Source organism: Physcomitrium patens, chromosome 21 (assembly GCF_059467195.1).
Source record: "Physcomitrium patens ecotype Gransden chromosome 21, ASM5946719v1, whole genome shotgun sequence".
NCBI lineage: Eukaryota > Viridiplantae > Streptophyta > Bryopsida > Funariales > Funariaceae > Physcomitrium > Physcomitrium patens.
In genome coordinates this window covers 1,049,825-1,121,913 of record NC_143430.1, presented here as the reverse complement: position 1 = coordinate 1,121,913, position 72,089 = coordinate 1,049,825, and the positions used below count along the sequence as shown (strand labels likewise).

The 72,089-nt window shown below is 34.7% G+C and overlaps 2 protein-coding genes, 2 non-coding genes and 1 pseudogene across 4 annotated transcripts; 3 read left to right on the top strand and 2 right to left on the bottom strand.

The window, feature by feature from the left end:
* Positions 1-30,923: 30,923 nt before the first annotated feature.
* Positions 30,924-30,995, top strand: TRNAD-GUC (transfer RNA aspartic acid (anticodon GUC)). The gene has a single exon. It is a non-coding gene; the product is annotated as a tRNA-Asp (tRNA).
* Positions 30,996-31,021: 26 nt separating this feature from the next.
* Positions 31,022-31,092, top strand: TRNAG-GCC (transfer RNA glycine (anticodon GCC)). Its single transcript has one exon. It is a non-coding gene; the product is annotated as a tRNA-Gly (tRNA).
* Positions 31,093-53,861: 22,769 nt separating this feature from the next.
* LOC112274024 (transcription factor ICE1) lies at positions 53,862-56,429 on the bottom strand. Its single transcript, XM_024503156.3, has 4 exons — positions 55,647-56,429; positions 55,224-55,472; positions 54,946-55,113; positions 53,862-54,730 (listed from the first exon to the last, which is right to left on the bottom strand). Exons 1-4 carry the CDS (start codon positions 55,917-55,919, stop codon positions 54,608-54,610), a joined length of 813 nt encoding a protein of 270 aa, XP_024358924.1. The 5' UTR covers positions 55,920-56,429; the 3' UTR covers positions 53,862-54,607.
* Positions 56,430-65,926: 9,497 nt separating this feature from the next.
* LOC112274567 (cytochrome b561 domain-containing protein At2g30890) lies at positions 65,927-67,582 on the top strand. The gene is made up of 2 exons (XM_090245963.1): positions 65,927-66,571; positions 66,689-67,582. Exons 1-2 carry the CDS (start codon positions 66,365-66,367, stop codon positions 66,962-66,964), a joined length of 483 nt encoding a protein of 160 aa, XP_090102089.1. The 5' UTR covers positions 65,927-66,364; the 3' UTR covers positions 66,965-67,582.
* Positions 67,583-67,615: 33 nt separating this feature from the next.
* On the bottom strand, positions 67,616-69,203 carry LOC112274566 (cell division cycle 20.2, cofactor of APC complex-like; annotated as a pseudogene).
* Between the last annotated feature and the right edge of the window lie 2,886 nt (positions 69,204-72,089).

The window sequence follows — 72,089 nt, the reverse complement described above, 5'->3', positions numbered from 1 at the left end:
GGGAGTTAGATGGTATAAAATTGAAAATACCAATTGTAGGGAAGCGAGTAAAAATATTTAAACGAAGACACGCAGAGATGAATATGGAAGACCTTAATGAAGGTATAGAGATTCCGCAGCAAGAAGATGAAAGTGATTTGGATAATGAAGGTGACAAAGACGAGCTAGACAAAGACGTAGAAGATATATTCTGAATCAAACAGCAATTGGGTAAATTGGTGCATACCGGAGGATGCATAGGTTCAGAGGGGGTGGATGTCGTGTTGTAACACGAGTATACAGTGAAAATAAAATGAAAGGAGAATTTTATTAATATTCAGCTACCTCGAATATTGGGAGCATCGACCAACTCCAGTGCAAATACTGAGTGGTCAGGTTCAGTCACTCCGTTACAGTCTGCCGGGGCATACTGAAATGCTCCATTCGATTCTAATAACGGGAGTCTGCATGAAGAGAAGGACCATTTTGACCTAGTTACGGGAAATCCAGGTCTTACTACGGATCTTAGCCAATCTGACGCGAGGACCAATTTGACCCAATTACGGGAACATCCAGGTTACTACGGGTATCTTTACCAATATAGGACCTGAATTGGTCGGGCGACTCAATGTGGTCCCGATTACGGGGTTCGATTCTGTTTCAGGCTGTCCTATTCTCTGTGCCGTCTCAGTGAACGTTGTTTTCGGTAAATGGATTTCTTAAAGGTAAAAACGGAGGAGAAAGCTTGGCGGCGAGAGCCAATTTCGGATCCAAGCTTGAGGTGGGAGCCAATTCCGGATCTAAGACGGAAGATTGAAGAAGTTCAGAGGATAAGGTTAGGTGGGATATAGTTTTGAGGGGGGTTTTTTTTTGAGGGAAATCGAGGGGGGAGCGAGTTTTCAAGCTTTTGGAAGGTTACCAGTTGGATTTTTCATTGGAGGTTTTTGGAAGATCAAGGGAATTAGAGAGAGGAGCTTCATGCTTCGGGTCGGGGAAGGAAAGACATAGGATTTGAATTTTTCTTCTTCGTAGAGTTTTGGGGAAGACTGAGGCAATCGCTGCTGAAGTCAGTGTTGTAATGGTGAATCGGGATTTTTAAATGAAGTAAATTTGAATACTCTTGACTGTTTTGTGAAATCGAGTTACGTCTGTGATTGAAGGATTAAAAGGGTGTCTATAGGATTGAGTATGCGGAGTGAATGAAATTTATTGGATTAATCTAACAAGACAGTCAGTGGATACAAGATCGTAAGTACAAAGCAGTATTGAAGGTTAACAGTTTGGGTTGTACGGGGTTCTCTGTAACGTCTAGAGACCTACCGGCTGGGGCAAAAAGGACTTCGACAAGCAGTCGAAGAGCACCCGTATAGATTTACGGTACATTGTTGCAGTCGTTTATATTCCAGCAGTCAAAAACTGATAGACTGCTTGACTATCGACGAATCTCCATACTACCTTCTACAGCCAGACGCCCGACGCGTTCTCGAGCAGGAAAGCACGTAATACGACAACGCTCAACAAAGCTATTAGTCAAGCTGTGAAGTGTGATAACCGCCTATTCCAACGCCACCAAGACCAACGTTCAAGATAACACATGGTTTGTCATATCCCAACTATGTTGGCAAGCAACATGAATTCACATTCAAAGGTAGAAGACATGCAAATTAATGTGGTACATGTCAAATCTCTTACTCTAGAAGAAAAAAGTGGCATATGGAGGAAGGTCTATGCTTGTATTGCTGTGAAGAAGGCCACAAAGTTAGAAACTACCCCAAGAAGCAAAATCGATGTATTATCAGGACTAGAGGCACTTTTATTCAAGAAAACGAGGTTGCCCAACCACAATAGGAACCGTGCGGCTGGACAATGAAATATCGCAACAACAACTAGATTCTTTTCTTTCCGCTCAACTTGCTCTTTGCTTTGCAATCCCTTTGCTTATTGGCCCTCAAAAATTGAGAACCTTAGCATTATTAGATTCAAGAGCATCTGCTTGTTTCTTAGACGAAGAATTTGCGAAGCGTCATAAGATCCCTTTAGTACAAAAATCCAAACTTGTTCACGTTGAGGTCATCGATGGACGACCTTTTTTGTCTGGTAGTATCATCCATGAATCAGAACCTATAGAAGTGACGTTTAAGGGCCATAGTAGTCATATTATTTTTAATATTATTAGAACCCCATCAAATCCTGTTATTCTTAGTCTTTCCTGGTTGAAAAAGCATAACCCATCCATAGATTGGAAGTTACGGAAGATGACCTTTCCCACAAAACCACCCAAGAGTAAGCCTAGTAAAAACCCCGAATAGAAAAATCCTTATTCATTGGAGCAAGAGTGATTATAAAATCGTCTAAGGAAGACACACCGTTTGTCATTTATGCGGCTTCAACTACTGGGGAGAAGATCTAAACAGCAAGTATACCTAAGCAATATAAGGATTTTAAAGACGTGTTTCAAAAAAAGAATGCTGACATGCTAACAAAACACCGACCATATGATTGTACCATAAACTTGCAAGAAGGAGCACAACCGCCTTTTGGCCCAATCTACAATCTATCGCAGATGGAGTTGATGGAGTTGCGGAAGCACATCGATGAGAATCTAGCCAAGAACTTCATCCGTCATTCAAAATCGTTAGCTGAAGCACCCATCTTATTTGTGAAGAAGAAAGATAGCTTGTTGTGGATGGGCATGGACTATCGAGGCCTCAACAAGGTAACGAAGAAGAATTGTTACCCGTTATCCTTGATTTCTGATCTCTTAGAATAACTTGGACGTGCAAGGATCTTTACAAAAATTGATCTAAGGGGAGATTACAACCTCGTACAAATCAAGGAAGGAGATGAGTGGAAGACAGCGTTCCATACAAGGTATGGCCATTTTGAGTATAATATCATGCCCTTTGGTCTTACCAATACTCCAGCGGTCTTTCAACATATGATGAATGACATTTTCTAAGAGCACCTTGATGATTTTGTTGTCATCTATTTGGATGATATTTTGATATTCTCCAAAAACGATGAAGAGCATGAAAAGTACGTTTGTTTGGTCTTAGAGAAACTATGCGAGGGAGGACTATATGCCAAGTTGGAAAAGTATTTATTTCACCAAATAGAGATGGAGTTTTTTGGATTCATTGCGACTACAGAAGGCTTGAAGATGGACCCCAAGAAGGTGGAAGCAATCGTGTCCTGGGAGGTTCTGAAGACAGTTAGAGACGTACAATGCTTTTTTCATTTTGCCAACTTCTATCGGATCTTCATCAAGAATTACTCTCAAGTTGCTGCTCCTCTCTTTTGATTGACATGCAAGGATAAGCTGGAATATGGACCTCTATCGGAGAAGGCGTTTCAAGACCTGAAGACTGCATTTACTACGGCTCTAATCTTGGTACATCTAGACTTTACAAAGGCCTTTTATTTAGAAACTGATGCTTCGGATTTTGTTTTGAGAGCTGTACTTTCACAAATAGGAAAAGACAAGAAGCTCCATCTGGTTGCATTCTATTCTCGAAAGTTCTTTGCTGCTGAAATCAATTATGAGATCCACGATAAAGAACTTCTTGCTATAGTTAATTCTTTCCAAGAATGGCGTCACTTTCTTGAAGGAGCTGCACACTCAGTGACCGTATACACAGATCACAAGAATTTGGAGTATTTCATGTCGGCTCGAGTTCTAAATCAACGTCAAGCTCGGTGGAGTATGTTGCTATCTAGGTTCATTTTTGTTATCACTTATCGACCTGGAAATAGCAAGGATTATCTGATGCCTTATCGAGGAGATCGTATCTTGTACCAAAGGCTAGAGAAGCAGCATTTGATCAATAATGTACGACATTGTTAAAGCTAGAGCAATTTTGGCTTTGCGCTACTATTGTGCCAATTGATGCTGACTTCCTCAATCAGGTGCATGCCGTGACCATTGAAGATTCAATAGCCATTGATATCAAGCAGCGTTGTCGTGTTGTAACACGAGTATACAATGAAAATAAAAAGAAAGGGGAATTTTATTAATATTCAGTTACCTCGAATATTGGGAGCAACGACCATTTCCTGTACAAATACTGAGTGGCCAGGTTCAGTCACCCCGTTACAGTCAGCCGGGGCATATTGAAATGCTCCATTCAATTCCAATAATAGGAGTCAGTAGGAAGAGAAGGACCAATTCACACGACGGGTTCGAAGAGCCAATTGGATCCAATTTCGAGAATCCAATCCGGGTCCTCTTACCCAATATGAGACCTGAATTTGCCGATCAACCCAATGCAATCTAATTACGGGAAATCCAGGTCTTACTACGGGTCTTAGCCAATCTCACGTGAGGACCAATATGACCCAATTATGCGAACATCCAGATTACTACGGGCATCTTTCCCAATATGGAACCTGAATTGGTCGGGCGACTCAATGTGGACCCGAGTACGGGGTTTCGATTTTGTTTCAGGCTGTCCTGTTCTTTGTGCCGTTTCAGGGAACGTTGTTTGCGGTAAATGGATCTCTTAAAGGTAAAAACGGAGGAGAAGGCCTTGAAGACGTGAGCCAATTTTGGATCTAAGCTCTGACGGCGAGAGCCAATTTCGGATCCAAGACGAAAGATTGAAGGAATTCAAGAGGATAAGATTAGGGGGAGAATAAGTTTGAAGAGGAATCAGTTTTAAGGGTTTTTTTTTTTTTTTCAGATCGGTTTTCATTATAGGTTTCTGAAGATCAAGGAGGGATTAGAGAGAGAGGAGCTTCATGCTTCGAGTCGGAGAAGGAAAGACATAGAATTTGGATTTTTCTTCTTCGTAGAGTTTTGGGAAGGCTAAGGCAATCGCTGCTGAAGTCAGTATTGTAATGGTGAATCGGGATTTTTAATGAAGTAAATTTGAATACTCTTGACTGTTTTGTGAAATCGAGTTACGTCTGTGGTTAAAGGATTAAAAGGGCGTCTATAGGATTGAGTATGCGGAGTGAATGAAATTTATTGGGTTAATCTAACAAGACAGTCAGTGGATACAAGATCGTAAGTACAAAGCGGTATTAAAGATTAACAGTTTGGATTGTTCGGGGTTCTCTGTAACGTCTAGAGACCTACCGGCTGGGGCAAAAAGGACTTCGACAAGCAGTCGAAGAGCACTCGTATAGATTTATGGTACATTGTTGCAGTCGTTTATATTCCAGCAGTCAAAAACTGATAGACTGCTTGACTATCGACGAATCTCCATACTACCTTCTACAGCCAGATGCCCGGCGCATTCTCAAGCAAGAAAGCACGTAATACGACATAAGTGATGAACCCGACGTGAAAGCTTGAGGTAGAAGGTATTGGATTTCGGTTGATTTTATCTTTATTTTTATGGAAAACGAAAATAAAAATTTTGAAGGATTTTTAGGAGGAGTTTCTGGTGGGGAGTCTTCTAAAAAACAAGGTATGCACATCGATCCATCTATTGCTAGTTTGTTTCAAGCCTTCTCATTGTCAATGCAACAACAGCAAAACAATGAACGAAAGGAAGCTTTGGCAACCAAAGTATTGCAAGCAGTGGTCAATAAAATTGATCAATTTGATGGAAGGAATATTTCAAGGTATTTAAGATGTTATGTTCGTGAAATAGAATTAAATCAGATTTCTGAGAAGAAAATGGTTGCACTATTTAGACTTGCCACGATACCGGAGATAAGGGACCACATTACATCGATTACGGATCGTTATGGGAATTCATGGGAGGATTTTTCACATGCATTGAAAGACGAATATTTCTTGGAAGATGCTGATCGCGTTACTAAGAAGCTATTTCTGGGATGGATTGAACGGCCCAACAAGAATTTGCAAGCAACAGAGCTACTAAGGGAATTTGAAAGGCAGTACTCTCAATTATCGAAGGTAGAAAAATTGACATTGGAGCCGAACAAAGTTGATCTATTTCTTCAAGCTGCTGATGGAGAATTGCAAGAGAAATTAGAACCCCTTCTTAAGACAAAGAAGAAGATGAAGGATTGACAACGAAGTGGAAGAACGTTGAAGATGCGGTGGGGTTGCTTACAAAAAAAGAAAGGAGGAAGGATAGGAGCAATATTTCGAAAACAGTACAAGCACCCAAAGCTCCAGTACGTACAACACCACCAACAATGCCTACAATTCAACCTTCGACATCCTTGTCAAAGAAAGCAGATATGGGTATGGAAGAAATTATACGAAGAATGCGAGATCTTCAAATCAAATTAGCAAGACTTGAAGAGAATACTTCTATAAACAATTCGAAGAATGTTTCAAAACAAGGATATGTACAAAGATGCATTTGGTGTGATGATGCTTCACACACTAGAAAAGATTGCAATGAATTTAATAATATGATACGGCAGGGAATTATTTGCTGGAAAGATGGGAAGATAGTATTGAAAGATAGGGAGGATCTTCTTCAAACCAATTTTGGCAAGGGAAGAATGAGAGCATTGGTTCAAGATTACTTAAAAGAGCATGAAACAGTAGTACGAGAAAGTGCAAGTTATGGTGCTAGAGTAGATGATGAAATTGGTGGAAGTACGGAAACTAGTGAGTTTTGGACTTCTGCCGTTTCTACAATGCAAGAAGGGAAATTACCTCGAGAAGCGTTATTGAGAACTGCAGCTACAATATGAGGTAGAACAGGTTGGGAGGATCCTGTTGAGTCTCTTTCAGTTCATGCATATATTGCTAAGAGCCAACATGAAGCTTTGATGGAAGAAAAGAGACGAGGAAATTTTGATGATATTAGAGAAGGAAATTCTTTTAAGAGACAAACTCGAGGAGACAAGGCTCGGGAGGCAGCTTCACAAGAATTGTCTGTAAAGAATACCTCAGCATCATTGGGAGAAAAAACAACGAAGACAAAAGATAAGGGCAAATCAATTGCTTATAAGCTACTTTCTGACATTGAAGCGGCAACAAATTTGAAAGGGATGTTGGAAGAACGTATATTAAACGCTAAGGTGGAATTCACATTGAAAGAAGTCTTGGAAATTGCAAATAAGGAGTTTCATGATGTTATCATTGACAGCATTAAGCGAAAGAGGCAATTAATGGGCGAAACTGGAATGAGTCATGCCATTGATGCAAGAATATGTAGAGATGAAGAAGAGGTTGATATTGGTTACAAGCAACCAACAAATGAAAAGAATGGGTATAATCAGCGAGTACATTTCGAAGATTCTAGTGACAAGGAAATAGAAACTTTGAGCCATTATACTCGAAAGCATTGGGCAAGGGCAACTACTGAGGTATTGATGAAGGTAGGAGATATAGAAGAACCAATAGTTGCTTTAGTCAACCATGGTTCTGAAATAAATCTCATGTCTAAAGATCTTTATAAGAAGCAAAAATGGCCAATTGATATGGAACATGGATGGGCAATACGAGCAGCTAATAACACACGGGGCGAATTATATGGAACTTGTCCAGATGTCAAAATTCGGATTGGGGATGTTGCGACGGAGCAACATTTCTTCGTTCAAGATACAACGTCTTATCCGTTGATTTTAGGACAACCTTATATCACGGCAACACGGATGGAAACAAAAGTACTTGACGATGGTTCTGCTTATGCAAGGGTACGGAGCGAAGATGGGAGGAAAGCTGTACAATTTCTAACAGTACCTCCTAACCATGAACGGAATCGAGATAGGTTGAGGGAGAAACCATTGCCAAAGATTGTTGAAGGATTTAAGGATTTTAGAGAGGTACCACTGTAAAGCGAGATTATAGAGGTACAAAAGAGGAGGTACTCTCGCGAGATGAAGGTGCCTTTGATGTGAGTTTTATTGGTATATTGGAGAATGGAAATATTATGTATAAGAAAGTTAATGATTTTAAAAGAAAAGAAAGAAAAAGATTATATAATATTGAAGGACACTTACGCAAGATAGGTACATTGCAAGATGGTGAGAGGATTTTGGGTGTTTATGAAGAAAATGGACTGGAAGATTCATTGGAATTGATTACATCTATTGGGTTAGGGGATAATGATAAGATTGTTGAGATTCATTCGAGAGAGGTTTATACCATGCTTAAATCTTTTCATGCACCCGAAGTCACTGTAGAGACGAGATATAAAATGGTAAATAAGAAGATAAAGTATGTTGCTGAACCATTATGAGAAGATTCTAAGGAACAAATGTGAGAAGCATCTAAAGAAGAAAGTTTAAGAGATCCAATGAGTATTGGACATCAGTTTACTAAAGAGACTTTTGAAGAATTGAAGATTGGTTCTGATGGTTCTTTATTACCGGAGGAAATTACTTGCTTCAAAAAGATGTTGGCTAAACAAGGTAGATCGTTTGCCTTCGAATCTCATGAAATTGGGTGTGTGGATCCAAATATTATAACACCTATGGTTATCTTCACTGTACCGCATGTACCTTGGAATCTAAGACCGATTTTAGTACCGAGGGCATATTTACCTAAATTGGTGGAACTATTGAAAGAAAAGATAAAGATGAAAATATTGGAACCTTCATTTGCGCCAGATTCTAGTCGATGGTTTACGGTACCTAAGAAGAATGGGTCACTGCGGTTTATTCAAGATATGCAGCCGGTGAATGCTGTAACTGTCAGGAATGCAGAAATTAGACCTATTGTGGATGAATTTGCTGAGGCGTTTGCTGGAAGGGCAATCTATTCAATGGGTGATTTGTATTCAGGTTATGATCAATTTCAACTTGCCGAAGGAAGTAGAGATATGACAACGATGAGGACACCGCTTGGATTGGTTAGAATGTGCACTCTTCCTCAAGGCACGACCAACTCAGTTGCGCATATGATGAATGGGATGAATAAGGTATTGAGAGATTTTATCCCGGAAAAGACTATGCCTTTTCTGGATGATGTTCCTATAAAAGGGTGCAAAGAAGGAGATAAGGATGAAACTTTAGATAAGAGGGGATGTTACAAATATGTTGTTGATCATATACAAGATTGTGAAAAGATTTTAACTCGGCTTGGAGAAGTTCATCTTACATTATCGGGTATGAAGTCCATATTTGGAGTACAATAGGTTGTGATTGTTGGATATTTATGTGAATCTTACGGAAGAGAACCAGATCCGACTAAAGTTGATACAATTGGAAGGATGAAAGAGGATTGTGATTCTTTAACAGAGGTTCACAGGTTTTTAGGTGCATGTATATTTTATCGAATCTAGATCCCTCATTATGCTCATATAGTGGATCCATTATATGAACTGTTACGCAAGGGCTACCAATTGAAATTGGAAGAAAGGTATATTAAGGCAATGCAAAGATTGAAGAAATTATTGATGTTACCTCCAATATTAAGGAAGGTTGATTATGAGTGCAATAGACCAGTGATTCTTACTATGGACACTAGTCCAATTGCCATTAGATGGGCTGTGGATCAAGATAATTCAAATGGGAGTAGATTTGCAGTTCGATTTGGGGCTAAAGTTTTAAGTATTCGTCAGCGTGCATATTCGTAAGTCAAAAGAGAACTTTGGGGAGTCGTTTCGGCTATGAAAGCTGAAAAGGACTATTTGATTGCGGCAGTAGTAGTAATTGAAACAGATTGCTTGCCATTGCTTGGAATGATTACTAACTGTTTAATGCCAGATATTGCAATGTTGAGATGGATTGCTTATATTAAGTCACTAAATCCAGAATTTAAGCATATCATTGGGAAGGACAATTTAGTAGCAGACATGCTATCTCGAGCAAGATACGAGAGGGAGGACGAAATGGTTGAAGACATTGATGATGTCGGATTGAAATTCTATTCAATATCAAATCTCAACAAAGAAGACAAGCTATTTCTTGAAGAATCTTATGAAAAAGAATTATTGGATATTGGTCATTATTTGAATATCTTGAGTAAGCAGGGGAATTGGCCTACAGAAAAATTCAAACAAATAAGAAAAAAAACATATGGATTTTTATTTCGAGATGGATTCTTATAGAAGAGACCGAAGAAAGGAATTGGGATGCCACAACGAGTGATAGGCAAAAGGGAAGAAAAACTAAAATTATTAAAGGAGTTTCATGATAGTTTATGGGCAGGGCATAGAGGAATCTGGGCTACTTTTGCTAAACTCAAGGAACGATATTGGTAGAAAAATATGTATTAAGATGTGCTCTCATTTGTAGAGTCATGTGAAATCTGTCAATCGTATTTTAATATCCGACATCGAGATGGTCTTCATCCTACGTATCCTCTGGCTATTCATTTTAAATGGGTTGTTGATTTGGTTATTATGCCAGTTGGGTTATGGCAGATGAGATATTTGATCTTAGCTCGTGAAGATTTATCAAATCAAGTAGAAGGAAGAGCATTGAGGACAAAATCTACAGAGGGGATTTGTAGGTTTTTGCTTGAAGATGTCATTTGCCGTTACGGGTGCGTAGGAAAAATCACTGCAGATCGTAGAGAATTAAATGCACAAGAAGCTCGTAAGTTCTTTGAAAGATGTGGAGTTAAACTATCACTGACTACTGCTTATAATCCGGAAGGGAATGCAAAAAGCGAACGCGGTCACCCGTCGATTGTGAAAGCATTGGTTAAAGCTTGTAATGGGAAAGTTAAAGAGTGTCCACGGCTATTGTCATTTGTATTATGGGCTGATCAAACAACACATAGTTCGGTGACAGGATATATGCCAGTAGAACTTATGACAGGTCAAAAACCAATTATGTCGATTGAAGAAAAAGGTACTCACTTGGAGTATGCTACCATGGGAAGATGGATTGACAAGAGAAGAACTTCTGGCTATTAGGATTCGACAATTGGAGCAAAGAACGGAAGATGTCCAGATAGCATTGGAAAGGTTAAAAAGAGCAAGGTTACAAAACAAGGCGCGATTCGATAAGCAACATCGATTGAGACCAAAAGCAATCGAGGAAGGTGACTAGGTACTTGTTTATGACAATAGTCTGGATAATCAACATAGTACTTTGCGGAAACTCTCAAAACGTTGGTTTGGACCATATGTGGTAACAACTGTTCATGGTAATGCGACTTACTCATTACGGGAGTTAGATGGTATAAAATTGAAAATACCAATTGTAGGGAAGCGAGTAAAAATATTTAAACGAAGACATGCAGAGATGAATATGGAAGACCTTAATGAAGGTATAGAGATTCCGCAGTAAGAAGATGAAAGTGATTTGGATAATGAAGGTGACGAAGACGAACTGGACAAAGACGTAGAAGATATATTCTGAATCAAACAGCAATTGGGTAAATTGGTGCATACCGGAGGATGCATAGGTTCAGAGGGGGTGGATGTCGTATTGTAACACGAGTATACAGTGAAAATAAAAAGAAAGGAGAATTTTATTAATATTCAGCTACCTCGAATATTGGGAGCATCGACCAACTCCAGTGCAAATACTGAGTGGTCAGGTTCAGTCACTCCGTTACAGTCAGCCAGGGCATACTGAAATGCTCCATTCCATTCTAATAACGGGAGTCAGTAGGAAGAGAAGGACCAATTCACACGACGGGTTCGAAGAGCCAATTGGATCCAATTTCGAGAATCCAATCCGGGTTTCTTATCCAATATGAGACCTGAATTGGCCGGTCAACCCAATTACGGGAAATCCAGGTCTTACTACGGGTCTTATCCAATCCGACGCGAGGACTAATTTGATCCAATTATAAGAACATCCAGGTTACTACTGGACTCTTATCCAATATGAGACCTGAATTGGCCGAGCGACTCAATGTTGTTCCGATTACGGGGTTCGATTCTGTTTCAGGCTGTCCTGTTCTCTGTGCCGTTTCAGGGAACGTTGTTTTCGATAAATGGATTTCTTAAAGGTAAAAACGGAGGAGAAAGCTTTGACGGCGAGAGCCAATTTCGGATCCAAGCTTGACGACGAGAGCCAATTTTGGATCCAAGCTTGAGGTGGGAGCCAATTCCGGATCTAAGATGGAAGATTGAAGAAATTCAGAGGATAAGGTTAGGGGGGATATAGTTTTGAAAGGAGGGTTTTTTTTTTTTCTCTGGGAATCGGGAGGAGCTAGTTTTCAAGCTTTTGCAAGGTTACTAGTTCGGTTTTCATTGGAGGTTTCTGAAGATCAAGGAGGGATTAGAGAGAGAGGAGCTTCATGCTTCGGGTCGGGGAAAGAAAGACAGAGAATTTGGATTTTTCTTCTTCGTAGAGTTTTGGGAAGGCTGAGGCAATCGCTGCTGAAGTCAGTATTGTAATGGTGAATCGAGATTTTTAATGAAGTGGGTTTGAATATTCTTGACTGTTTTGTGAAATCGAGTTACGTCTGTGATTGAAGGATTAAACGGGCGTCTATAGGATTGAATATGCGGAGTGAATGAAATTTATTGGGTTAATCTAACAAGACAGTCAGTGGATACAAGATCGTAAGTACAAAGCGGTATTGAAGATTAACAGTTTGGGTTGTTCGGGGTTCTCTGTAACGTCTAGAGACCTACCGGCTAGGGCAAAAAGGACTTTGACAAGCAGTCGAAGAGCATCCGTATAGATTTACGGTACATTGTTGCAGTCGTTTATATTCCAGCAGTCAAAACTGATACACTGCTTGACTATCGATGAATCTCCATACTACCTTCTACAGCCAGACGCCCGGTGCGTTCTCGAGCAGGAAAGTACGTAATACGACAACGAGCAGCTAATAACACATGGGGAAAATTATATGGAGCTTGTCTAGATGTCAATATTTGGATTAGGGATGTTGCGACGGAGCAACATTTCTTTGTTCAAGATACGACTTATCTGTTGATTTTAGGATAACCTTATACTATGGCAACACGGATGGAAACAAAAGTACTTGACGATGGTTCTGCTTATGCAAGGGTACGGAGCAAAGATGGGAGGAAAGCTGTACAATTTCTAACAGTACCTCCTAACCATGAACGGAATCGAGATAGGTTGAGGGAGAAACCATTGCCAAAGATTGTTGAAGGATTTAAGGATTTTGAGGAGGTATCACTATAAAGCGAGATTATGAAGGTACAAAAGAGGAGGTACTCTCGTGAGATGAAGGTGCCTTTGATGTGAGTTTTATTGGTATTTTCGAGAATGGAAATATTATGTATAAAAAAGTTGATGATTTTAAAAGAAAGAAAGAAAAAGATTATATAAAATTGAAGGAAAATTACGCAAGATAGGTACATTGCAAGATGATGAGAGGATTTTAGGTGTTTATGAAGAAAACGGACTGGAAGATTCATTGGAATTGATTACATCTATTGGGTTAGAGGATAATGATAAGATTGTTGAGATTCATTCAAGAGAGGTTTATACCATACTTGAATCTTTTCAAGCACCAGAAGTCACTGTAGAGACGATATATAAAACGGCAAATAAGAAGATAAAGTATGTTGCTGAACCATTATGAGAAGATTCTAAGGAACAAATGTGAGAAGCATCTAAAGAAGAAAGTTTAAGAAATCCAATGAGTATTGGACATCAGTTTACTAAAGAGACTTTTGAAGAATTGAAGATTGGTTGTGATGGTTCTTTATTGCCGGAGGAAATTATTTCCTTCAAAAAGATGTTGGCTAAACAAGGTAGATCATTTGCCTTTGAATCTTATGAAATTGGGTATGTGGATCTGAATATTATAACACCTATGTTTATCTTCACTTTATCGCATGTACCTTGGAATCTAAGACCGATTCTAGTATCGAGGGTACATTTACCTAAATTGGTGGAACTATTAAAAGAAAAGATGAAGATGAAAATATTGGAACCCTCATTCATGCCGCATTCTAGTCGATGGTTTACGGTACCTAAGAAGAATGGGTCACTACGTTTTATTCAAGTTATGCAACTGATGAATGCAGTAACTGTTAGAAATGCAGGAATTGGACCTATTGTGGATGAATTTACTGAGGCGTTTGTAGGAAGGACGATCTATTCAATGGAAGACTTGTATTTAGGTTATGATCAATTTCAACTAGCCGAAGGAAATAGAGATATGACAATGATAAGAACACTACTTAGATTGGTTAGAATGTGCACTCTTCCTCAAGGCGCCATGAACTCAGCTGTACATATGATGAATGGAATGAATAAGGTATTGAGAGATTTTATTCTAGAGAAGACTATGCCTTTTCGAGATGATGTTCCTATAAAAAGGTACAGAGAAGGAGACAAGGATGAAACTTTAGATAAGAGAGGATGTTACAAATATGTTGTTGATCATATACAAGATTGTGAAAAGATTTTAACTCGGCTTGGAGAAGTTCATCTTACATTATCGGGTATGAAGTCCATATTTGGAGTACAATAGGTTGTGATTGTTGGATATTTATGTGAATCTTACGGAAGAGAACCAGATCCGACTAAAGTTGATACAATTGGAAGGATGAAAGAGGATTGTGATTCTTTAACAGAGGTTCACAGGTTTTTAGGTGCATGTATATTTTATCGAATCTAGATCCCTCATTATGCTCATATAGTGGATCCATTATATGAACTGTTACGCAAGGGCTACCAATTGAAATTGGAAGAAAGGCATATTAAGGCAATGCAAAGATTGAAGAAATTATTGATGTTACCTCCAATATTAAGGAAGGTTGATTATGAGTGCAATAGACCAGTGATTCTTACTGTGGACACTAGTCCAATTGCCATTAGATGGGCTGTGGATCAAGATGATTCAAATGGGAGTAGATTTGCAGTTCGATTTGGGGCTAAAGTTTTAAGTATTCGTCAGCGTGCATATTCGTAAGTCAAAAGAGAACTTTGGGGAGTCGTTTCGGCTATGAAAGCTGAAAAGGATTATTTGATTGCGGCAGTAGTAGTAATTGAAACAGATTGCTTGCCATTGCTTGGAATGATTACTAACTGTTCAACGCCAGATATTGCAATGTTGAGATGGATTGCTTATATTAAGTCACTAAATCCAGAATTTAAGCATATCATTGGGAAGGACAATTTAGTAGCAGACATGCTATCTCGAGCAAGATACGAGAGGGAGGACGAAATGGTTGAAGACATTGATGATGTCGGATTGAAATTCTATTCAATATCAAATCTCAACAAAGAAGACAAGCTATTTCTTGAAGAATCTTATGAAAAAGAATTATTGGATATTGGTCATTATTTGAATACCTTGAGTAAGCAGGGGAATCGGCCTACAGAAAAATTCAAACAAATAAGAAAAAAAAACATATGGATTTTTACTTCGAGATGGATTCTTATAGAAGAGACCGAAGAAAGGAATTGGGATGCCACAACGAGTGATAGGCAAAAGGGAAGAAAAACTAAAATTATTAAAGGAGTTTCATGATAGTTTATGGGTAGGGCATAGAAGAATCTAGGCTACTTTTGCTAAACTCAAGGAACGATATTGGTGGAAAAATATGTATCGAGATGTGCTCTCATTTGTAGAGTCATGTGAAATTTGTCAATAGTATTCTAATATCCGACATCGAGATGGTCTTCATCCTACATATCCTTTGGCTATTCATTTTAAATGGGTTGTTGATTTGGTTATTATGTCGGTTGGGTTATGGCAGATGAGATATTTGATCTTAGCTTGTGAAGATTTATCAAATCAAGTAGAAGGAAGAGCATTGAGGACAAAATCTACAGAGGGGATTTGTAGGTTTTAGCTTGAAGATGTCATTTGCCACTACGGATGCATAGGAAAAATCATTGCAGATCATGGAGAATTAAATGCACAAAAAGCTCGTAAGTTCTTTGAAAGATGTGGAGTTAAACTATCACTGACTACTGCTTATAATCCGGAAGGGAATGCAAAAAGCAAACGTGGTCACCCACCAATTGTGAAAGTATTAGTTAAAGCTTGTAATGGAAAAGTTAGAGAGTAGTCACGGCTTTTGTCATTTGCATTATAGATTGATCGAACAACACATAGTTCGGTGTCAATATGTATGCCAGTAGAACTTATGACAGGTCGAAAACCAATTATGTCAATTGAAGAAAGGGTACTTACTTGGAGTATGCTAACATGGGAAGATGGATTGATAAGAGAAGAACTTCTGGCTATTAGGATTCGATAATTGGAGCAAAGATCGGAAGATGTGCATATAGCATTAGAAAGGTTAAAAAAAGTAAGGTTACAAAATAAGGCACGATTCGATAAGCAACATCGATTGAGACCTAAAGCAATTGAAGAAGGTGATTGGGTACTTGTTTATGATAGTAGTTTGGACAACCAATAGAGGACTTTACGGAAGTTTTCAAAACGTTGATTTGGACCATATGTGGTAATAACTGTTCATGATAATGCAACTTATTCATTGCGGGAGTTAGATGACATAAGGTTAAAAATACCAATTGCAAAGAAGAGAGTGAAATTGTTTAAACAAAGATATGCACAAATAAATATAGAAGACCTTAATGAAGACATAGATATTTCATAGTGGGAAGATGAAATTGATTTGGATAGCAGAGACAGTGGAGATGGACTAGACAAAGATTTGGAGAACATATTATGAATCAAACGGCAACTAGGTTAATTGGTGCATACCAAAGGATGCACAGGTTCAGAGGGGGTGGATAATGTATTGTAACACGTCTATATGATGAAAATATAAATGAAGAAGATTTATTAATATTTAGTCACATTGGATGTTAGAAGCGGCAGCCAATTCCAGTGCAAATATTGAGAGGCCAGGTTCAGTCACCCCGTTACAGTCAGCCGGGGCATACTCACTAGTAACGAAATGCTCCGTTTGATTACAATAACAGGAATCAGCAGAAAAGGAAAGGACCAATTCAACGACGGGTGAGCCTCGTTCGAAGAGCCAATTGGATCCAATTTCAGAAGACCTCTAATCCAGGTCCTATTACGGGCCTCTTATCCAATATGAGACCTGACTTGGTCAAGCAACCCAATGTGGTCCGATTACGGGCTTCGATTCGTTTCAGGTTGTTCCATTCTTTGTACCGTTCCGAGAACGTCCTTTCTGTAAAAAGATCTCTAAAAGGCAAAAATGGGGGGAGAAAAGCAGGAGGTTGGCGGTCCAATTCAAGGAGTCCACAGTGGAAGAATAGGATCTTCTCATGGTAAAAAGAGAGGGTAGGTTAAGAAATGGACTTTTTTTTTCGAGAATCGAAGGTTTTAAGGGTCGGAGAGCTAGCTTCATGCTTCAAAAAGATAGAGAATTGGGATTTTTTTTTCTTCATAAGGTTTTTGGAAGACTGACGCAATCGTTGTTGAAAGTCAATGTTATATTGGTGCACTAGATTTTTTTCCATAAGAGAGGAAAGACTAGCACTCTTGATTGTTGATGAAATAGGAGATACTTTTGTGGTTGAAATTTAGAGTTGTCTAGAAGTTTGAGTATGCTGAATGCATGTGTGGTTGTATTAATCTGACTATATGCATAGAAGATATCTGCCAACAGTTTAAAGAGGTATTGGGAGTTGGCAAATTGGGGGTTGTTTAGGATTTCTATCATAACTGGGGACCTACCGACAGGAATAAGAAGAATGTCGGCGAGCGGCCAAGGGAAATCGGTATAAATTATATCATAGCCTCACAATCTGTAAGCGGGGTTAAACTGGAACTTCTTGAGCATTCGAAAGGGCTTGCTGAGACACTAGCGATAGATGTTTCACAACAAGTCGGAAGGACAAATTGAGGATCACAGCTTACCAAAGTTCACAGTCTAGAATTAAGGTAATTAACGACAAAGAAAAAATAAAAAACATAAAATAAATAAAATAAAATAAAAATAACAAAAGCGATTGAAGTTATATAGAGTCTCTAGGCGTTTTATATTGGAATTAAGCTTTTACATTGCAATCCGATATAGATTGGATTTGGGTAGTCAAGAACCCGATAGACTGCTTGAGTACTAGCAAAACACCATACTACCTCCTACAGCCAGATGCCTGGCACATTCTCAAGCAAGATAGCACATAATACGACAACGTGGGAGCCAGCTAAAAATCTCGCCAATGCGTCGCAAAAGGTATAGGAGTTTGATCAACAACATCCTCATAAACCTAAATCAGTTCAACGATAGCTTCCTTCTAAAGCTTGTTCACCCAAGAATATAAGAAAGGGGGAGAGCACCACCAAAATTCGTAGTTGATGTAGTTATTTTCTCCAAGATAAAGTAAAATTTTTTCAGTAGCCATAGTTTGGTCTTCTGATATGGATAGCCAAGAGATAGATACTATGCCCATCAGATTATCTCAACCAACTAGCTCACGGAGGCAACCCCGAGATGAAGAACTGCCTACACCATGACTACGACGAAGGATACCAAATAACCGATCATTGGTGATTGTATTTGAATTTGAGCCTACTTACGATGGTCAACCAGAAGACGTGTTTGCAGGACAATTTCATAATTAGGACATGAAAGTTCATGCTTGGTCAGAAGTCGAAGGCGTGGGCCACTACCATTGGCTTCAAGGGCCAATGAACCACTTGTCTCGTGAACAATAGTTGGAGTTCATAGCAGACGTTATGCAACAGATCTTCATTTTCTTGCGTTGGTACTGATAAACAACAACATTGCTTCTCAGAGACCTCGAAGCTAAAGGAGGAGGTGATATAAGGGACATAGTCCTTAGAACCTTCTAGAGACAAGTTTCTAGAACCTTCTAGAAGCAAATCTCTGGAATCTTCTAGAAGCTTCATAGTTAGTAGAAGATATTAAGGACATAGTCTTTAGAATCTTTTAGAGACAAGTTTCTAGAACCTTCTAGAAGCAAGTCTCTAGAACCTTTTAGAAGCTTCCTAGTTGGTAGAAGTTGCTTGAGAAGCTTCCTAAATAGGAGTATATATTGGAATCGAGGCTGAAGAGTTCTTCAGTCTCGACAACACATCTCTTGAAGCTCTAGCTCACCTCTCTGGTGTTATTTTTGTATTCATCAAATTAATCTAATTCTTACCAGTTCTTCTTGAACATCTGCTTAGATCTCAAGTCTGTATTTCTGTGTCCATGACAATAGTTCAAACATTGTCAAACCACCTTTTATCTTCATCCTGAGTGAATTTGGACTAAAAGACCATAGAATATTAAGAAAAATTATTATGTAATGAGTTAAAATGTTAATGTCAGCTTATATTAGTATGAATCTAAATAAATTATTTTAAAAGTTTATATAAGTTAGTCTAAGTACATCTCCTTTGGAAAATCCTATCATATTTGTTATATAGATTCTTTTTCTATATAATCTCTAGCTTACAATAAGATAGCACCAATATGTAAAGTCATACAATTTGAACCTTGGACCAATTTGGATCTAATCTTAGTCTCAACTAACTTCTTATATCCATAGGGGGATATTTTTGGAGATTATTCTAAATTATATAGTAGTAGCAGGTTATTGGCCAACTTTAAATATTAAAAAAATTTGAATTCTTATAATGATGGTAAATATCTACATAAAAAAATTTTAATATCTAAATTTAGAAAATGGTTAATAAATACAAGACGATGGTAACATCTTATTTATTAAGTTTTATACTTCTTGCATCTATTCTTAAAAGTATAAGTTGAGAAGTCCTCTCTATTTAAGGTTTGTAATTAAATAGAATTATTGAAAAATACTTCCTTGACATAATAGGAACCTAGTCAAAGTGCATTAAACCTGCCTAAAAAATCAAGATTTCTAGCAACTTGAAGTAGGACCAATATGCTAGATTAAAGAACTCGATTTTTGTGTCTTTTATTAAAAGCAATTTTGTACCTCTTCTAAATAGCCTCTATATGTTGAGTATTCGTCTTACGTATTTTGTTCAAGTATTTTAATTATTCTAAGTAGTCCTTCAAGGATTTATTATAGGAAAGCTTCTCATTGATGGTAATACTGAAAGATGGAATTTTCAACTCAATTGGTAAGATAGATTCTAATCTATAAATCAAAGAAAAAGATGTAGCTTGGGTAGTAACCTTGAAAGTGATTCTATATGCCTACAAGGCCACAAGAGTTTGATATTTCAATCTTGTTTTGAATCCACCATGGTTTTTTGTAAGATATTCACAAGAATTTGATTCATTCTTTTTGTATGATTATTGATTTAAGAGTGATAGGATATTATCTTTCAATAATTAATTGCAAATCATTTTATAACCTCCTCCATTACTTTGTTCAAAAAGTATCAACCTCTATCACTAATCAATATCTTAGAACAATCAAATTGAGTAATAATGTGTTTAAATATGAAGTTAGCTATAGTCTTAACAACATTTGTTGTTACTGCCTTAGCTTCAGCTCATTTGGTTAGATATTTGGTAGCCATGATAATATATTTTTTACTACTAAAAGAATTAAGATAATTTTTTTTAATATAATCAATTCTCTATTTTTCAAAGGGAACTAATGGCAATGACACTGTAACGAATAATTTCATATAAAGATTATTTCTTGTATATTATTGACATGCATTATATTATTTCCTATAGTAATGGATAGTTCTAAACATGTGAAGCAAGTAATAAGTGGCTCAAAGGGCCTTCTGGCCTATTAACATATAAAAAAGTGACCTATGTATCTATTATCCTAGCATGCAATTAAAATGGTTGGTATTTCTTCAGCCATTATACAACATCAAAGAATTCTATCTACTCCTCTCTAATACAACTTATTTTCTATCACTGCAAAGTATCTACTATTTACTCTAATCTTTCATCGTTTATTCTTGCATAGATTCTGTAATAATTATTAAATTGTCCAAAATTGGATGATATGGAAATTCTAGATCGGAGTGGATAAGATAGTAAAGAGGTGTTCATCTACAAGGCTATCATCCAAAGTTGTAAGATTAAGATCCTCCAAAAATTGCGACAAATAGTCTGCTCAGCTATGCATTCTACCTAGCTTATATTCTATGAAATAGTCAAATTCTTTAAAGAGAAAAATCCATTGATGTATCCTCTCACTCAAATTTATCCTATTGACTAAGTATTTAATAGCCATATAATCTACAAAGAAGACTATTAAGTTCAAGAAGAGATAATGATGAAACTTCTTCACCAAAAAAATCGTTGTCAAATATTCCTTCTTAATTATATTATAGTTCTTTTTAGCTATATTCAATTGTTTGCTTGCATAAGCAATAGGATAGTCTTTCCTTTCACCATTTGATAGCTAAAATAAAATATTATGTACCACAGCTAATGAAGCATTATAATATATATGAAATGTTTAATTCCAATTTGATGGTTTAAATATTGGATAAGTACTTAGATCTCTTTTTAATTGATCAAACGCTTGTTAGCATTCTGGGGTCTACTCAAATTTGACTACTTTTTGTTGTAGTTTAATTATGAGAAGGACTTTGATGGCATAATTGTAAATAATCTCATGGTACCAATCCACGTGACCATGATCTTTTGTACTTCTTTCACAATTGAAGGAGGTTGAAGGTTCATAATTACTTTTATTTTTTTAGATCAAGCTCTGTTTTTTTCTTAAACACTATATAGCCTAGTAAAATTCCATGTTGCACCACAATAAAGATCTTATCTAGATTGAGAATTATTTTTACTTATCTATTATTGTAAGAGATCATATACAAAACAAAAATTGAAGATCAAAAAATGGAGTAAGCTCGACATTAGAATAATAATTGGATATAAGGCATGAAAGTCTTGAGTAAATCACAAAAAATGAGTTGTTAAGACTAAAGATCACCTCAACTCCGACTCATATATATTAGGTCATAGAAAGCTTCTTGAAAAGTTTCTATGAAGAATCAATTGGAATCTTTTAAAACTTTCTTAAAACCTATTGGAATCTTTTAAGATCTATAAGAACCTTCTTAAAACCTTCTAAAATCTCCTAGAATTTTTTTAACTCTTCTTCAATTGTATATCTATAACATCACCTCCTCTCCTAGCTTTGAGGCCTTTAAGAAGTAATGTTGTTGCAAGTTAGTATATGTGCAAGAAGTTGAAGATCTATCTCATGGTATCCGCTATATATTCTAGTTTTTTTTTGTAAGGGAAATAGTTCATAGGCCCTTGTAACCATTGATAGTGCCTCTAGCCTTCTACTTGTAACTAAGCATGAAATTTGGAATCTTTGTTATGAAATTGTCTTGCCAATATTACTTCTTGACGTCCTTCGTAGGAGGGTTCTACCTCAAACAAAACAACTAGTGACCTATTACTGATTATCCTTTGATATCTTTATAGTTCAAGCAGCTCTTCATTTCTGGGTCATTTCCATAAGCTACTTCATTGTTATGGTATGATCGATAGGATATCTATATCTTGATTATCCATATCACATAAAATAGACAAGACCAAAAGAATATAAATAGGCTATGGTCATAAATTCAAACTACTGACTTATACTATTTTAAACATTTGACAACAACTGCTTTTTTAAAGGTTGGCTCCTCTCCTTCTTTATGAGGCCAAGAATTAAGAATCTTCATGGTGAAGCCATCTTACTAAGCTATTATTCTTCATTTTGTTGCTTTTGATTTGGATGGATGTCATTGATCGAACTTTTGAACCTTCATTTGTGCATTTACAAAGTTACCAATTGGTTCTTATGTGCGATTGTTGATATCATATCTATACCAATTGACTAGATATTCAAGCCTTCTATGTTTTATCCTTGAATCTAATACCTCTTCTCCCTCAAATTCAATATGATCATTGATTTCAATCATAGGAAGTAGTGGTTGTCTTTGTCTTGGTATATTCAATTCTTTATATCTTTTCAAAAGTAAAACATGAAAGACTAGATGAATCTTCATGGATGAAGGTAACTCCAAGCGTTAAGTTACATTATTGATTTATTTTTGAATCACAAATGGTTCCAACCTTTGATAGTCCAACTTATCACATGACTTGTTGGTTTTTATATTGTGCCAAAGAAGCCACACTTTGTCACGAATTTAGAATAGAAGATGTTCCTTCCTCATTTAATTCGCCAATAGCTTAAATATTGCTCAAGAATTTAGTTGACTTACTTTGTTTGACCATCAATTTGAGGGTGAAAGGTAGAAGAAAGATTGATATCAACCTTAAGAATTTTGAATAGTGCCTTCCAAAACCTTGATAAAAATTGTGGCCCACAATCTAATAAAATGTCATCTAGCAACCCTAAAAAAAATAGACATTGTAAATAAAGAGTCTTACTATCTCTTTACTAGTAATTGAATTTTTGTAAGGTATAAAATATGCCATCTTGGTCAATCAATCAACAACTATAAAGATAGTGTCAAATAAGCTTGATGGTAGAAGATCCATTGTCATATTATAACATGACTATATAGTGAAAGACAATGATATGGATCTTATTATAGAAGAACCAAGTTAAAAGATAAAGTAGAAAAATATGGATTAAAGATACGAAGGTAGTAAAAATTTTAGTAATAATGCAACTCTTTTAGAAAACATAGCTTCTACTTACTTTGTAGGGCCAAAAATAAGGCAAAATGATGTATATTGGAAAAATAAATGATATAAACATCTTAAGAAAGAAGTTAAGAGTAAATTCTCGCAAAAATTATTTAGAAAAACTAGATATTGATATCCGGAGAGGGCCGGTTATCAACTTGGGTCAAAATCAGATCCTAAGTCATAAAACCGAGCACCTACGACAACTCGAAGGTGTTTTTGTAAATCGGAAAGTGGGATTTGATAGCACATTGGATAAGATTTCTATAAGCATTGGTTTTAGGCAATTTGGACTTTTTATGACTTTGTAAGAACTTTACAAAGTCAAGATTGTTTTCTGATGATTTGGAGTTTGTGAAATAAAATAGGGTTGATGTTTCTAGTGATTTCAAGAGTTTTGTGATAGACCTATGGGTGAAATTTTGTGGATTAATGGTCATAGTTGTGCTTAATATGTGTTGTGAATCTTAACTCGATCTTATGGTTGAATTGAGGATTATTGAGGTTTAAGAGAATTAAGGTCTCAAAAAGTAGAATTCTAGGTCTAGTGAGGATTTTAAAGATTTCTTGCAATTTACTAGTTGGATTGGAGTAGAATTTATGTAAGAGGATATTAGACTTATTTTTCTATGTGTATGAGAATTTTGAAATCAATCGAATGGTGAAAAGAAGAGATATTAGCTTTGGGAGATTGATATCAAGGTTGGAGAAGGAGGCCAACCGATACCCAAGCTCATTTTTGAGGTTATCGTCTATTTGGTAATTTCGATCATTTTCAATAATTTTGTATTTGTTTCTAACGTAGTTTTTAAGAAGTGTGAAAAATTTGAATAAAGATTAACAGTTCCTTCATTAGTTCTTGAAGTTTACTTTTGTTGTAGAAATTACTTGGATTTGGTTAGGATTTGATTTAGGATTAGGATTTGGTTAGGGTTTGATTTAGAGTTAGGATTTGATTAAGATTTGGTTAAGGATTTAGGATTAGGATTAGGATTTGATTAGGATTTGATTTAAGATTAAGATATGATTAGGATTTGATTTAGGATTAGAGTTTGGTTTAGGATTTAGGATTAGGGATAGAAATTGGTTAGGATTTGATTTAGGATTAGGGTTTGGTTCCAGATTTAGGATTTGATTAGGATTTAAGATTTGATTAGGATTTGATCAGGATTTGATATAGGATTTAGGATTTTATTTGAACTCATTTAGGATTTAAGATTTAAATAGTACAGGATATGCAAATTGATGCACTACGTTTCAAACCTCTTACTGAGCAAGAAAAGACTCGTCGTCGTCAAAAAGGATTATGTTTATATTATAGAGAACCAAAGCACACTGCTCAACATTGTCCACAGAAATGATGCAATCACAAAATGAGAAGTATGGCTGTGAAAGAAGATAATATGTCGGAAAACGAGTTTGTCCAGCTACAATAGGGACCGTGTGGCTGGAACCTTGCACAACATCTAATAAAGGTCCTATTCTCTCCTCAGAGCCCTCTCCTTGTTTTACATTAAATGTTATTTTAGAACCTAAACATTACAAAATCTCTGCCTTGTTAGATTCAGGAGCCTCAGTGTGTTTTTTAGATGAAGAATTTACTAAAAGATATAGCATATCTTTAGTAAAGAAAACTAAACCTGTTCATATAGAAGTCATAGATGGTCATCTATTGTCTTCTAGAGATATTACTCACGAAACCCTTCCTACAGAAGTAATAATCAATGGTCATAATAGTTTTGTAGTATTTAATATCATTAGATCTCCGTCTAATCCAGTCATTTTAGGTTTATCGTGGTTAAAAAAATACAACCCTCAAATAGACTGGATTTCTCGAACTCTCACTTTCTCTAAAAGTATAACTAATAATGTAGTTAAGCAAGTAGAGAGTCATAAGTCTAGTTCAATTAAATCCGTATTTATAGGTGCAAAAGCTTTCTTGCATGCTGCTATGAAAGAATCACCATACATTATTTATGCTACATCCGTTCCTACTGGTGAAAAGACTTCAAGTGGCATTCCAAGCCAATATCAAGAATTTCAAGATGTATTTGAAATAAAGAATGCAGATACACTCCCGGAACATCGTCTCTATGATTGCTCAATTGACCTTCAAGAAGGAGCACAACCGCCATTCGGACCAATCTACAATTTATCACAAAATGAATTGGCTGAACTCAAGGAGTATATTGAAGAAAATCTAGCCAAGAACTTCATACGCCATTCTAAATCTCCGCCAGGAGCTCCAATTCTATTTGTGAAGAAAAACAATGGATCATTGCAGATGTGTGTTGATTATCGAGGACTCAACAAGATTACCATCAAAAATAGGTATCCACTATCTTTAATATCTGGAGTTCTTGATCAGTTGAATCAAGCTAAGATCTATACAAAAATAGATCTTCGGAGAGCATACAAACTAGTATGCATCAAAGAAGGAGATGAATGGAAGACTGCATTTCGAACTAGGTATGGACATTTTGAATACAACGTCATGCCTTTTGGACTTACAAATGCACCAACAGCTTTTCAACATCTAATGAATGATGCTTTTTGAGAGTTTTTGGACGATTTTGTGGTCTATTATCTAGACGACATCTTGATCTATTCTAAGAATTCAGAAGAACATGAACTTCATATTCGTCATATATTACAAAAATTAAGAGATGCAGGACTCTATGCCAAGATAGAAAAGTGTCTATTCCACACTACTCAAGTCAATTTCTTTGGTTACATCATTTCAAATGATGGACTTATGATGGATCCTAAGAAAGTTCAAACTATTATAGACTGGAAGATCCCAAAAACGATAAGAGATGTCCAATGTTTTTTGGAATTTGCCAACTACTATCGGATCTTCATCAAAGACTTCTGTCGAGTTGCAGCTCCACTTACACGTTTGACTTGTAAAGACAAACTCCAATGGAATCAAGAAGCGAAAGTTACTTTTGAATCTTTGAAGACATCGTTTGTTTATGCACCAATCTTATATTGTGTTAATTTTTTCAAAGCATTCTTTACGGAAACAAATGCATCGGACTTTGCTCTAGGTGCGATTTTATCACAAATGGGAACAGATGACAAACTTCATCCAGTAGCCTTTCATTCAAGAAAATTCTCAGCAGCAGCAATCAATTATGAGATCCACGACAAAGAACTTCTTGCAATTGTGGATTCTTTTCAAGAATGGCATCATTATCTAGAAGGTGCTTCTAGTCCAGTCACCGTGTATACGGATCACAAGAATCTCAAATATTTTATGTCAACACGCGTATTAAATCTTCGCCAAGCTCGTTGGAGCATGTCTTTATCAAGATTCGAGTTTATCATCACTTATCGACCATGAAAACAACAAGGTTTGTCCGATGCCTTGTCTAGACGTTCTTATCTTGTACCAAAAGAAGCAGATGCAGCTTTTGAGCAATAAAGAACGGTTCTTTTGGAGCCGGAATAATTTCTTCTTCGAGCAATAAAATCAACATTGACTGTTGATTTAACTTTTCTTAAGCAAGTCTAGTTAAGTATGTCTTCAAACCCTCTTGTTCATGATATCAAGAACAATTCTTCTAAATCTCATGATCCATCTAAATTTGAATTCAAGAACAACCTACTCTATTACGAAGAACGCCTATATATTCAAGAAGGAGAAGCACGTTTACATGTTCTTCAAGCTCGTCACGACTCCCCAGTAGCAGGATATTTTGGAAATAATAAGACTTTAGAACTGATATCTAGGGAGTTTTGGTGGCCTCAAATGTGGAAGGCAATTAAAGATTTTGTACAATCATGTAATATTTGCTCAAGATCGAAAACTCCTTGTCAACGACCTTTTGAACTTCTTCAGCCATTACCCATTCCAAAACAATCATGGTCTTCTATTTCTATGGACTTTATCATAGATCTTCCAATCTCAGGTTTTTTTGACTCTATATTCGTGAAAGTAGATCGTTTTACCAAGATGGCACATTTTGTAACATGTACAAAATCTATCACAAGTGAAGAAACAGCTAAGCTCTTTCTTGACAATATCTATCACTATTGTAGATTACCCAAGGATATTATATCAGATAGGGGAACTCAATTTGTATCAAGATTTTGGCGGACTCTTTTCAAGATTCTTAAAGTGGATATAAAACTATCTTCGGCTTTCCATCCTCAAACTGATGGACAAATGGAGCGTGTTAATCAAGTTTTGGAGCAATATTTAAGATGTACCATTAATTACCAACAAGATGATTGGACAACTCTTTTGCCATTGGCAGAGTATGCTTACAATAACACGGTACACTCTTCTACAAAACAAACACCTTTCTTTGCTAATTATGGTTATCGTCCACGACTTGATACTTTTGACTTTTCAAAAGTTGATAATCCTACTACAAAAGATTTGGCAATTCATTTATGAGAGCTACATGCAACGATGAAGGTGCAGTTAAAAGAGGCTCAAGAACAACAAATGGCCAATGCGGATGTCTATTGAAAGGAACAACCATCATTCGTCTTGGGTGATAAAGTATGGCTACTTCATCGCATTATCAAGACCACTCGTCCTTGTGACAAGTTGGACTATTGAAGGCTGGGACCATTTTCTATTTCTGCACAAATCAATCCAGTTACATATCATTTACATCTACCGGAGTCAATGAAAATCCATCTAGTATTCCACGTGTCTCTTCTTAAACCATACAAGACAGTGGACATACCAAGAAGATGACAAACTCCACCTCCTCCTATAGAAGTGGACAATAATGAAGAGTTTGAAATAGAAAAAGTCTTAGATTCAAGGCGACGCTGAAATAGATTAGAATATCTTGTCCATTGGTGCGGATATGGTATTAGTGAACGCACATGGGAGCCAATAAAGAATCTTGCAAATGCATCAAAGGCGGTGGAGGCTTTTCATCGACGACATCCATCAAAATCAAGATGAAAACCTTCTTTATAAAAGAAACAACATCTAGGCAAGTTAACTTTCTACTTTCAATTCTTGTTCATAGCTTCGTTGTAATAGTGGCGCTTAGGAGATGGAGAACCAACAACCAGCGAATTCAACTCAAGAGCCTTCATTTGCTGACCTACCAGACGAGACGTTACGATTGTCACAACCTTCAAGACGACGCAATCGAGATGAAGATCTTCAAGAACGACATTTTCTTCCTCGAATAGATGGCGAGATACAACGCGTTTGGTATCACAATTTGGGAAGGGACTCCTGATGTTTGGTGATTGTGCTAGAAGTAGGAACAACTCCTGATGGTGTTCCAAATATTCTATTCGAAGGAAGTTACGAAGGCCTCAACAATGATCAAATAACTTGGTGGTCTTCCCGCCCTGGTATGGGACACTACCGATTTTTGAGAGGCCCTATCAATCATCTTCGAAGAGAACAGAGATCAGAGTATGTGGCGAATACAATTCGTCACATCATAGATTTTCTCAACATATGATGACCGCTCCTCATGGAACTCGTCCCTAGAAGGGGGGAGTAATGTCACGGCCATAATCATGTAAGCTAATAATTACATATAGAAATAGGTAGAAGTAAGTAAAAGTAGATAAAAGTAAATTAATTCTATAATATTTAATATGGAAGCTTCCTAGAAACTTCTTAGATGTTGCTTTGACTTCATAGGTGTCTTTAATTGACTTTTTGGATTAGAAACGTGGTCAACAAGTTGGCCATGTGCCACACATGTTGTTAGCTTGAAGATCAAGCTAACTATAAGGCCCACACATAGAAAAACTTGCCTTGTAAGTCAAGGAATGTGTCCTACAAAGTCAACACATATAGGAGGTCCTATAGAACATCGCCACGTAGCCCCTAGTTAGATAGTATATATAGAGACAAGAGGGAAGGCTTCTTCACTCTTGTCAACTCCTTTCTTGCTTCTAGTCTAGTTTCAAGAGTCTCTAGTTTTCTTGTCTTTTGGCATTAGCCATTCCAGTTTCTCTTTCAATATACATACTTATTTATTTATATTTTGTTATCTTTCTTTGAGTGAGGGTTCACTTGTCTGAATTACTTTTTCATCCAGTTCTTGTCCTTGACACTTATAAGTATTCATTTGACACTTATGAGGCTATTTCAGCATCAAATGCAATTTTGGAGGATACTAATATATGTAAAGCTATTGGAATTGGTTCTATTATGGTGGACATAGTTGGCCAAAAAAATATATGGCCTTTATAAAATGATGTTGTACAAAAGTCCAATTCTACAATCTTATTTAGTATTAGAGAAATTGATTCTCTAAAATTTAATGTTGAACTAGAATTCTTTTTTTGGTTTTTTGAATCTATCTCAATTTAATAACAGTTTAGTGCAATATATAGAAGATTCTTCTAATACAAGCTAAATCCTTTAATACAATGTTTAGTTTTGTTTTGTGTTGTAGATAATAAATGAAAACACCATCAATCAAAAAATAACTAGAATATTTAAATTAATGTCATAATCATACTTACAAAGGGTTCCAAAATAAAGAAAAAAAAAAGAATCCTATGTATAAAAATATAAAATATGAATGCTAATTGTATTCTAAAGTTTTATAAATTAAAATAGAAATTTTACTTTTAAAAGCATGTCAACTAAAATTTTAGAAAATTATTTAAAAATAGAATTTATAAAACTTCTCAAATTTTGTAAAACTTATGATACAAAAATTTATAGTTTAATACCATTTTGCAATCCATGTATATCAAATGTATTTATTCTATGCATAGGTACAAAAAATGTAATAAAAATTATTTTATGAAAAATAAAAGCATTATTTTTGTATTTAAAATTACACATCTTAAAGTTTTTAGTTTAATTGATAGAAAATATATTGCAAATAAAATAGATCATACACCAAATAATGGTTGTATTATTACATATATTTGTAGAAGTCACAAGACGCCATTGTAATTTTTGTTTCTAAACTTTGATATTGTAAAATTCAAGTTGACCTTCTTAAAGCAATTGTAATTACTTAAATATTGTTTTGGATAAATTTGTAACATGTACATTATAAAATTTTATAATTTAGTTCTATAATAAAGAAAAAAGACTACACCTATAATATAGAATTATTCTTCTATATTATTTAATCCAATATTAAAAAAAAATGATGAATACCATGTCATGAAAATAAAAAACCGAAAATAATAATTTAAAAAAAAATGTATTTTATTAGTAGTGGTAAGGGTTTAAAGAATTCAAAAACAATCCTTGATGTTGAAAAATATCAATAAAAAAAATTTAAAAAAAATAAGTAAATTGCATAATAAAATTTGGTAGATAAAAGGGGGGTGAGGAGTAGGATGCATGAAACGAAGATGGTGGAGGAGCCCGGCATGGAGTGGGAGATGGCCCGCACAAACGAAGGAACGAAGGAACGAAGGAACGAACGAGGGAACGAATGAACGAAGAAAGGGGCCGTGGCCTGGAGGTAAGGTGAGGTGAGGAGAGGCCGCGTGGTGCGGCGTGGTGGTGAGGTAGCTGCACGGCAGTCGAGGAGGATACTTACTTACTACCTGGGGGTGGGGTCGGTGCGGGAAGAAGAAGAAGAAGAAGAAGAAGAAGACCGCATTGTGGTATGTGTGGTGTGAAAACGGCTTCGCTCATCCGGGTCCCAGGAGGGGCCGTGAGTCGTCCGCTGATCGGCAGTCGTTGTAGTATAGTGGTAAGTATTCCCGCCTGTCACGCGGGTGACCCGGGTTCGATCCCCGGCAGCGGCGCGGCGGCGACCGCAGCTAACAGGCTAGCACCGGTGGTCTAGTGGTAGAATAGTACCCTGCCACGGTACAGACCCGGGTTCGATTCCCGGCCGGTGCACTGCTTTTGTTCATCCACGCCCTTCTTTTCCATCTCCTTTTTCCTTCTCCTTTTTCCTTCTCCATCTCCTTCTTTCTCCTCGCCCACCCACCTCCACGGCGCGCACGCATCAAGTTCTCGTCACCCCGCTTTTCCACCACACCACTTTCTCTCGCCTCACCCCATTCCTTCGTCTTCTCACCCAAGCTCCAATCATATCTCCAATAATATCCCTTCACTCTTCCACACATCCACCTCACATTACAAACATCTTCCACCCCCCTCATTTTCATCATCTTGGTTCTAAAACAAATCCAAGAACAACGTAAAAAAATATACTTGTTTGACCAAACTTGCAAGCAACAATAAGAACAACATGAATCAAACATCATAACAATGTTGAAATTGCTCCTAAAATATATACGTTTTTCCTCCATAATAATTGTAGCAATTAAAGTAGATCAAATAATATTTAAATTTCCATGTCCAAAGTTTAATGGTTTAATCATATTATTCATCAACAATTGTTGAAAGAATTGATGTTGATGTCGTAGTATTAGATTTGTTGAATTTGTATTCTTGACGTAATATAAAATTTTATTAAATTCTTGCAAATATAATTTTCTATTGCTTTTCCATAAATCTTTTTAATAATAATGTGGCAACCAATAGTATAAAATTAAATACTCCTATAAATAGAAATATTTTACTTATTTGCAAAATTAGAGAGGGAAATACCTTTAACAATTGGCAATCCATTTTATTAGTTGAGACATCATTACATTCATGACAAGATACTTTAAAACAAAATTAAAAATTAAAAATTAAAATAAAAATAAAAAATCAATATCAAAGAAGGTTTCATCCATTAAAATACAAGATACATGATAAATTTGTGACTTCAAAAAGTATAAATTAGATTATTTCTATTAGCTATTTTTTTAAAAAATAAATAAATCAAATACATATATTAAAATAATATATAAAATTAGGCTTGTATAACCAATTTATTAGGATAACCAAAATTATTCTTTATAAGTATAGAAGAATAAGAAACAAAGCAAAGGTTCATAGACATATTTAATTATCTAGATAAGAATAGTTAGGTATCAAGGACATGAATCTCAAAGAAAGAAATCCTCAATACACTCTTGCGACATTGAAAAGAACTAAAAAGCCACTCAAAGATGATATATTATTGAACTAGAATGACAATTGTCAAAAACAAGGACATTAGAAAGTCTTGAAACAAGACTAAGGACTAGAAAGATGTTGACAAGAGTGATGAAGGCTTCACTCTTACCTCCATATATACTCTTAACTAGGAGCTACATAGCGATGTCCTGTAAGACCTCCAAAACATGTTAACTTTGCAAGACACGTATCTTAACTTGTAAGGCAGGTTTTTTATATGTGCGCCACATAATTAGTTTGCTCCGCAAGCTATTAACATGTGGTTAACTTATTGACCAAGTTTTTAGCCTATCAATCAACTACAAAATACATATTAAATCAAAGCAACATCTATAAAGCTTTTAAGAAGCTTCTTTAGAAGGTATTATGAAATTAATCCATTTTTATCTACTTTTACCTACTTCTCTCAATCATATAAGTATTTATTAGAATACATATGTATATCCGTGACATTACTCGCATTGTAGGAACAAGTTCTATGAAAAGCGATCTTCATATGTTGAAAAAATCCAAGATGCGGTGAATTATATTTGCTCCATACTCTGATCTTTGTTCTCTTTGAAGATGGTTGATAGGTCTTTTCAACCATCCATAGTATCCTATACTATGATGAGAAGACCACCCTCTTATTTGGTTGTTACTGAGGCCTTTGTAACTTCCTTCAAATACAACATTTGGAACACTGTCAAGAGTTGTTCCTACCTCTAATAAAATCACCAAACATCAAGAGTCTCTTTCAAGGTTGTGATACCAAATACGTTATATCTCACCATCTATTTGAGGAAGGATATATCATTCTTGAAGATCTTCATTTCAATTTTGTCGTCTAGAAGATTGTGACAATTGCAATGTCTTGTTTGATAAGTCCGCAAATAAAAGCTCTTGAGTTGAATCTATTGGCTATTGGTTTTCCGTTTCTTTAGTATCACAAATACATAGAAGCTACAAAGAGGGATAGAAGGTAGAGTATTATCTTTCTTTGATCTTGTCTCTTTTATAGCAAAGATTTGCTATTCTTTAACTTGGTTTTGATTGATGGAACAATCATAAGGACAATGCTCTGGAAGAATATCTACATTATTTTTTAAAGAAATATCTTAGAAATGTTGATATTGGCTAGGGATATTACTTCATGTCTTCTCACTATCAAAAATAGGCATGGTATATAAAACAAAAGAAATTCCTTTTTTTTGCAACATGTGTAAAAGCTCTGGCACCTATTAATAAAGATTTGGTTCTATTAAACTTATGTATTTTTACTTAACTAATGGAATTTTAGATTAAACTATCAAAAAAATTAAGGTTACAAAAAGTCTAATCTATTTGAGGATTATATTATTCTAACCAAGATAATCCTAAAATAATCAAATTAAACAAAGCTCTTATTATATTAAATATTACTATGCTATTATGATCTTTAATTGGTACATCTAATGAAAGAGTGTCATATATAACATCTCCAAAAAATAGCAAACAATCATCTATCACTTTCTATATGTATAAGATTAGTTCTTTTAACTAATGATATTTCTTATTTTTTAATAAAATCTTTGTTTATAAAATAGTTTGAGGCTCTTAAGTCTAACAAAGTGTCACGGACATTCTCATGTAATTTAATAATTACTTATACAAATAGGTAGAAGTAAGTAAAAGTAGGTAAGAGTAAGTTAATTCTATAGTATTTAATATGGAAGCTTCCTAGAAGCTCTTTAGACACTGCTTTGACTTTATAGATGTCTTTTATTGACTTTTTGGATTAGAAACGTGGTCAACAAGTTGGCCATATACCACACATTTTGTTAGCTTGAAGATTAAGCTAACTATGTGGCCCACACGTAGAAAAACTTGCCATGTAAGTCAAGGCATGTGTCCTACAAAGTCAACACATATTGGAGGTCCTATAGAATGTCGCCACATAGCCTCTAATTAGATAGTATATATAGAGACAAGAGTGAAGCCTTCTTCACTCTTGTCAACTCCTTTCTTGCTTCTAGTCTAGTTTCAAGGGTCTTTAGTTTTCTTGTCTTTTAGTAATAGCCATTCTAGTTTCTCTTTCAATATACATACTTATTTATTTATATTTTTTCATCTTTTTTGAATGATGGCTCAGTTGTGTGGATTGTTTTTTCATCGAGTTCTTATCCTTGACAGATTGATAAGAGTACACCTACAATATCAGAGCTTTGTCTAATCTTGATGAAGAGTGGATTACTCCTTTTTCTTGATAAGATATAAGCATATTAGAAGTTGTGGATTACCCTCTTCTAAACTGATGTTGTGCTTAGTATTTTCTTTGTTCTCAAGTCCTCTCTTCTATTTGTCTTGAGCGATATTAGATATCTTCTCTTTTTTAAGTGTTATTATGACAGAACTTGTTGAAATGAAGAATGCAATGGCACAAATGCTAGAGTAATTGAGGGAGTTAATGCTTGCAATGCATCAACTCAATTTACCACCACAAGGAGCAACAAGAATTGCAAGAAGTGAAGATATAGATATGGTTGGAGCTGCTTCAATATCTGTACCAAACCATGTCTTTTCTCCTATGGTGGAACGCCCTTCTAGTGTTAGAGAACCAAGAATTACCCTACCCGAGAAGTTTGATGGCACCAGATCCAAGTTTTGAGGATTTATCAATCAAGTGCAACTTGTGATTGAACTTCAACTTTGAAGCTATCCAACTCGAGGAATGCAAGTTAGATTCATTGGTACACTTCTTTCAAGTTCAGCCTTATTGTAGTTTTTATCTTTTCTTGAATGATGATGTCGTAATGTGTGAAGTCTTGCTTGAGAATGCTCTGGACACTTGGCTATAGAAGGAAGAATAGAAATTGCGATAACAAAATCCTAAATAGAATACTAACAATGTTCTAATTAGACTACAATAATAGTAAACAAACGTAATCAAATTCAAAACAACTCTAAGAAATTTCAAAAAAATAATTAAATTCTTAAAGAAATATTAGAATGATCACAAATTTTATTCAAATATATGTCAATACAACCTTAATTTAATTCTAGTTAAAATCCTATTGAATTTCACTCAACTTTAGACTAAACCTAATTAAATCTTAAATCCTAAAAATTCCTAAACCCTAAGTCAAATCCTAAACAAATCTTAATTTAAACCCTATTCCAAACCCATAACTCTAAACCAAACACTAATCCAACCCTAAACCCTAAATCAAACCTTAAATCAAATTCTAACCAAACCCTAATCCAGATCTTAAATCAAACCCTAAGCAAATCCTAAATCCTAATCCAAATCCTAATCCAAACCCTAATCCAACCCTAAACTCTAATCAAAATCCTAAACCCTAAACCAAACCTTAAATCAAACTCTAACCAAACCCTAGTCCAAACTCTAATCCAAACCCTAAATCCTAATCCAAAACCTAATCCAAACCCTAATCTAATCCTAAACTCTAGTCCAAATCCTAAATCCTAAACCAAACCTTAAATCAAATCCTAATCAAACCCTAATCCAAATCCTAATTCAAATCCTAAATCAAATTCTAACCAAACCCTAAATCTTAATCCAAACCGTAATGCAAACCCTAATCCATATCTTAAACCAAACCCTAGCCAAATCCTAACTAAACCCTAAACCCTAATCCAAACTCTAATCCAAATCCTAAACCGAACCCTAGCCAAACCCTAACCAAACCCTAAACCCTAATCCAAACCCTAATCCAAATCCTAAACCGAATCCTAGCCAAATCCTAATTCAAATCCTAGTAATTCCTGTGACACATTTAAACCTCAATATCTAATGAATAAACCGTTGATCTCAATTCAAAATTTGCATACTTCTAAAAAATCAAGTTCAAAACAAGGAAATTTTTTTTGAAAAGGATCGGAGTTACCAAATTGACGAAAACCTCAAAAATGTGTTCGGGTATTAGCCGGCCTCCTTCTCCAATCTTGTTGCCAACCTTTCAGAGCCAATTTCTCTTCTTTGCGCCGTTCGATTGGTTTCAAATTTCTCATAAACATAGAAAAACAAGTCTTATATCCTCTCATATAAATTTTACTCCAATCCAACTAGTAGATTGCATGAAATCTTAAAAAACCTTACTGGACCTAAAATTCTACTTTCTGAGACCTTGACTCTTTTTAACCTCAATATCTCTCAGTTCAACCGTTAGATCAAGCTCATATTTACAACATGTATTCAACACAACTATAACCATGAACCCAAAAAAAATTCACCTATTGATCTGCTACAAAACTCTCGAAATCACTCAAAACATTAACCCTATTTTATTTCATAAAACCCAAGTCATCCAAAAAAAAACTCAACTTTGCAAAGCTCTTACAAATTTATATCAAATCCAAAACATCTAGAATCAATGCCCATAGAAACCGTATCCAACCTATTCTCCAACCCCACTCTCCGATCTACCAAAGAGTCCCGGAGTGGTCGTCGAGACTCGATTTTGTGCCTTTGGGTCTGATTTCGACCCTAGTTCATAACCGGCCATCTCCGGGTATCAATATCTAGTTTTTCTAAGTAACTTTTTCTAGAATTTACTCTTAACTTTCTTCTAAAGATTCCTATATTATTTATTTTTCCAATCTACTTTGATTTGCCTTACTTATGGTACTACAAAGTAAGTAGAAGTCACCTTTCTAAAAGGCAGTATTGGTACCTTTTAATTTTTCTACCCCTTTGGCTATTAAATATATTTCTAAGATAATTTGTTCTAATACTTTGAACTAAGATCTCTTAAATTATAATAATCTCCACACTCTTTCACCTATTAATCGTGTTACATCATGACAATGTGTCTCTTTTCGAACCATACAAGACAATGGACATACCAAGAAGAAGACAAGCTCCACTTCCTCCTATAGAAGTGGACAATAATGAAGAGTTTGAAGTAGAAGAAGTCTTAGATTCAAGACAACATTCAAATAAATTAGAATATCTTATCTATTCACACAGATATGATATTAATGAACGCATATGGGAGCCAATAAAAAATCTTGCAAATGCAAGAAAGATGGTGGAGGCTTTTCATTGACAACATCTATCAAAATCAAGATGAAAACCTTCTTTATAAAAGAAACAAGATCTAAGTAAGAGAACATTTTACTTTTAATCCTTGTTTGTAGCTTCTTTGTAGTTGTGATGCTAAGGAGATGGAGAATCAATAACCAGCGGATTTGACTCAAGAGCCTTTGTTTGCTGACCTGCCGGATGAGACATTAGGATTATCACCTTCAAGATGATGCAATCGACATGAAGATCTTCAAAAATGACATGTTCTTCCTCAAATAGATGGCGAGATACAACGTGTTTGGTATCACAACCTTGGAAGGGACTTTTGATGTTTGGTGATTTTATTAGAGGTAGGAACAACTCGTGATGGTGTTTCGAATATTTTATTTGAAAGAAGTTATGAAGGCCTCAACAACAATCAAATAACTGGGTAGTCTTCTCGCCTTGGTATGGGATACTACCGATGGTTGAGAGGCCCTAACATCTTCGAAGAGAACAAAGATTAGAGTATGTGGCAAATACAATTTGTCATATCATAGATTTTTTTAACATATGATGACTGCTCCTCTTGGAACTCGTCCCTAAAAGGGAGGATAATGTCACGAACATATGCATGTATGTTAGTAATTACATGTATAAATATGTAGAAATAAATAAAAGTACATAAAAATAAGTTAATTCTATAATATTTATTATGAAAGCTTCTTAGAAGCTTCATAGACACTCCTTTGACTTTATAGGTGTCTTTAATTGACTTTTTGGATTAGAAACGTAGTCAACAAGTTGGCCATGTGCCACACATATTGTTAGCTTCAAGACCATGCTAACTATGTGGTCCACACGTAGATAAACTTACCTTATAAGTCAAGGCATGTGTCCTATAAAGTCAACACATATTGTAAGTCCCATAGAACATTGCCACGTAGTGCCTAGTAAGATAGTATACATAGAGACAAGAGTGAAGCCTTCTTCACTCTTATCATCGCCTTTCTTGCTTCTAGTCTAGTTTGAAGGATCTCTAGTTTTCTTGGCTTTTGGCAATAGCCATTTGAGTTTCTTTTTTAATATACATATAAAGTTATTTCTATTTTATCATCTTTCTTTGAAAAAAGTCTCACTTATTTATTTATTTTTTCATATTCTTATCCTTGATAATTTGTGAACAAATCAATCTAGTTGCTTATCAGTTATATTTATCAAAGGCAATGAAGATCCATCCTATCTTTGACATATCTCTTCTTAAACCATATAAGATAGTGGACATACCAAGAAAAAGACAAGTGCCACCTCCTCTTAGTGAAGTACATAATAATGAAGAATTTGAAGTGGAAGAAGTCTTAGATTCAAGGCGGCACTAAAATAAGTTAGAATATCTTATTTATTGGCATGGATATAATATTAATGAACATACATGGGAGCCAACAAAGAATCTTATAAATATAGCAAAGAAGGTAGAGGATTTTTATTGACAACATCCATCAAAATTAAGATGAAGATCTTTCCTATAAAAGAAATAAGATCTAGGAAAAATAACATTCTACTTTCAATCCTTGTTTGTAGCTTCTTTGTATTTATAATACTAAAGTGATAAAAAACAAACAACCAATGGATTCGACTTAAGAGCCTTCGTTTGCTGACCTGTCGGACAAGACATTACAATTATCACAACCTTCAATATTGTGCAATCAAGAAGAAGAGCCTCAAGAATGACATATTCTTCCTCAAATAGATGGCAAGATACAATGCATTTGGTATCACGACCTTGAAAGAGACTCTCGATGTTTGGTAATTTTATTAGAGGTAGGAATAATTCTTGATGGTATTTCAAATATTTTATTTGAAAGAAGTTATAAAGGCATCAACAATGATAAAAAAAAACAAGGTGGTCTTCTCACCTTGGTATGAAACACTATTGATGGCTAAGAGGTCCTATCAACTATCTTTGAAGAAAACAAAGATCGAAATATGTGGCAAATACAATTTGCCGCATCTTGGATTTTTTGAATATATGAAGACTATTCTTCATGGAACTCATTCTTAAAAATAGAATATACCACCAATTATAAGTAAATCTTAATTGATGTTAGCTTATAATTTAGATAGAAGAGTGATATTTATCTTCACAATGCATCAATTCAATTTACCACCACAAAGAGGAACAAGGATGGCAAGGAATAAAGATATAGAAATAAATAGAGCTACTTTAATATCTTTTTCAAATCATGTCTCTTTTCCTATAGTGAAACATTCTTCTAGTGTTAAAAAACCAAGGATTGGATAGCTCAAGAAGTTTGATGATACAAAATCCAACTTTTAAGGATTTATCAATCAAGTACAATTTCTTATTAAATTTCAACCTCAAATGTAACATGGTATAGATAAGATAATTCTATAGATAATGAGAACTATGAAAGTTTCTAGAATTGGGGTTAGGTTAGTGTACCAAATAGGTTCTATCATGGAACCTTCTAGAAAAGGAATTTAAGGCAGTTATCTAGGTAGGATCTACTATCTAAAAACATTATAGAAAGTCTAAGGTGGTAGAACAAGGTATAAATAGGATTGGCTAAGGAATTTGGAGTATTTGGTCAAGTATGGCTTTGGATCATTTTTCTTAGTAAAGTTTGGTTCTGCATCTTTTTATTGAAATTAATTTTGTTCTATTTCAATTAACTTAGTTTTATTTTTTATATCCTATTTTATTTAGTTCCATTTAATTTTATTGTGGTCTATTTTGTCTTATTTTATAATCAGGCATTATATTGTAGATTAGAAGGACCTTAAATTTTTGAAATAGTCTAATTATATTTCATTGGTATCCAAGCAAGTATTAGACTATTTAGCTTTGGTAGCATGTCAATAGTCATCATTTAATCCAAGGTCAATTATTGTGATCATATTGAGAACTGTGTTGAGGATACAACAAACTGCTCTTAAAAAATCAACTAAGAGGTGAAAAAATATTATAATAGTAGAATTCAATAAAAAAATTATAATATAGGAGATATGTCAGAGTAATCCTAGATAAAGGCTCAAATACAACACCTATTAGGCCAGATAGCTACTTTGCAAGGACAAATAGATGCCTTGAGGACAAGAAAGTCAATATTTGTTAGATTAAAATTGCATAAGCCTAGTACATTTTCTTGAACTTCAAGACAAAAAGATGTATGTCAATGGCTTTTTAATATGCAATAATACTTTCAACTTTTTGGAAAAAATACTACTAAAAAAATTATATATGCAATCTGCTATTTGAGAGATGCGGCAGCCATTTGGTGGCAACATTGAGTTCAAAATTATTGAGCTTAAGGTAGATTTTGTAACAAGATGGAATTTGAAACTAAGTTTAGGAATCAATTTCGATCCATCAATGTGAAGAAGATAGCACATGATCACTTAACTAATCTTACTTTAGCTAGATTAGTGTAAGATTATGTTTCTTAATTCAACTCTTCATGTCTTCAAATTGACAATGTTTCAGAGGCAGAGATGATGGATCAATTCCTATGAGGTTTAAAACCTAGAGTCCAATAAGAGGTAGAGCTAAGGAATCCACAAACATTCAAAAAAGTAATTTAGATTGCAGAGAGGACCAATACTCTAGATTTCAAAAATCATGGAGTACAACCTATAGCACAAAGTTCTATGCCGCTATTAAATATTATGGCACAACAACCAACATCAATAGAGATTGATGCATTACAAAGAACATTGATACCACAAAGATGACAATTATTGGTGCAGAATGGATTATATTTTTATTGTTGTGAGCTAAGCCATTAGATCAAAGGTTGTCCAAAACGTCAAAGTACAACTACCAGTAAGACAAGGCAAATTCACAGTCTCATAACTCATCAAGTATATAATGAATTAGAACAAGAAAATAAGGCTCTCTAATAAAAGAACTGAGGGCCAATACTGGAAGGAGCCATTGCCTCTCAAAAACAAATAGCATAGCCATGGACAACTATAAAAAGAATTGACTAGTATATCTAATGAGACTACTAAGAAGATAATCATATTGAGTACTTGTAGATTGTGGCTCTACAAAAAAGTATATCTTAATTAAAATTACCAATCGGCTTGGAATTAAAACCAAAGAAATGAAAGGAGGAATTATATACCTTGCAGAAGATCAAGAAAACATATTGAATGAGACATGTGAAGTAGAAACCTTCAGATTGACAAACATCTACATCTTAAGAGAGAGATTTAAGGCAACAAAGCTAAAGTATGATGTTATCTTTGATATGTCATGGATAGAGATAGAAAATAAGCAAATTAATTAGATAGCAAAGATAATCTCTTTTAAAGATTGAGGGTGCAAGGTGACTCTTTACACCTCTACATTACATGAAGAGGAAAGACAATCTACAACTAAAGACTTATTTGTAGAGACAACCTTTATGAAGAAACAACTATAGCATGAGCAATCAATATATATGGTGGTTTCAAAACTTAGATCAATGGTGGAAAAAACAACCAAAGGAATAGAACAGGTGGAGCAAGTCATATAAAAATATCAGGATGTCTTTTCAACTAATCTACCTAGTGGCATACCTCCTTAACGAGGTGTCGTCTTTCAAATAGAACTATTACCAGGAGCCAAACCAACAAGTCAATCAATTTATTGCCTAGCATTAAAAGAACTCGAAGTTCTGTAAAAACACATTAGACAAACTCTTGGAGAAAGGCTTCATTTGAGAAAGCACATCACTATGGGAAGCACCTATACTCTTTGCAATTAAGAAAGATGGTAGACTTTACTTTGACATCAACTATTGAGATTTCAATAAGTAGACTATTAAAAATACATATCCACTTCTATGCATAGATAAACTTCTTAATCAACTTCAAGGTGTAATCATTTTTAGTAAATTAGATCTTTGAAGCCGCTATTAGCAAACACCTATTGCAAGAGAAGATGTGAAAAAGATGATATTTTATACATGCTATGGACATTTCAAATAGTTGATTTTAACCTTTGGCCTCACCAATGCTCTAATTTCTTTCATATATTATATGAATAGATTGTTCAAGACCTTTTAGACAAGTATGTAGTTGTCTTCCTAGATGATATCCTTGTATATAGTAAAATCCTTGAAGAGCATAAGCAACACCTATGAAAAGTGCTACGTCAGCTACAAGACAATCACTTTTATTGTAAGCAATCAAAATGTGAACTTTGGAAGTTGAAAATCACATTTTTGGCACTTGTGGTGTCCTTCAAAGGTATGTATATAGAACAAGATAAAGTAAAAGTAGTAGAGTATTGGCCAACTCCTAAAGATGCTTCTGAAATTTATTCATTTTTAGGCCTTCCTGGATACTATCCCCGTTTTATTCAGCGATTAACTCACATTGCTGCCTCATTGATAAACCTATTGGAAAAGGGTGCTCTATTTGAATGGAAACTAGAGCAACAAAATGCCTTTAATAAGTTGAAGGAGGCATTCATTACTACTCCAATATTATAACTATATGATCTTAATATTCTTTATATGCTTAACATTGATGCTTCCAACTTTGCTATTTGAGCTATCCTTCAACAAGACTTTAGTAGGAGTCTTCAATTTGTGGCATGTGAATCATGCAAGCACAAAAGAATAGAGTGTAATTACTCTACATGTTATCAAGAGTAATTAGCAATTGTATATACTACAAAGGTGTGGCGACACTATATATTGGAGAAGCCAGTGATTGATTGGACTAAAAATATGAAATCATGGCATTATTTTTGAAAAGAATAGTTATAGCTTATTGATATTCGGCTTGAGTACAAACAAAAGTGACAACATACTGTGTCAGATAGTTTATTATAAAGACTAGACTTAAAAGATAAATTAGAAGATAAGATAGAAGTCACTACCATTAGTAGTATCATTTTAGATCTAACTAAAGAGGCAGAATAAAGGGAAGCTATGCAACGGGATGCTTATTTCAAGATAGTAAGCGATTGATTGAAGATGGATGTTATACAATATGAAGATTATATTTTTAGTAAAGGCTTGCTCTATTTTAAGATGTAAATTTATATACCTAACAATGCTAAATTTTATACGCGCATACTTCAAGAAGGACATGACATACTAATATCTAGACATCTAGGACAAGAAAAGATCTTAGAACGGATTTCAAGGACATGATTTTGGGCACATTTGGATCATGATGTTTAAGCCTTAATATACTCCTACAAGTCATGTCAACATAACAAAGTACCCAATATAATATCTTTTAAATTATTGCAGCCAATTTCGCTACCTACGGCACGTTGGGAGTAAGTGACTATTTATCTCATTACGTATTTGTCGTAGATGCCTCATAATCATACCATGGTTGTCGTCTTATAGATTGATTTTCAAAGTAACTTCACTTAGCTATGGTGCACTCACATATTCATGCTTTAACGCTTATACAAGTCTTCTTTGATACTTTCTTTTGTCACCATGGATTATCTCATATCATCATTTCAAATTGAGATCCATGCTTCATTGGAAGTTTTTGACAAGCTTTAATGAAGCTACTAGACATACAACTTATCATGTCTATAACCTTCTATCCTCAAATAGATGGACAAACAAAGGGTACAAATTGAATCTTAGAAGATATGTTGTAGACATTTGTGGCAATTCATCATAATAATTGAAATGAATACTTGACACTCTTTGAATTTGCTTATAATGATAGTATTCAAGTAAGTTCCACTCATTAACCATTTTTCCTTAATATCAATTGTCATATGATTATACCACCAATACTTTTAGTGCTCTATAGACACCAAGAGCTGAACAATGGAGGAATTTATATAACGGCTTACAATAGTCTTATAAAAGGCATGGCATAGCCTTCTTACTACATAAAATTAAAAAAAGCAGTATGTGAAGAATCATTAGTAATACAAGATCTTTTGATAAGGTGATCAGGTGTTACTCTCCAACATTAACTTGCCACTTGCTACATCAAACCAAATTTATAAACTAACATCTTGGTGGCTTAGACCTTTTTACATTTGTACAGTGACTTTTGATATTGCATATTGCCTCGAGTTTCTACCACAAATTTGTGTCAATTCAGTCTTTCTTATTTTGCAACTAAAGGAATTTCATACTAAGCCAAAGCGCTTTCCAAATCAACACCAACCACCACCATGACCACTAGTAATTGATCACCAACAAGAATATGAAGTAGATAGTATTTTGGAACATTGCTACCTTCGTCATTGCAGTGGATGTCTACAACTTCAATACAAAGTTCTTTGGAAAGGTTATTCCATTCATGATGCAATATGAGAACCTATACAAAACCTCATCTATTGCTAAGAGACAATTTGAAGATATCATTGGAAGCAAAACAAGGACGTTCCACATTAGTGGAGAAGGATTAAGTATAACAAGATATAGATAAGATAATTATATAGATAATTAGAACCATAGAAGTTTCTAAAATTGGAATTAAGTTAGTAGACCAAGTAGGATCCATTGTAGAAAATTCTAAAAAGGATTTAAGGCGATTATCTAGGTAGAACCTACTATAGAACCTTCTAGAAACAAGTGTAAGGCAGTTATCTATGTAGGATCTACTACCTAAGAACATTCTAGAAAGTCCAAGGTGGTAGGAAAAAGTATAAATAGGACTAACTAGGGCCTTTTTGAGCATCTCATGAGGCTTTCAACCATTTTTCTAAGTAAAGTTTAATTTTGCATTTTTTTTGTTCAGATTTGTTCTATTCTATTTCTGTTTACTCATTTTTATCTTTCGTGTCCTATTCTGTTTAGTTTTGTTTACTTTTGTTCTAGTTTATTTTTTCTTATTTTGTGATGAAGTCTTATATTCTTGTAGATTAGAAAGATCTTAGGTTTTTGAAATAATCTAGTCGTGTTTCATCAAAGCTATCTAATTCTAAGATTACAAGTTAGATTTATTCTTACATTTCTTTCAAGTTTAGTATTATTATGGTTTTTATCTTTTTTTGAATGATAAGATCTAATATTAAATAATCTATAGGTATTTGTGGTAGAATTTCAATATAAGTATGGAAAACATTATGTAATTCATGTTATAATTAATAAGATCTATCTTTTATAATAAGGCAATTGATTAATAATGTTATATGCTTCACAATTTTGACAACTTTATAATTGATATCAAGTACGATGATGCTACACTAATTTTCTAATTTTTTTATAAATTATAACATAAAATAAAAAATTTGAAGTTCAACTTATCTGATCTTTAAACATTGAATCAAGTAATTGACTTTATTGCAAAGTATTACAATTGACTTTTTGAAATTTGATTTCAGAGTCATACAAGTATCCGTCAACGTTACTATAATTCAATGACAATATTAATGTCTTTTCAACACATACATTCAAAAGTAGAAGATATACAAATCGATGTGGTAAGAAATCTCTTATTTAGCAAAAAAAGACTTTTCAATATTAAAAAAGATCATCCTTGTATTATGGAGAATCTAAGCACATTGCTTAACATTGTTCAAAGAAGTGATGCAACTACAAAATAAAAAGTATAATTTTCAAATAAGATAGTATATTATAAAATAAATTTTTTCAGCTATAATAGTAAACGTGCAATTAGAACCTTATACAACAGTTAGTAAAGGTCTTATTCTTTCCTCAAAATCCTCTTTTTATTTTATAATAAATATTATTTTTAGATCTAAACATCTTAAAGCCTCTACCTTTTTAGATTTAGGAGTTTTAGTATATTTCTTAAATAAAGGATTTGTTAAAAGATATAGTATATTTTTTATAAAGAAAACTAAACTTATTCATATAGAAGTCATAGATGGTCGTCCATTATCTTAAAGAGATATTATTTATGAAATCCTTCCTATTAAAGTAATATTTAATTATCATAGTAATTTTGTAATATTTAACATCATTGAATCTCTTTCTAATCTAATCATTTATAATTTATTATAGTTAAAAAAATATAATCCTAAAATAGATTAGATTTCTTGTAGTCTTGATTTTTTTAAAGTATAACTAAGAATGTAATTAAGCAAGTAAAAAGTCATAAGTTTAGTAAAACTAAACCTATATTTATATAAGCAAGAGCTTTCTTGGATGCTATAAATGAAAGATTAACTTATGTCATTTATGCTGCATCTTTTCTAATGGTGGAAAGACTTTTAGTAGCATTCTAAGCTAATATTAAGATTTAAAAGATGTATTTGAAAAGAAGAATGTGGATACTCTTCTGAAACATCATCTCTATGATTGCTCAATTGACCTTCAAAAAAGAGCTCAACCGCCATTTGGACCAATTTATAATTTATTACAAAATGACTTGGCTAAACTCAAGGAGTATATTGAAGAGAATTTGGCGAAGAACTTCATATGCCGTTCCAAATCTCTAGTAAGATTTCAAATTTTATTTATAAAGTAAAAAAATAGATCATTGTAAATACATGTCGATTATCAAGGACTTAACAAAATCACTATCAAGAATATATACCTACTATCTTAGATATCTATATTTCTTGATGAATTGAATCAAGCTAAGATCTATATAAAAATAGATCTATGAAGAATATACAATCTAATATGCATTAAAGAAAGAAATGAATAAAAGAATGGATTTAAACTAGATATGGACATTTTAAATACAATGTCATACCTTTTGAACTTACAATTGCATAAGTAGCTTTCCAACACCTAATGAATGATGATTTTTGATAGTTTTTAAATCAATATATTGTCTATTACTTAGAAAATATCTTAATCTATCCTACGAATACAGAAGAACATCAACTTCATATTTGTTGTGTATAAAAACTAAAAAATGTAAGATCTTTATCAAAAACTTCTCTCAAGTTGCAATTCTACTTACATATTGTCATGATGTAACACAACTAATAGGCAAAAAGGGTAAATAATCTATTATATTATAGAAGATCTTACTTCAAATATTATAGCAAATTATCTCAAAAATAAACAATAGTCTAAAAGAAAGTAGAAGTAAAGATTTAAATGCTATATTTTTACAAAGCATACTTTTATTTACTTTGTAAGGCCATAAATAAGGCAAAACAAGGTAGATAAGAAAAATAAAGAATATAAGAATATGTAGGAAGAAGTTAAGAGTTGATTTAAATAAAAATCAACTCAAAAAGATAAAATTTGATATCCAGAGACGACTGATTATCAACTTGGATTGAAATTAGATCCCAAGGCACAAAACCAAGCATCTATGGAAACTTACGGATTCTTTTGTAGATCAAAGAAAGGGATTTAAGAGCAAACTTAATAAGATTTTTTTGAGTATTAATTTTGAGTAAATTGAATATATAATAACTTTGCAATAGCTTTGCAAAGTCATAATTATTTTAGGTGACTCTAGAATTTATAAAATAAAAAGATTATTACGTTTTTAAAATTTTCAAAGATTTGATAGTAGATCTATAATTTAAATTTTATATAGTTACAAGAATAGTTGTCTAAATTATACATTGTAAATTTGAGCATGATCAAATGATTGAATTGAAGGCTATTAAATTTCAAGTAGGTTGAGGTCTTGGAAATTGGACTTTGAGAGTCTATTAGGATTTCTAAGATCTTTAGTAATCTACTAATTAGATTAGGATAAAATTTGATTTTGAAGATAATAGACTTAATTTTCTACATATATGTGAAATTTGAAAAAAAATTAATAGTTCAATAAGGAGATATTAGTGCTAGAAGTTCAACATCTATATTAGAGTAAGATGCTGGCCAATACTGGAGCAAAATTTAGGATTTTTCTTCTATTTGGTAAGTGCAATCATCTTCAAATTTTGTATACTTGTTGCCAACTTAGTTTTTGAAAGATATGTAAATATTTAAGCAAGATCGATGGTTCAATTGATAGATATTGAGATTTTGAACTATACTAGGATTAGATTGAGTGGGGTTAGAATTTGGTTTAGGATTTAGGATTTGATTTAGGATCTAAATTATGATCTAGGATTTAGTTTATAATTTATGGTTTGTCTAAGATTTGATTTAGGCTTTAGAATTTGTTTAGGATTTGATTTAGGATTTGGTTTAGAATCTAAGGTTTGATCTAGGATTTGGTTTAGGATTTAGGATTTGTTTAGAGTTTGATTTAGGATTAGATTTAAGATGTAAGATTTGATCTAAGTATTAATTTAGGATTTAGGATTTGATCTAGAGATCAATTTAGGATTTAGGATTTGTTTAGGATTTTATTGAAGTCCATTAAGGTTTCAACTAGGATTAAATTAGAACTTGGCTGAAATTTATTTAAGATATATTTGTGATTATTCTAATATTTCTTTAGGGCTTCTTAAGGATTATTTTAAGATTTATTGTAGATTTTCTTTTCAATTCCTTGAAGATTTTCTTTCAATTCTTTTCAATATTGATTGTTAATTCAACCTTTGTCAAAAAAATTCAATCAAGTATGTCCTTTGATCTTCTCATTCATAATATCAAGAATCCTTTTTTAAGTTTCATGATGCTTCCAAATTTGAATTCAAGAACAACCTACTCTATTTCAAAGGACACCTATATATTCTAGAAGAAGAAGCATGTTTACATGTTTTTCAAGCATATCGTGACTTTCTAGCAACCAAATACTTTGAATACAACAAAACTTGAAAGCTTATATCTAAAGATTTTTGGTGATCACAAATATGGAAGGCAACAAAAGACTTTTTTTTAGTCATGTGATATTTACTTAAGATCAAAAACTCTTCGTCATCACCTCTATAGACTTCTCCAACCATTATCCATATCCAAACAATCATGATCTTTTATTTCTATGGTTTTTATCATAATATCATGATATAATATAACTAATGAATAAAAGAGAGAAGAAAATATCATATTATAGGAGATCTTATTTTAAAATATTATAAAAATATTATTTTAAAAATATAAATAATAGTCAAAAAGATGGTAAAACTAAACGGTACTAATATTATCTTTTTACAAAATAGACATCTACTTACTTTGGTGGACCATGAATAATATAAAACAAAGTAGATTGAAAAATTAAATAATTTAGGCATGTGTAAGAAGAAGTTAGGAGTAGATTTTTGTAAAATTTACATTAAGAAACGAAGAATTGATTATCAAAGAGGATCAATTATCAACTTGGATTAAAATCAGACCCTGAGGTATACAACTATATACCTATGATGACTCTAAGATTTTTTGATAGATTCAAGAGTAGGATTTGGGAGCACATTTAAGAAGATATTTTTAAGCATTATTTTTATATCAATTAAATGAATATTTAATTTTGAATGGATTTTCAAAATAGATAATATTCTTCGTTGGTTTAGATTTTGAGAAATAAAATTATATTTACTAATTTGAGGATTTCTTGAATTTTTTAGTGTAAATATAGTTCAATTTTAGATAATATATTGATATGCTAGTAATTAATGTATATGGAAATTTTTAGGTCAATTAAACAATTAGATCGGAATGTGTATAAGTTTTTGTGGATTGAGGTCTCAGAATTTGGAGTTTGAAGGTTAGTAAGTATTTCTAAGATCTTTAGTGATCTATGAATAAGATTGATGTGAAATTTTTTTATATGAATACTAAACTTAATTTTCAATATTTAAGTAAAATTTGAAAGCAATTCAAAGGATTAGAAAGGAGGTATTGGTGTTGGAAGTTCAATATTCAGATTGGACTAGGAGGCTATTCAACATCCTATTAAATTATCTTGTATTTCTTTTAATTAGTAAGTGCAATAAATTTCATCTTTTTTGTGCTTGTTTTTAATTAAAATTATAAAAAATGTGAAAATTTCAAGTTAATATTAATAGTTCGATCATCAGTTGTTGAAATTTCAATTTACTATAAGATTTGGTTTAGAATTTGTCTACAGTTTAGTTAAGAATTCGGATTTGGATTTGCTTGGAATTTGGTTTAGAACTTAATTAAAGATTGATTAGAATTTTTCTAGGATTTTTCTAGGATTTGGAGTTCTATTAAGGTTTTATTATGATTTGACATAAGATTATAATATTAGAATTATAATTAGAATTTGACATAGGATTTTATTAACGTTCAATTAGGATTTTAATTAAGATTTGAAATAAGATTTTTTAAAGGTTTAATTAAGATTTAAATTAAGATTATATTAAGATTTCTATATTTAGTATTTATTTAGGATTCTTTATTATTTCTTTAAAGATTTTTATTTTTAATATTTCTTTAAGATTATTATTATTTCTTTTAAAGTTTATTTTTATATTTTTTTTTGAAATTTTTTGTTTCTTTTTTTTTGGAATTAATTTGAAACTTCTTTATATTTTTTTTATAACTTTTTTTGAGTTTATTTTCAATTGATCAAAGTTTGATTAGAATTATTAAGTTTTATTTAAAGTTATTTAAGATTCTATTAGACTTGATAAGATTATTCTTACATTTCTACTTACCTTCTACATCTAGGTGCTTGGTGCATTTTCAAGCAACACATGTAATATAACAATAGATATTCTAGTCTCAAGTTCATATGATTCTATATTTATCATTGTAGATTATTTTACTACGATGGAATATTTTATATTATATAAAAATTCTATCACATGTGAAAAAATAATAATTTTTTTTCTTAAAATATCTATTATTATCATAGATTATTCAAGAATATTATATTAAATAGGAGGATTTAATTTGTATGAAGATTTTAGAGAATCCTTTTCAAGTTTCTAAAGGTAGATATAATATTATCTTTGGCCTTTCACTCTCAAATTGATGGACTTATGAAGCATATTAATCAAGTTTTGGAGCAATATTTGATATGTACCATTAACTACTAATAAGATGATTAGATAACTCTTTTATAATTGGTAGAATTTTCTTATAATAACATGGTACATTCTTTTATTCACCGAATACCTTTCTTTGCTAATTATGATTATCATCTATGACTTGATGCTTTTGACTTTTCAAGATTTGATAATCTTGCCACAAAAGATTTGGCAAATTTTTTGTCAAAGCTACACACAACAATAGAGGTGCAATTGAAAGAAGCTTAAGAACAACAAAAGATAAATGCAGATGCCTATCGCAAGGAACAACCACAATTCAATATGATTTAACAGGTATGGTTACTTTGTCATAATATCAAGACTACTATGATTAGTTGGACTATTATAAGCTTAGACCTTTTCCTATTTGTAAACACATCAATCCAATTGCTTATTAATTATACCTACTAAAGTCAATGAAGATCCATCTTATATTCTAAATGTCTCTTCTTAAATTGTATAAGACAATGAACATACCAAAAAGAAAACAAGTGCAACTTTCTCCTATAGAAGTGGACAATAATGAAGAATTTGATGTAGAAGAAGTTTTAGACTCAAAGCGGTACCAAAATAAGTTGGAATATCTTGTTCATTAATATAAGTATGATATAAGTGAATGCCTACAAGAGCCAGCAAAGAATCTTATAAATATAGCAAAGAAGGTGGATGCTTTTCTTCAACGACATCCATCAAAACCTAAATAAAGAATAGCAAATCTTTGCTATACAAGAAACAAGATCAAAAGAAGATGATATTTTACCTTTATCCTTGTTTGTAGCTTCTGTGTATATTGTGGCACTAAAAAGATGAAGAATCAACAACTAGCAAATTCAACTCAAGAGATATTATTTGCTGACTTGCCGAATGAGACATTGTGATTGTTTCAACTTTTAAAATGATATAAGCAAGATGAAGATCTTCAAGAACTACATATTCTTCTTCAAATAGATAGCAAGATACAATGTGTTTGGTATCATGACCAAACACATTTTGGCATAATTGATAGTTGAAATATTAAATTTATAATTTATAATTAAAATAATAAGATTTCATATTGTTATATATGCAACCAAAACAAATTGATTTTTTAAAGAAAATCAAGTCCGCCAAACTATTGCTGCTGTGGTGCAGCGATGACTGATGGTGCTTGTTGATTGGCATGATGAGAGCACTCCTCACGAAGTAAACAGCTTCTTGGTGGGTGATGTCACGGCAAACAGGGAGTAAGACAACTTAATCGAGGGTCCTGCCAATTGACAGATATAGAAGACACTTGCGCTTCCACACGGAACATGAGCAGCACCTACCTCCGTATGAAAGCCACGATAATGTGGGATCTCGGTGCTTGTGATTCGCGGCAGTTTCCGGGTTCTGGTTGGATTGGCGAAATTCAACCCCAGAATAAACAAGACTCTATAAAGGATGTAAAACCTTGTATAATAAGCCAGAATCGTGCGTTGTCAGCGCTTCGACAATCACGACGAAATCGCGTCGCAGAAAGCGATGCTGCCAGGAGTTTCAGGATGATGGCAGATTGGCATATCTATAGGTCAGCTGCACCTTCGCGGATCGCCGTGCTCCCAATAAGGAGAAGTCAGTGGCCCGGCGTGCGGTGAACACGCACCATGAGATTCCCGCTGGGTAACGAGCCCTAAACCCGCCGTGGCCATTACGATGTTTCCGGATGGCGGTTGATAAACACATTATGAACACAAAGGACGTCAGTCGATTTCCAAAAGGTAAAGGAAAAAGTTCGAAGTGGAATACGTGGCAGTGTCCGCAAATTCTTGATGGTCTGAAGGAGTGTGTCCTAGAGTACATCGGTTAGAGAATTCACCGAAGCGAATCAGTGAAGATCGACTCCTCCACTGGTGGCACAGTGCACTTGCCCTGGTAGTCATGGTTTTATTGAAATTCAACCCTGATAGTCATGATTTTATTTTTTAAAACATCTCTAGATTTTACCCGCTGCATTTAATCCTTCCAACGCTTCCCACAGCTTATGAAAAAAAATTACTTCGTGTCTCAAATGCAAGCATATTTAGAAAGTATGAAAATGTTAATTCGCATGTTTTTAACTGCAAAATGAACGTTAAATTCTCTACGTGCACACACTTTTACATACTCTTTCTATATTTTCAAGACAAGGAGTGCGAATGTCTTCCTCTTCCAATAGAATTTTGGGAGTTGGAATGTTTCTAAAAAGAAGGTCCATCGTAGTGGATTTTGTTCATTTACGAGGTATTGTGGTCACCGCAAGATATAAACAACGTAAGCGGAGGGAAGTTCCATCACAACTAATCTCCTGCGATCTCTGAGAACAGAATCTGCTGCTTTGAGCATGAATGGGACACAGTGGGGCTTTCGCAGCGAGAAGATAGTTCAAGATAGTTTTCGCAAGCTGCTTGTTTTAGATCGGCGTTGTGTGAAGGAAGACGGGAAGGAAGGTGAGAAGTTGGATGGATCCTCTGCCCGGACGTCGCGAACAGATATTCTTCCACGGGGAATGTCGATCCAGAGGACACCTCCAGTGCGGGAGCAGTGAGTCGTTTGTCATGGTGCAAAAAAACGGGCCTAGTCACGGCTTCGTTTACTGAAGAGAAGGACAATTTCATGGTAACAAAAACTTGCTGGTATGGTTACAGCACTAGTTAGCAGCGGATTTTTCTCCACTTGGGATAATGTTCTCAAGGTGGTTGGAGCAATTACTCGGGACTAATGACAACCGAATTTGTTGTTACAACTAAATCCAGCAGTTGGCCTTGCTGAAGTGGAGATTAAAAGGCCATATTTACAAAGTATATATGTTATAAATAGTAAACGGAAGTTTAAACCAAAAAAGTTCCCACAACGTGGGCAAGGGATGTTTCACGAAGTGAACAACGCAACGAGGGGCGATCATTCAGATGAGGCCTTCGTGGACAAGACCAGACATGGTCTCTTGGGCGTTTCTTTGTTGAAAATAAGATCTAATTGAGAAAACTGATATCAGTTACAACCGACTAGCCCGGCAAATAGTGATACACTACAAAGGGAGGTGGCATGAGTGAGTGCCATATGACTTTACACTTAAGTATATGCTGAATGTATCCAGTACTTGCTTACTACAAACTCTGAGAGCCGTTGAGGAACCCAGTATGAGCTTCATTTAGGTAAGTCGAGCTTCATTGAATTTCATGACAACGCTGCTGCAGTCTCAGGCGAGAGGAGTTCGCCTGCCAAAGAGACTGGACAGCCGTCATTGTTCCCCGCTGCTGTAAGGGAAGTGAAATGAAGCAACTCGATCTCGGCATTTTACCGGAAAGAGCACGTGAATCCGCACCCCCTCGCAACAAGAATTGTGAGAATGGAGTGTTCGTGAGGACGAATTTGACAGTTCAGTCCATCTGGGTTGCGTCTTTCTGCTTCGAACCCATTCCGACTGTATGACGAACTGCATTGTGCTCATAAATTCAGCCGATCCAGCTTCCGAAAGGATACTTATTAACATGAGGCTAAGCTTCGAGTCAGGTCATAATTCGAAGATGTTCCTGAACTTATTGCAACGTGACTTCAGCCTTCTTGGCAATGAGAGACCTCAAACTTGCTGCCACTTCCTCGGCGATCAATCGCGACACGCACTCGCTGTGGGCTTCGTCATTTTCATCACCGGTCTCGCCCTGCATAGTACAGATGAACACATTAGCAACTTGTTGTGAACCAAGAACGATCAAATCTTTATGGACACTCCTGTTAGCTACTAGTCCTAGCAAATTCATGTCAGCAAATAGTCAATCTGGTGGTTATGCACCACTGTGATTGACTATTTGCCACTGTCAGCAGGCTTTTCGTAATGCAACTAGCGATTTGAGTCTCACAGGAATCAGTGTCTTACCTTCAATCCTAAGCATTCCAAGAAAAGAACTTCTTGACAAGATATTCTTGCTTGTTCCACGTTCATACCACTTGACTCCAATAGATTCAAAATGTCCACCAACAGCCCAGAAGTGTTGTTACACTCGACATAGATTTTTAATCCTTTTTCGTTCCTCCCAACTTCAACCTGATTGCACAGACATTTCAGAGTGAGCCATAGGGTGCTACGCGTAGATGAATTTCATATCATTCATCCAAAAATCGAAGCAAAATGCCCACAGAACTGGAAGTGCATACCATAGGTTGCGAGCATATGCCGGACAATGCACTGTACGATTTGGGTGCAGGATTCGAGTCTACAGTTCTCTTTTCATTTGTAAACCACGGGCTCGAGTCGTCTTCACAAGAGCTTGCATCATCTTCGCAGCAACTCAAGTCGTCTTCGAAACAAGAAGAAGCATCGAGCTCACACTGCAGCTCCTGTATTTGTCTTTGCAACCTCTCGATGTACTCATGTGAATCTGCGAGGATTGATGTCTTGTCATCCTGAAAAATCCAGAACAGAGCTTGTGAATCACGTGTCGCAACATTTAGAACACGACCTAGGAATTCTAGTAACTGAACACAGCTTCGAACCAAATGACCAATCGACTTGATCAACAAATATTTTCTAAGTATTTTCCTGCTCGTAAATGAGGGAACAGCTACACGAGAACTCACAGTGCATGAATTCGGGGTGGCGGCACGCAAAAGCTCAAATTGCCCATGAATTCTGCGCCGTTGCCATCGCTCAGGCACTGCCTCACTATTGACGAACACTCCGTAGGTCCGTTTAGAACTGCGTGGAACAACAGGCTCGAATTCTCTAGGAGTGACAGCATACTCCTCGTCCACTTCGAGGTCTTCCAGGTCTGACCAATATTCCTGGTCTGCATAGTTGTGAAGGTCGAAAATATCGCACTGTTCCGCCGGGAGACCCATACCCAAAGCCATCTATCTTACTAGAACTGTTCCCAAACCTACACTCCGACGGGCTCACCGACAATTTCTTTCGAAGCACTTGATGCAGTTAAGCAACACTTACAACTACCACCTACTCATACCCGGTTCATCAGCCCACCAATAACACGCATCACTCTCCTTGTCCTGAAGGCTTCCGATCAGTCGTCAGTCCATAATATCCACAGAGCAGCGTCAGTTTTCCTCAAACTGACTTACTGGTCCACCAACTACAACCCAGACGCACTGTTCCACTCAACCGCACCTAGACGCACAAAGCACTAGTTTCTACAATGTAAGGTTGCGCAATGAACACAAAACGAGTACTATTGGGTGTGACGAGAAGCAACAGATTGTGCGCTGTGCTATAGTGGTGCGGGTTCAACGGGCTCGAGTGTCTGAGATTCGTGAAGTGTTGGGAATGCAGGAATGAACCTGCACGCACGCAAATGTATCCGACAAAGCGAAGATATGAGAGTGAGAGCGGCAGTGGTAGACCTGGCGGGCTAAGTACTTGGGAAGCGGGGACACGACACGCATTGCTGCAAGCATGCACTTCGCGCTGCTTGTCTGATTTCTATTCCTGGCCTTTTCGGAGTTGCTCAATTTGTGCCATGGCTTTGGTGGCTTCTGTCCAGCTCCTGGATGTCGTCCATCGCCTCTTCACCGCCCCTATCCAATGCTCCTGTACCCTGGGAAAGAGTCCATTTCCACTCTCTTTCTGTATTTCTTGGCCAACCGTTCTTGACACCCCCACTTTCCCCTTGCATGATAAACATTAAAAATAGCACAAAATAGACTTTGGAAAATTTTGCCCCTGAGCTTTTGTTACTATATTATAAATTTCAATTTGAATAATTCACTGAAATGGTCCACACATTGGTTGCAAAATTGTTGGGACGTTTATTGCACAGATACTGCAGTTCTCAGGTTGAGTTAATAATTGTTCGATACCATGGCATCAAAAAAGAAATAAGATGATGAGATTCCACTTCAGATAAATGTTATTCTATATATATATATATATATATGTATGTGTTGACAGCATGCAACTTATGTTTTTTTTACTTAGGCATCCTCATGCCCATCCAAGGCTCATCATCATCTGATTGAAACATGCTGTTTAAATTGCATAACTTAAGTTAGAGCATTCGCATATCCGTTCAAGTTATTGTGCCTAGTAAGCGCCACGCTCCGGTTACTTCGACAAAGATTTAGATCAAACTGGCTAGCTCTACACCCCCAACTCTCCAATTTGTGGGAAACCCAACAGCATGTTGGATTCGAAAAAATTACTTGTCCCGAGACTTTCTGAACAATTGGATGGCAACACATTCCAAACCTGAACACAAATGGCCTATTATAGAGAGAAAGGCAATCCCACTACACTTGATTTCTAATATTTACATGGAAGTGATTGTTGAAAGTCTTGTAAGATCCGATACGGCAAGATGCTATACGCTTCCAATCCAAGAAAACTCTACGCAGCTTCGATGATGTTGTCCACTCCTCCTTGTTCGCGCTAACCTGGGGACAAAATCATCCAGACTGTTGTCTATGGGGGCTAGTTTGTTTTGTGCGTGTGCTGGCGAAATGGACGAAATCCCAAAAGGGGCTCCACGATGGTGGTGCGATGGCGAGGAAGCGCGCAAGGTCAATGGCTAATTTAGGCAGAGTAGTAGGTGCTCGATTCATACGGCGAAGCTTCACATCAACTTTGTACATCCATCTCTTTTGGTATGAGAAATCCAGGGTCAACTGCAACCTCATGCCGTTTAGTGTGCATCGGCAACAGTCAGGTACCGAAATGGATCTTTTTCTAGAACCATTTCAATTGATCTCATCCAACCGCCGTGCAACACGATACAGGAACAGGATAAACCTTAAAATGAGGCTGTAGTCGAAACTCAAGTGGCCCAGTGAAAACCTCGAATTACCTAGTCCACAAAATCAACAATAGTCAATCGTCGGCCCTAACCCCCCGCACCTCCTCGTGTTGCAGAGGCGGAGTGCCTGATCGGGAAGGTCTAGTTAGTTCCATCGCGAGGTTCTCGAAACTATCTTTTGCAATCCACATGTTACATGTAGTGCACCCACAAAGGGGAAATTGTGGTGCCATATGGATCTCGACCGGATCATTAATCGCCACAGGCTTCCAAGTTCTTGTCGGGTGTGCGGATTTAGTTTCCGGAAACGACAGAACTCAGTTGGGGATATGGGACGATAAATATGGCAACCAAGAGATGGAGGTGTGGTAGTCAGCGCCACTGCGAGCACAGCGAAGGTGCGTAACCGGTGACGGAGGGCAGGCAAGATCCTGTGCGCTTTGAGTGGTCAACTGGGTCCTCATGGATCGCAAGGCACACAAATGAGGTGGTGCCGAAGTCTGATCTGCACCACAATGGCAACCATGCATGGAACATGAGCCCTGCGTCTACCGTTGCTGCGTCGCCAACACTGAAAAAACAACACCGGTTGACTATTTGCTAACGCCACTTGGGATATTTGCGGATGCGGCATATTCTGCGCAAGATCTGTCGTCTCCGCTTCGTCAGGGTCAGCTACACTTGGATAGTTTGTCGCAGCAAGCCTGTAGCCATTATGATCTCATTCCTTTTTCCGGTTCGCAGTGTAATATTTCGTCCCGTTTCGTAGGTGGAAACACGCGGTGAGAGCAACGGAAGTGTTGTCCTGATTGCGGCAAAGAAAGGCCTGAAGCTGATTTGATTGGTTGCGAGGCCGAGCTCGCATTCTGTGTTCCCATGAGATGTTGAGCGTGTGGGTCATGGATGTTTAAACTAAAGGGATTTATGGCTGTTCACTCCAAGTGTACTCTGGACTTTCTGTATTAGTTATAATGATGTTTAAAAAAAAAACACAGAAATAAATGTTTAACTGAATGCCATTTGTGCAAAAATTTGGAAGTAATGTACACGTTTTGTTGCAAACAATGACCTAGAATACAATAGATTCAAAAAAATTAAAAACAAATTGACTACAGAATAAATAATGTTAAGAAAAAGCTGTAAGTGAAGAATTCAACTTCTTCTTTGAGCAGAAAGGAGCTGATTCTTTTTTACAGAATCTGCACGGTTCTTTGTTTGGTGAATGTTATTGTTCAATTCACATTATGGTCTTTTAAATCCTTAAATTTTAAAAATTACAGTTTTTTTTAAAGAAGGGAAAATATAGAGGATCAGTTTCTTGAGAAGAAATTAATCACACGAATTTATAATTTTTGTTTATTTTATTTATTTAATAACTAATTTATTATGCTAAAAATAAATTATATATGTATATATTCACACACATGTATATACACATAAAACAAATCAATTGCATGTACTCATTTTTTTTTTGTAATATTAATTATTTAATATTTTTACAAATAAGTTATTAGAACAATCTTTTGAAAACATCTAATTAATGTGAAATTTTATATATTATTACATAGAACACCATAAATTGCCAATATTTTTAGGTGATAGATAAAAAGATATAAATTAGAAATTAGAAAGTAAATATTATAATAGGCTATTAAAATTTTAATACCCAAATAAGCATTATATGCCTACAATAAAGTAATAATTATTTCCTCTAGAGAATTGGAAGATGTCATAAATTTTTTTGAGATTTTTAATTTATAAGTAGAAGGAATAAATATTTATTAAGTATCACCTAGACTTTATATTGGTTTATATCTTAAAACTAAAATAATTTTTTCATACTAATCATAATTTTTTTAAACAAAAGTTACCATGTATACAAAAAGAATGGTTGAATATTTTTGTGTAAGTGTTGTTTGACCACCTCTAATTTATTACTCTCTATTATATTATATAGTATTAGTGTCTATAGATACTTTCACCAAAATCAGATATTACTACTAAAATACAATTTTAACATAATAATAATATTAAAACAAGAATTTTTTGAAAAATCTTAAAATTCGAACCTTATTGAATTTCAATCACTTTCAGACAATTGTTGAAACTTTTGTTTGTTATTAGAGTTGTTATTTGATTATCAAATTCTATTTTTTGTATATGATGTTTCATATATAAACTTAGAAGTATATGTATAATACTTGATGTATATATATATATATATATAGAACAATTATATTGTAATGATTCTTTATATTGCAATACACAAAAAACTAAATTGCATTAAAATTATAATATACGCAATCTACATATAAAATTGATAAGCCAAATTTGAAAGATTTTTTTTGCAAGACTATTACAAAATATAGTGTTTTAACTTTTATTAGCATACATTTAAGAGACTAATATAACATAACAAATATCCTTTAAATCAAGTATGCACACCAAGTCAGATCTCTTTGAAAATAAAAAAATATATATATATTATTTTAACAACTCTGTCACAAAAACAACCTAAATCAACAACTTTCTTTTGCAAGAACAAGTAAAAAGGATCTAATTCAAAAACTTTTAATTTTATATATTCTGATCAAAATATCTAGATGTGAATAATTAGCACAATTTTTTTTAAAAAAACACAATAAAGAAATATAAATTCATACATAAATAATTAAATATCACTTTTGTAACTCTCTTATTCCAACAAATTTCTACAAATGTTGATTAATGGTAATTTAACTTACAATACACAAAAAGTCATAACAAGAATAGAAATAACATTAAACAAAGGTTCTAGCTAGAGCGCACTATTGCTACTTCCTTTACATATTCTCTCTAAAAGAAGGAAAAACCGCACCCATCTTGCTATCCTCCTGGAAAAGTCCCATCCTGTGATGAATGCAATTGCAATGCCTTTTTCGTTGTTCTGCAAATTGTCACACCCACACTTTCAGCCACGATGCCCCAATCGGACTCCAACACAAAAAGATGCATAAAAATGCTTTTGAACTGAAAAGATAAAGAGCTTTAATATCAAGGGATCTTTCATCATTCATGAACTAAAAGCAGAGCTCCAACATCCCAGCAAATGCTGGTTATCTACAGTACTGGCTCCTTCAACGATGCGCCAATACCACACAACTCTGAACAATTCAATGGCAGCCCCATTTCGAGCTCTACCAGAGCATCGAGGCTCTTGTGGGTTGGGTCGGTGCCAGTACAACTGTCGTCGAAAACACTGGTGCACACAACTCCAGCAATGGGACGCAGGAACTGTGACATGTGTTAACACAGTTTACAACATGTCTCGGTAATCATGTGTACGTTAATAGTGAAAGGAATGAAGCCTTTATTTAGTCACGAGAGAGTTTCTTCATCAGATTCTGGTTCGGATGGCTTCTTCCGTCGTCTCATGAGTTTGTGCCTTATTGCTGCATGAGTTGTGGATGCATGTTGACCCGGAACTTCTGTAACCCAGGGTGTACTCATTTCGTTGCTTGGTTATGTCCTCGTAAGTCCTCATTCGTTCGTTGGAACTGTTGAAAAATCCTCAATTGCAAGAGCTTATCAGTTACTGCGGTTCTTGGATACTGTTCCTATTATTATTATTATTATTATTTTGACACAAAGACGGGGTGAACCCGATGCACTGATGGAGTAGAGCATGGTGCAAAATTTTTCCTAGATTTCGTGAAATGGTGGTCTGCGTATGCTTATTCAGTCGATAGATGTGAGTTCTAATAGCAATTGCGATGTTGAAAAGCTGCATCTAAGTTTGAAGGTTTTGGGTTTTGAAATATGAAGCAAGTTTACTGGATTTGCCGATAACACTACATGAGTGTATCCCTTTCAACAATGTCGTATTACGCAAATATGGTCTATATAGTGAAGAAACATCACTTCTTTTCTACAGAGTTAGCAATAAAAGAGCCGCACCAGGAATTTTTTATCACCAACGGTACAGCTTCATCCAAAGCGTCATTTGGTGACCATGGCTTTTGCAAAAGGGTATGTGGAGTTTGGCTGCAACGCACCCTGAAATAAAAGCAAGGACACTGACCCTTTCGGCGGTGAATTTTCTGCGGTGTTTATACGTCGGAGACCTCATGCTTGAACAAATCTCAATGTAGCAGGAAATTGCAAAAAAGAACTGATGATGAAGTTCCGAACATTACCCTCAAGTTTTCATTCAGTTGGTGATCGAGACGAAGTGGTTCTCATTCACTTATCAAACTTTTTCAACTTCCTCAACTATGAAAATGTTTTGATTGTCCAGGACTGTCGAAGTGCATATCTGGCTCCAAGTCCAGATTCGAGGGAGAAAACAACGAAAAAAGCTTTTATCTTGCAAAAACTCAACCACATGAGGGGACTCAAGCAACACCATGGGTTCAAACACCCACATCATTGAAGTTTGTCCAGATGGCTTCTCGGTTTTTAAAACATTCCTGCCTCTTTCTGTAAGCTCTACTTCTACGTCTATAAGCAAGTTCCAAATGATCGATGAACGTGGTGGTCTGCAACCCTTATGTCATGGTTCCAACAGACACACATTCAAGTATCTGCCAGAAGAAATGGCCTCAAGACTGGACAATGCAGACTAGCAAAAGAGCCCAGGAGTCACCGGTTTTTTTTGGTGTTCAAAAAGCCACAGACAAGACGAGCTAACTCACCACGATGCCGACACGAGGGGACTGGAGCATGCTACAGATCAATCCTGCATAATGGAGTTGCAGTCTAGACATTCTAGACATACACTCCAACGTGGCTCAACTGGTGGACCGGAGCTTCGGTAATTCGGTGCTTCTGAACTCCGTCACAGGCAGAAATATGCACATTTCTAACCCCCAACATTCTTTGTTGAAATACCCAGAATTGTTTACAAGGAACTATGTAGACAAAGAATGTTTTAAGTTTTTTTTTTTTTTTTTTTTTTTTTTTTTTTTCCCTCACTTCTTTCCAATCTTGTTTCTTGGATCTTGCAATCTTCCAATTTAGAAACAAGTTGAAATAGCTCATGTTTATGGATATTAAATTGGTGCAGTGCTTGGATTTTGATATTGGACTCGGTAATGTTACTGCCTACAATGCTGGTGAAGATTAAATTACAAATTTTGTATAAAATGAAAAATGTTATTTAAACATAAAAGAGTTCAATTATTCTTGTCATGTTGAATCATTCTTAATATGTTGAAGGGAAGCAGTGAACATCAAAAAGCAATTACAGATTAACATGTGTTCAGTGATTGCCACAAATATTTTTACATATCAATGATTGTGTGTTATATCTGATCAAATACAAGTCTTGCAGGAAAATCCAATTTAGTTTTGTGTGTATGAAAATTAACTTATTAAATCTCATAATAGAAGAAAAGTGTAGGAATTTATTTACTCAAAATATTTCGTTTTATTTCTCGGTAAAAAAAAGAAGTAAATGTAGGATAAAAAATTTAAAATATATATATATATATATATATATATATATATATATGTAATTATGAAGGAAAATTTTATGTATTTATTTTATTGACTCCTATTAATAATATATGTTTAATTTTTTTTTAAATAATATTATTATGTTGCACAACATGTTTTAGATTTTAAAATAATATTTTAACATCTTGGTCCTTAATATGTTTGTAAGTCTAATTTAAGATCATTTCAAAGTATGATCTTATATAAGAATGCATATTAAAAGGAGGAAAAAAAATTAAAGTATAAAAACATAATAGAAATTTAGTTGATGCAAATATAGAAATTATCTTTTTTTTAATAAAATTTTAATAATGACTCATTCATAATAAACTAATATGTTATTTTTAAAAATCATGCACTTTTTATTATATTTTGAGGTTCATTTTATCTATAAATTTTTTTTTCAATCCTTTTTAAAAAAAATGTAATTTATGGGAATAGAAATTTTAAAGATCAACTAGTTTTTAAAACTATTATATAAATTTCAGTTTTCATTAATTTATCTCAATGATTATATTTCAACAAAGGAATTTGATTGCTTGAATTTAAATTAGAGTATAATGTACATTGAGTTTTTATATCACCAATTGTTTTTTTCTATACTAATATGAATTATTTGTTGTCTCATATGATTAAATATTTTTATTTCCAAAAACATAAAAGACATTTAATATTTAGATATTTGTTATAAAATAAGATGCTCTTATTTTTAGTATATTAGATAGAACACTTGTTTTCTTAGGTAATACATAATAAAATTTTACATATATTTTTCAACACATAGTTTTATATAGGTTTCATGGAGTTTGTAGTAATCTTAAAAATAAATTTATGTAGTACAATTTTTAAACAAACAATAAAATTAGTGGCTAATATTTATTTTAATTTAATTTCTAATTTTTTAAATCTAACTCTTTTTCTTTTTTTTCTCTCTATAATACCTTTACAAATATTGCTTGTTATAAATTATTTTTTAAGAATTTTATTTGAATTTTAAATAATATTATATCATATTAAATATTTTTATTTTATTTTATTAATGGTTAATAAAATTAATTTCATAAATTTTTATTTTGGCATTCTCTTTTTTATATATATAAAAAATAAACCAAAAGAAATAATAGTTATTAAAGTTCTAATCATTAGTTTAAATGAGGTCATATTCTTTTATTGATATAACTTACACATGTTGCATTTATATGCCTTTTAAAATAAAAAATTAATTCAAATATATATTTTTATATGATAATTTTATAGCTTCAATATCTTAATCTTTTAGGTTTTTAAAGATAATGCAACAAAAAACTTATTTTATTCTTTACAAGACATTGATTTTTTTTTATTGATTTATTTATTATTTTATTTTTTTATGTTGGCCAATTATAGTTTGATTATTAATAAGAAAATATATATCTATTATATAAAACAACTTAAGAGACAAACAAGAGGAGACAAAAACTATTTCTAATTAGCTACATGCATTATTATTTTTGCCAAAAATGGAGCAAAAGTGCAAAGTTAATTCAACTTTTTATTAATTAAAAATCAAAATCTACATGTTATTTCTTTAGATTGCTGAGATCACTATGCATTTACCAATCATTTTTGAATTGCTATATAGTTGAAAGATATGTGAAGATTTGGTATAAGATAGTTGATAATTTCATGCTTATGTTTTGTCTAATACAAAATAGTTTGCAAATAGTTCATGGAGCTATACAAATGAACTTGTCTACTTCAGACATTGATGCATTTTGAAACATTATAAAATAAACTGTTTCAAATTTTTTGTGGCTTGTGGCTTACAAATTCCTGCCATAAATATATATAAAGATGCCTCAACAACATAAGATTTTGTAGGTTTTGATTTGTTCATTTGATCTTTTTATTTCTTGTGGCATTTTGGGGATTTGTGTCCTTGTTATCCATAGTAATGACAGATAATATTTTTAGTCAGCAGATTGGAATGTGAAGCATAAGATAGTTTAGAATAATGTTGTTGAAAAGAGTTATCACTTAATTTTGGAGTGTGAGAAGGTCTATTATTCTTAACAAATTTTCCTTTCACATAAAAGACACTAGTTTTAGAGTTGTCATGTTTTGAACAATTGATTGCTGTTTGTTGAAATATATTAGATAATAATTTTGAAAAAGTTAAATCATTAATTTTACCTTAGGTAGTAACGAATGCATTCTGTGAATTGGAAAGAATAATTAATAATAAATTGACTTATTGTGATTTGATGAAAATACAACCAGCAATGGCAACTTCTTCTAGGATGTACTCTTAATTTTCTACGAATGCATGAACAGCTTCATTCTCATCCATAGTTAAATGATAAAGCTTCTTATAGAAATCTACTTGGGAAGCTTTATTAGATTGTTTGTAAATATGCTTGATATAATTCCAAATTGTCTTTGATATAGGTAGTTTGTGTAGTATCATAAGTTGCTTATCTCTACAATGCACAAGTATTTATGCATGGGCTTTGATATTCTTCAAACACCAGGCATGATGTTGCACCAAATTACTTATATTGGATGCAACCTCAGGGTTATCAACTACTCTCCATAATTCTATTCAACTTAAGAAAGCCTCCAATTAATACTCCAAGTACAATAGTTATTTGCAAAAACTAAGGGTAATAACAGAGTATGAGAAGAATTATAAGAAGCCATAGTGGGTGGAGTTTTCCTTTTACACTAAAAAAAAATGAAGGAAAATTAGTGCTTTGATACCATGTAAGAGAAAGAACACTAAGAATGATAAAATAAAGCATGAAGTATATTAGCAAAATAACTTAATTTCATCATATTGATAAGAGCCTTTTATATTGTTTTATGGAGAGAAGTAGTTGTAACTTCTCCATAACTACTTTGTAACTACATAAAGGTAATTATTTATTTACTAACATGTATTGATTAATCTAATATATATTAGTAAATCTGACAAAAACCGTGTGGACTTCAGTCTACGCTCACATCTTTGTTCAGGTGTGCAACATTTCCCTTTCTACGTTCCCTTTTCTTCATTCCCATGTCCAACAGACATTGAATGTAACATATTTTGATAGCGCCATGTTGATGTTGCGCAATTTGAAATCAAGTCGTCCATCGACCTTTCAGGTAATTGCTGTGCTCGCAGTCACCTGCAGCGCGGTAGTAGCATTCACGAAATTCGACAATGCTTTCACTTACACCCATGAGAGTCTTCGTCTAGCGTTAGGGATATTGATGTGGCTCGCTCTGTTTGTGGGCCTTATTCGTCCCGACCAGTTAGCATTCCTACAATGATTCTGTGTCTTAGGGTTGTCATCCTCTGTCGCATTTTCACTCTTTCAAATGCGGACAAATCATTTCCAGTTCAGTGTCCCAAAAATCATAAAATTGGTGTATTCATGAACACGCAGTGGAGTCAGATCCCGAAGTGTTTGGTATGGTCTTCGCTGGATTGTTGGAACTGCCAGAGTGATTTTGATATACTACAACATTTACACTCGGCTACACGCATACATGGTGATGAGAGGAATGAGGTTGCAGACTCTACAAACATTATTTTCGATCCGGCTTGGTTTTATTGGTCTCATGTACCTCCCCCAAGATCGGCGGATGCTATATTGTAGCAGAAGCCGAATCTTTGATGACTGGGACAGGAATGTACAATTATCAAAGCTATGACAAGTGTGAGTAAAATACCGCACGAGAAGTGTTTCCATTCTTATCAGATTGTTCTTTGCAAATGAATTAGTGTGATTGAGGTTCATTTAGTTGCATTTCATAGTTGGTTAAATGAAAACAACCTGTTACATTGTTTCTGTTACAGTACGAAAGTGATATATTCGATGTCACACCACTTAGTTATTGTCTACAATCCTCGATATCACACCACTAAGTTAGCAATTATTCTGCCATTTGCCTACCGAAGCTATATCAACTATTTACCAATTACTGCGTGCTAGTTACATTGTCTTCTATCTGGTTTGATTCCCCGTGTCGCAAATGGAAGAATATGTATACACAATATGTACTAAGGATTTGCAATTTAATCGCCAAGGGAGCGCAAGGCATCGTACAGAAAGTGTAGTAGATGCCCAGCAGATATGTTGGTGTTTATGGAACACCGAATAGAGAACCCTTAGAGGGAATGTGAGGTCAGTATACAATTGACATACGGAGCACAACGTCAAACCAATCAATTATGCTCAGACAAGACCATGCTTTACATACTATGAAACCTACATGTACACAGAATTACAGTAACTCACATACAAGATCGAGATTGCTCACCTCAATGGCTTACCTGATCTTGGTCAAGCAGTTCAGCGCACTTCAAATATTCGTGGCCCGTTTAAGCGATGATTTCTTGGTCTCAGGAGCTCCAAATACTTGCCAGAACCGCAAGATCTCGTCGCCTACGGCAGTGGCAACAGTGTACCCGTCAGGGCTCCGAGCCAAGTGGAGAACTCTGGATGTGTGGCCAGTGAATTCGGCCATCTTCACCATGGAGGGGTATTTCCATAGACACAGCTGGTTTTGGCTGAATCCGTGGGAGCTAAGAATCTCCTTCTCATGCTTACTCCATTGAAGAGCGCACACTTGGGATCCCCTGTCAATGCTATTCACACATGCGCCAGTGTGCGTGTTCCAAAACTTGATGCACCGATTGCCGGTTCCTCCACTTGATTCAAGCAAGTTCCTCTGGAACGGGCACCATGCAAGAGCTTTAACGGCAGCCTGGTGCTCATCGAGGCGATGTAGATAGGAGGACGAAGAGGATGACGCAGCCGCTGAGTCCCAAATATGGAGCAAATTGTCGTTGCCTCCGCTAGCGAACTGTTGCCCCGACGGCGACCATATAAGCCCACAGATCTCTTGCTCGTGGCCACTCATCTTGCCTTTCATATGTCGACGAATCCTCACGTCGTGGTTCAGAATAGTGCAGTCGCGGCTTCCTGTTGCGAGAGTTGGTCCATTCCATGCTAAGGAGCCCACATGCGCCGAATGACCCCTCAATGTCCTAAGCTGCAACACGAGCTCGACTAATCAAATGGGCAACTTGCTATCAAGTCTTGTAATGCACCGATATTTACATGTAATATATTACTCTACTGCACAATCACCACATAAAACCACTTACCTGACGGAGAGACGATGAATCCCAGAGCTGCACAGTGCTATTGTTCAGCCCTACGGCAATATATTGGCCTTCTGGAGCCCAGAATACGCTTGTAACCGGGCCTCCCTCCTGTACAATCAGAAGCTCTTCGATGGAGCTAGTAGCGGCGTCCCACAGATACTGTGCTGCCAAGAGCAATGGCCAACACATTGTTGGAGCTCCAGTCCATCAGGTTGAGGTAGTAGTCATCAATGAGATCAGGCGCATCCAAAGTCCTCACGGGGGCTTGCGGAATGTGACGGAACTTAGTTTTGGTCGTTGCTTCACTGACTGCAATATTCTGAGAATACAGGGACTTTCTGCCGTTATGGAATCCTTCGGGGGGAGGAGGAGGCTTGCTCTTAAATGCAAGTATGCGATACTGCTCTTGGCAGTGGTCGTTCAGTAGATTCTCTCCCAATTGATTCCTATAAACATCCTTGGATTGAGAATTCGCGTCAGATGAGGAGTTCTCCTCTGATATCAGGTAATTGGCAATCTCAAAATTCATTGTACTTCGGTCGGTGATGAAGCGGTCCGTCTAGAACAAATCTGATCCAGATTCAGTACCCTCGAGACTCGAATTCCACTAATAAGTTACCATCACTGTGTCGAACTTGTCGCAATATCTAAAACTCACATACACTACTTGATTTTCTGAAGAAATTGGAACGGCAGTAGTGTCACAAGAAACAGGAAATACTAATCAACACTAATGACAGACACATGAAAGCGATCTTCATTCTTGCATTTCCTTACCGATCTGTCAGGAGACTTCATCTCGACCATCTTCCTCGTCACAACAACCTCCGGACTGCTGCGCTCTCTCAGAGATACCCGCTTCCAAATTCTTGGTCGGTGTCTGAGATGCCTTCACTGGTATAGCCATTGTCTGCAAATTGCAGTGAAAGCGCTTCGCCAAAGACAGCAGGATCCAAATCCCTGCACAGTTTGTATTCTCACAATGCAACAACGATCCGTATATACAATACAACAATCAAAAGAGTAAATCAGAAATCAGTACAGTATCCACAGAGTATCAAAGATGTTAGTGTAGAGTATGAGTGTGGTAGAGCGCTTGAAGGAGGGTAGAATAGTAAGGTACACTGAAGTGTGTGAGAGCAATGAAGGGGATGTGTCATGTAGAACTGGGAACGTAGGGAAGGGTGAGGAAAGCGGTCCGAGGTTGCTGGTGTCCCCAACGACTGTGTGTCGAAGCTCATACTTCTTTCGATGTGGTCATCGCTGTTCGTCTTTCATTCCTCGGACATGTTCGGTCATTTGGAAAATAACAGCCAGGTTTCTAGACCTTGTTTTCGGTATGCTCCTCCAGGGTTATCCACTTTGATCATGCTGATTATTGCACCAACTAGTACATTCCACTTATTCAAATGTAGAAGAGTAATGCTCACCAATATAATCTCAAGAAAATTTAATTGACATGGAAATAGGAAGTTAAATTAGCAGGGAAACTTGAGCGACATAATCTCTCACATGGCATACATTGTTGTACGCAACTTTGATCATATAGATTATTACTACTTATCGTGCTTCACATCCACACCTCTGAAAACAACTCCATCAAGATTCCTGAGGTAAAACGCCGAGTACATGTATCTATTTTAAACTCATCATCAGGTCCGAAGTTGAGTAATGTCATACGGCGCTACTCATGCACACGAAATTGGAAGGGACACATTTAGCACGATGACTTCAAGAGGTACCGCCTCTGCAAAACTTTACAGACCACGAGGGAGTGTTTACAGCTGCTCAAGCCCATTCTATCTCTCCGAAACGCTACCACGGGCAAGTATAAGCCAATAAGATAGGTGTTTTTTTCTTCACCAATAAATATTTGCACCGACACTGATAGCACTAGAATACTGCATGAGCAAAAGCAACACAATCATAAATGGGACGGCCTAAATTTTGCAAAAAGTGCAACATAGCATTCAACATAAAAAGGCTAAGATTACAATATCCTTCGTATGTAGGTGCTCATGTCTAGGATCTAGATGGAGACCACCCCTCCGACTGCACAAGACGGAGATGACAACATGAAGCACCCGACTCTTGTGCTTAATGTTGCCATCTCAACTTAGAATCGGTTCCGTCACCTTGGATCCTTGCATTCTGTTTCTGTTTGACTGGTTTGGAGTTTTGGGTTTTGATGATACCTTTTTTTTGCTAGAATAGGCAAAAATGGGGAAACCTAAACTGGTGTTGCTATCCAATACAAATAACAAATAATTGGTGTGGATTAGATTTTTTATTTCGATGTATGGCAAAACATATCCATAAGTGCATGTGTTCTATTAAACATGATTTTTCTAATGTGTTGATCAAATAGAAGAATAACAAATGGATAAAAGTTTTAAATGGCTCTATTGTACTAGAAGCAACTACACACATCTAGATAAGACATATATTGATGTATTGCTATCCAATACAATTGAGAATATCTAAATCTTTAAGACAATTTTTGTTAGAATTTTGCAAAGAATTTGTACAAACAATCTAGGCATAATTTGAAGCAATTCTATGATTGACACCTTATAAATAAAAGAGACTACAATGATGCAATGTGATGTGAATCAAATGGACTACCATTTGAAATGTAGCATAACAACATAAGAGGTACTTGATATACAATAAAAAATAGTGAAACATCTTGATTGTTACCTTGAAACTAAAGATTTTATTATCCTTGTTCTTGACTTGCAATTAAAAGATGCTAAGAGCACATTTATACATTACATTTTTAATGTCATTGAAGCAACACAAAGCTTCTCCAACCATAGTTTTAAAAATTGATATGTTCAAAAGAAATATAACATATTTATCTCTGTAAAAATAGGAGTCTAAGGTATTGGCATACAAAGTATCAACAATGCAAAAGAAAGATTTATTCTCTTAATTAGATGTCAATTGTTGATACTTTGTCCATTTCTTTGAATGTTGCTTTAACAAATTTTTTTATTACAATGTATTGTTTAATGGAAAATATTAAAGAGATGGAGTTGCATGTACTTGCATTACAATTACCAAACAACTTTATTGTAAATAATAAGTATGCACTATCTAAATTGCATGCAAGAGACATTTTAGATGGGTTTTATATTTAGATGTATCAAACACTTGATAATTTGACTATAGATCTAAGAAACATGTTGTTGACACCTAGTATATTAATATTCACTCAATTGGCATAAGATAACCAATATTATTATTGAGCAAGGCTTATCAAATACACTTAGTGATAAACTACCTTTTATTATTCTAGCACAACTTGTTAATTTGAGCATGCACCAATTTGTTGAAATCTATAAATTGTACTTACCTTGACTTTAGAATTTATTCACCAATACTAATCTCAAATTACTTTGCCAATAGCCTATTGATTTTTTTTATGTTTTATTTATTTATTTATTTTTCTTATTACAATAAACTAATACTTTGTATCATTATTAATATTTCAAAGCTTCTATTGACCAAATCTCATTATTTTTTTATCTTTTAATTTTATTTCTTAAAAAAACTTGATATTTATTCTTATTATTTAGATTTTTAATTTTTAAATTTATCTAAATAATATAGAAAGGTAAAAAAAAAGAAATTATTCAAATGATAAGTCTTTAGCACTAAAAT

What these genes read in the sequence shown, in the direction of transcription:
- LOC112274567 (XM_090245963.1), top strand. Translation starts at nt 66,365, where the DNA reads ATGTTGATGTTGCGCAATTTGAAATCAAGTCGTCCATCGACCTTTCAG. An exon ending in GTCCCGACCAGTTAGCATTC is followed by an intron (nt 66,572 to 66,688) that starts CTACAATGATTC and finishes GTGTATTCATGA; the next exon opens with ACACGCAGTGGAGTCAGATC.
- LOC112274024 (XM_024503156.3), bottom strand. Translation starts at nt 55,919, where the DNA reads ATGGCTTTGGGTATGGGTCTCCCGGCGGAACAGTGCGATATTTTCGAC. An exon ending in CCACCCCGAATTCATGCACT is followed by an intron (nt 55,473 to 55,646) that starts GTGAGTTCTCGT and finishes TGGATTTTTCAG; the next exon opens with GATGACAAGACATCAATCCT. An exon ending in GCATATGCTCGCAACCTATG is followed by an intron (nt 55,114 to 55,223) that starts GTATGCACTTCC and finishes CTGTGCAATCAG; the next exon opens with GTTGAAGTTGGGAGGAACGA.